Below are 72,089 nucleotides of genomic sequence, written 5' to 3'. Positions count from 1 at the left end.
AAGAAGTGACCGGACTGCAAACATGCATCTGGTCCCTGGTGAACAAGCCAATCCGGCTTGTCAACGTGATCCAAGTCATGATCGTCCGCCAGATCCTCCCGTGTCAACAACGGGGCTTCACTTTGTGGGAATTCGACTCGGCGCAGCACCGAACCCTCAACAGGCTCTTCGACACGACATATGAAGACGTTTGGAAGGTGATTTTCAGAGGCGCCGAGTGCCCCGCATCCGCTTCCGAGGACCGCGGGTTCAGCTCGCTGCGTAGCGGCAGCGAGGTAAGCTTTCTGTACTCTTGACAAGCTCGTTAAGCTCTTTTTCATAGATTAACTCCATGCGGGATCTAAACTCCCTTCACCTTTGACAGGCTTGGCGAGCGATAGCCGGACCCATCAACTGTCTGGCCCCTCTGCCCGAAGACCCAGCCCCAGCCCTTTTAACGGAGCTGCTGGCTCCGGCACCCTACGTGGTGCCGGATAAGAAGGTCAAGAAGAAGGTGACCACCGGGGCTCGAGAGAGCGCCCGCAACGTGGTGCTGTCGGACTCGTCCTCTGGCGAGTCTGCGACGCCCTCTCCTCACGCAAGCGAAGCGGAGGAAGAAGAAATCCCTCCCCCTCCAATGGGGGGAGGAAAGAAGAGAAAGGCCGCCCCAGCCGGGGTGGCTGAGGAGTCGAAGAAGATGAAGACCCCTCCACCGGACTACTCCCCCGACTCCAACGAGGATGATGGGGAGCGGCCGGAAAGGACCAAGCGTCCGGCGACGTCGTGAGTATTCGGACACCAGGATAACTCGTGATAGTCCTTTATTCGCACAGCTTTCCCTTATGTTTAAATGTAATTGTGCAGGCCGCCCCGGACCACACTCTACGATTCGTCGAGTGGTTCCCTGGACTCTTCGGACGTGAACTCTGTTCTGCCCGCCGTCTCCCCCCGCCGGACGGATGATGCCAAAGTGGCGTCCCGCCGAACTCTTGGGCAGGAGGAGATGGTCCTGGAGGAGCCGCACGGCGACCTCCCGGACTCCAGGAGTGGAGGGGATAAGTCCCTCCAGGGCACCAAGTCCGGCTCTATGCCGGACACCGCGCCGGTCTCAACAGACCTAGCGCGTGGCGGGCAATCTCCTTCCAAGAGGAGTAAGCCGTCAGACCCGGCGACCTCTGCCCAACCAGAGGCGCCGGACTATTTGATGGAGGCGCTTGAAGGCGCCACCATCGACGAGGAGCACCATACTGTTATGAGTACGTTGGTCCAAAGGGTTCACTCCGCCTAGAGCGGGCTGAACGAAGCTTGCGCTAGCCTTCTAATAGGCTTTCAAGTAAATAAATAATATGTTAAATCTATTACCGCATAGATAGTAGCCCCTGATGCTCTGTTCGGTGTTCGGAAAGAAAAGCTGGATAGAGGATCTAATATTTATCGCACGAGACTAATAAAAAGGTCAAATATGCGTGTGCAGGCTTCGCTGCTGTCCACCGCCGCATTGACTGCGCAGGTGGACGTCCTGAAGAAGGACCTTGAGCGGTCCGAGCGAGAGCTCGGACTTGCCAAAGGGCAGCTCAAAGAGAATGAAGGTAAGAAAATCCTCTGAATAATAAAATGTGCCCATGGAGAGGCTTGATTGCGAAAAAATAACAGGAATATGCTGCCTCATGCAGGGGCCGCGACGGAGGTGGCCACCCTGAGGCAGGCGCTCACCGAGGCCGAAAAGAAAACGGCCGAGGAGCGCACCGAGCGAGAAAGGCTTGGGGTCGAATGCGGCGAGGTGCAGCAGAAGCTGCAGGATCTCATGGAGAAACATGAGGCTCTGGAGCTTGACGTGAAAACGCAAGCCACCGAGCTCACCTCTGCCGTTGAGGCCGCCAAGAATGCTAAGGCCGAAGCCTAGAAGGCTCTCCAAGAATTTGAGGAGTTGAAGAAGATATCAGCGGGTAAGGCATTCTCAATGCAAAGTAAGAATATAAAAATAAAATACCTGTTTCTTACCCGGATCCGGAGTTCTCCAGGGGCTTTTGTCGATCTTCCCCGCAGCGCGTCCGACGCCGCCGCTTTCTATCAAGCCGGAGAAAGCAGCTCGGCGGAGAGTGTGTTCTGGTCTCAGTACTCTAAGGCCGGACACCGTGTGCCCTTGAGTGACCAGCTGAAGCAGTTGGTTGAGCTCCACAAGGCGGCCGAACAGGCCATAAATGGTCTTATAGTTCGGCTGTGGCCTGGGGAGGCCCTGCCTGGGAGCTACTTCGGGCTTGTGCGGCGGCTGGTGGAGGCTTGTCCATGACTTGAAGTCATCAAGCGCTCTGCCTGCATCGAGGGTGCCCGGAGGGCCCTTGCCCGTGTGAGAGTGCACTGGGGCAAGCTGAACGGCGAGAAGCTGGTGAAGGACGGGCCGCCGGTGGGGAAGGAGCATCGCAAGCCCGAGAACTACTATAAAGAAGTTCTTGCCGGAGCTCGACTTGTCGCGGATGAATGTAGTAGAGATGTAATATTGGAGTAAACTCGGTTATTTGTATCCTGTGCGCTGAAAACTTATTCATATGCGCTTTAAGCAATGCTTTGAATTTAAAATATTGTTTTCTGTGCGGCCGTTTATCAATAATTGAGAGATGGCGAGTCGTCGACTTCAGCCCCCATGCAACTAGTGCTGGGGTGTTCGGGATAAACCTGAGGGCTCTTTTTCCCATAATTGGGTCCTTCGAGGGAGGCCTTCAGCACAACGAACCAGGATACCGGACTATAATGCTTGAACACTCTCACTTAGCCATAGAACTTTATAATTTTAAATTTCGGCGAAGCCCCTAGTTCGGAAGGCCGAATTCGGGGCGCTATCCACGCCTTTTAGCTAGTGTTTAGCCAGCTCTCCGCCCGAAGCGGCATAAGCCTTTAAGGACTCGAAAAACCCTCTCGAACAGCGACCGGTCTCACGCCCTATCATGACAGTCTGTTTTAGCTTTCTCCACTGAGGTGCTCACCCACATGACCTGGGGCACAATCGCAGCAGTTCTCCTAGTGCTACCTTAGCCGATAGAGCGGAACGTAAGGTACCAAAACATAGGAGCCGGGCAAACCCAACATATGACCAAAATCATGACTCGGAGCCGATGCATATAGTGCTATAAGTTCGGGGTGCCGCACTTAGGAAGGTGTGCGGACTTCTCACGTCCAGATAGAAGGGAAATAAAGCCCCTGGCGTGGTTTGCCGTACCATGGTGTACGGGTGAGATCATGTTATAATATAAACATATATATATATTCAAAAATGTAATGCAGAAAAATAGACACAAATCTATGCATTGTTTACAAAGAAGCTATTTAAAGCCTGACGGTACAAGGAATGCGATAAGCAGGAAATACTGGACTATATAACATGTCCTGACTAGGCGCAGGCCGCTGATATTTGTAAACATATATATGGCTCAAAATAGAGACCACCTGAGAATTGGTAGTGCGGCTGTAACGCCCTCGATGCGGCTATATCTCCTATGTGTCGAAGCACGAATTAGAGGCATAAACGCATCGAAAGCAATGTCGCAAGTGAGGTAATCTTCACACAATCCCATGTAATAAATAAGGGGAAAGATACATAGTTGGCTTACAATCGCCACTTCACACAATACATGAATAAAGCATTACATCAATACAGATAAAAACAAGGTCCGATTACGGAACCAAAATAAAAGAAGACTACCCCAAATGCTACACAGATCCCCGATCGTCCCAACTAGGCTCCTCTACTGATCAACTGAAACGAAACAACACAATGAACAAGGTCTTCATCGAGCTCCTCCTTGAGCTCGGGAACGTCACCTGCACGGTTTCATCGGCACCTGCAAACTGGTTTTGGAAGTAACTGTGAGTCACGGGGACTCAGCAATCTCACACCCGCGAGATAAAGACTATTTAAGCTTAAAGGTAGGACAGGGTAGTGAGGTGGAGCTGCAGCAAGCGACTAGCATATATGGTGGCTAGCATACGCAAAAGAGAGCGAGAAGAGGAGGCAAAAGCATGGTCGAACAACTATGATCAAGAAGTGATCCTAAACTACTTACGTCAAGCATAACTCCAACACCGTGTTCACTTCCCGGACTCCGCCGAGAAGAGACCATCACAGTTACACACGCGGTTGATGTATTTTAATTAAGATCAACTTCGTGTTTTCTACAACCGGACATTAACAAATTCCCATCTGCCACATAACCGCGGGCACGGCTTTCGAAAGTTCAAACCCTGCAGGGGTGTCCCAACTTAGCCCATGATAAGCTCTCACGGTCAATGAAGGATATTCCTTCTACCGGGAAGACCCGATCAATCTCGGAATCCCGGACTACAAGACATTTCGGCAACAATAAAACAAGTCCAGCAAAGCCGCCCGATTGTGCCGACAAATACTGATAGGAGCTGCACATATCTCGGTCTCAGGGCACATCCGGATGAGTCAATCTACGAGTAAAACCAACCCTCAAGTTGCCCCAAGGTGGCCCCGCAGGCTGCTCGGTTCGGGCCAGCACTCAGAGAAGCACTGGTCCGGGGGGGGGGGGGCTAAAATAAAGATGACCCTTGGGCTCGCGAAAACCCAAGGGAAAAGGTGGTAGGTGGTGGCGAATGGTAAAAGGCAATGTTGTGCCTTGCTGGAAAAGTCTTATTCAAAGCGAACTATCAAGGGGGTCCCATAAATCACCCGACCGCGTTAGGGACGCAAAATCTGGGAATATAACACCGATATGACAGAAACTAGGGCGGCAAGAGTGGAACAAAACACCAGGCATAAGGCCGAGCCTTCCACCCTTTACCAAGTATATAGATGCATTAATCAAATAATAGATATTGTGATATCCCAACAAGTAAACATGTTCCAACAAGGAACAACATCTCCATGTTCCAACAAGGAACAAACTTCATCTTCACCTGCAACTAACAACGCTATAAGAGGGGCTGAGCAAAGCGGTAACATAGCCAAACAACAGTTTGCTAGGACAAGGTGGGTTAAAGGCTTGGTTTACAATATGGGAGGCATGATAAGCAAGTGGTAGGTATCGCAGCATAGGCATAGCAAAAGAGCGAGCAACTAGCAAGCAAAGATAGAAGTGATTTCGAAGCTATGGTCATCTTGCCTGAGATCCCGCAAGGAAGAAGAACGAGTCCATGAAGAAGACAAACGAACGTAGTCGTACGGGTCCTCACAAACGCGATGATAACGGAATCAACCCGAAGAAGCAACACCGGAAAGAAGCACACAACATAGTAAACAACCAACACAAGAACATGGCATGATGCACAAACAAGTATGATGCATGTCCGGTTTAAATATGCATGGCATGGCAAAGTGCACAAACAACACTACAAGTTAAGTGGAGCTCAATATGCAACGAGTTGCATATGGACGGAACTTCACAACAATTATTTAGTTCTCTCTTGTTTATGTACCCAACAATATTAAATGTTGATTAACATCGCAAGAGGTGAAGCATAACAAAACTAACTATTTAGGCAAGTTTAAATGAGGCCGGAAATAACAAACAACAATTCCGGAAAATCCTCATGTGCATATTTTAAGGTTTGGGACTGATCTGACTAAAACCATATTTTATTGTTGTTAAACAGGAAAATAAAGTGCACCATGTTAATCTATGCATTTTTCTACCCCATTTACATGTAAAGATTATTTAAATCGGAGCTATGGTTATTTAATTATGAATTAAATCATTTTAGCATGTTCATGGAGCAAAATTTAAACAAACATCATTTTAACATTTCAAACATGGGTGAAAATGACATATTATTAAACTAGACAAAATTCTGAGCAAGTTTCATATATAATTTATTTAGATCCGATGCACGGTTAATTAGTTAGGATATGCATGAAGATGAGGGTCTTTTCTGTAAAACTGTAAATCCTGGGAAATTAGACAAATTCGCAGGTCAGGAAAAAAAACGATACGGGCCGCATCTACACTTGCTGGGCCAGCAGAGGGGGAGCTGCTCTCCACGGCACTTGGGCCGGCTCGGTGGTGCGGCCCACGCGGGCGCTGGCGCGGAGCTGGGTCAAGCAGGGGAGGAGAAGGCCGATCGAGGGGGAGGCGCTGGGCCTGGCGCGGTCAACGGCTTCGACGAGGCGCTGCTCTCGCATCTGAAGAACAGAAGCAGCAGCCGCAGGTTCAGGCGATGGACGGCGGGACTTGGCGCGAAGGCAGGGCGGCGACTCGTCGCAGGGGGCTTAGCGCGGGGAGGGAGCGGCGCTGGGGCGGAGGAGCTCCGTTCCCGGCGACGGCAGAGGGAGGCGGGCGACGGCTGTTGCTCCCTGTGCAGCACAAGAGCGAGAGAGAGATGTGAGAGGAGGAGAACATGGGCACCGAGGGAGAGGGCACAGGGCAGAGGAGGCAGCGGGGCTCGGGCACGGCGTCGCTCCACCGGCGGGAGGCAGGGACGAGGCCGGGGCGCAGCGAGGTCGGGCGTCCATGGCGCGGCAGCGGCTGCAGGGAGGGCAGGCGAGGAAGGAGATCCGGGCGGCAGGCTGCTGGCTCGAAGCGCTGCTCCCTGGCTTCCTGCGAGACGAGGCAGAGACGAGAGAGGGATTTGAGAGACAGAGAGCAAAACAGGAGAAGGAAGGGAAGGGACGGCACGGGGTTCATCTTGCCAGCTGCGGGTTCGGTCGCCGGTGGCCGAGGAGCTGAGGATCTCATGGATCGAGGGGAGGAGGCTGATTGCGAGGGGATCGAGAGGAGGAGGTGGTTGCCGGCTCCGGTTGGGCAGGTGGATTGGGAGTAGATCCCAAGGAGGAGGAGGCAGGAGGAGTGGTGGCGGCGGTGATGGGTAGGATGGGACAGGGGCCTAAAATTTAGGGTTGCTGCCTAGGATTGGACTATAAATACATAGTGCTGGATTTGGTTAGGGGCTATTTCGTCCCTCCGTTCGAAATCGGACGGTCGGGAAAAAAATAGGCTAGGGAGCCCAATTAACAAAACGGAGATGTTTTGTAGACATTAGGGGATGATCCGGACACAACGGTACGACTGCCCGGGTCGGGTTCGGGACAGTTTCGGACGCGCGCGCGAGGAGGGCTGCAGGCTGACGAGAGAGGTTAGGTTGGGTCTGGCGGATTGTGAAGAGCGGGTTGGTCTGAGAGAAGAGGGGAGAGATGCAGCCCGGCACGGTTTCCGGAGACCGAAAACGTCCGACGTTAGACCGGCTATACTGCCGCTATAGTTATCCGTTGGGGCGTCAAACGGACTCCGAATGTGATGAAACTTGGCAGGCGACCTACTAACAACAAAACAACATCGCACGCCAACTTTCGTCCCATTCCGAGAACATTTTCCGGCCACTTATAAAATAATATTTCGGACATGCCGTGGGCGCGTGCAAGTGTGTGTGGGCTCAGAACGGACAACGGAGAGAACAAAGAGACCGGGACGGATGCAAGTTTTGAAAACATGATGATGCAATGCGGATGATGACATGGCAAGATGCAACACGCAAGCGAATGACAGAACGACACCTGGCACATCGGTCTCAGGGTGTCACAACACTCCACCACTACGAGAGGATCTCGTCCCGAGATCTAGAATGGCACCGGAGGGAAACGAAAGAGGAAAAGGTAAAACAAAGTTGCTTCTTTGACAAACGAGTGAAACCATGAACCTTGAGAGGTTGAAAAGTTGAAAGAAAAAAAACACATCGGAGTTGAACGAACTTGAAAACACTCCATTAGATAAGAGGAACCCGGGATACGATGAGAACCAAGAAGTTAAGTGACAAGATAGATATCGAAACCACTCCGGATAAAACAAGATAGAGAAGGAATAAGAATGAAATAATTCGGGCAGCACTCCGACTGAAAATGGAAGGAATTGACATGAACTTGGGAAGATAAGATGGTACTTGATGAAATCAACAACGCACTGCCTCCGGAACTATTAAAAGAATGGCACAAGGGGTAAGAAAGATTTCAGATAGCACTCCCGTTGAGAAGGGATACAAGACTTGATAAGATAAAAAAGAACTTGAAGAGAAGACACAACGCTCCGGTTAAATGGATAAGCAAGAAAGAACATGATCCTCACAATCCGAGATGATAAGTGAAGAGAGCAACATCACAATGCCTCCGGAGCGAAAGAATGGAAAACTAGATGGTTGGAAAGAAAAGAACGGAGAAGATGAATAACAACTCTCGCAAATAAAATTGAAAGAGAAAGCTTACGAAGAAAAGGTTGGATGGAGTTGTTGGATTATCAACAACGAAAGCTTAAGCTTGATGTGGACTTATGGGAGACATCCCAAAATTATGAGGTGACAACCTGCCACTAACGAAAAACGAAAGATTGGATTGATAAGAACAAGGAGACGATAAAGCTATAACACCGGGAGGATGAAGAAGAACTTGGGTCATTTATAAGCACCATAAAAAGCAACAATCCTTAGGGAAAGCTTTAGGTGAAATATGACACAAGATGACTCCAACGAAGAGATAGATTGGTTGAAAAGATCCCTTGAACGAAGAGAAAATGATGGATTTACATATCTCATTCTTAACAACATGTGAATCATGAGACATGATCTCAAATTATCAAGAATGACATAATACCACCCCGAATATTCGGTTGAAAGAATTGCACTTTGGAATGCAAGATGAAGAATACTTGAACTCCTCAAGACAAAACATGTGTTGAAACACCATGTTTATTTTGAAGTAAGGCTTGACGGATCATAACTCCGAGAGAAATCTTGAAGACCAAATCGAGGATGAAAGAAATCCTTGACGAACTACCATGTAGAGCCTCCATGAAGAACTCCGGTAATAAAAGAATGATCAAATGAAATGAAATATGAAAAGAATAAGGTTGAAGCCTTGCAATGATTTAGATGGATCTTCGTGATGATGAGAGCTTGGAACTCCGGGAAAAGAAAAAGATGAAACAATTGAAACCGAGAATTTATTCATCAAGAACAAACTCCGAAAGAAGGAATTAATCACTTGGATGAAACAAGAACAAGAATTACGTTATGCTTATCCTTCACCAATTTAAATTGATGACAAGCAACGGACTTGGCATACTACTTATTCTCATAGAAAGGATCAAGAGAGATATGGCACAAACTTGGGAAGGTCTTCAACGATCCACCGATAGGATTGAAACAACGAATAAATTAATATGATAACGAAGGAATTGAAATCTTGAACGAACCACCATAAGAATTCGGAAATGACTGATGAAATAGAATGAATCACCAAGAAGAATTAGAAAAGCACGAAGATACTTGAGAGAATTTAGATACAAGTGAACATAGAGATCCCGAGCTGGTTTGAGAATAGTTGAACGATGCACCAGTAAGATTTGGAAAAACAAAAGCTGAAAGCTGAGAATGAGGAATTATGACATGATGGCCTTCGGAGAAAAGAAATGGAAACAACTCATGAAATACTCCGGATGGTAAGAAAAGAATTCTCACAATCAAAAACAATTATGAGAGGATGGCATGAAGCTAGAACCATGAATCTTGAAGAGAATGGAGAAAGATTCAAGAGAAATCCTTCTTCGGTCTTCAAATATTGAGAATGAAGATGAGAACCACCATGAATTGTTGAGACACTCCGGGAGAATGAAAAGAAAACAAAGAGGTTGATCCAACAATGAAAATAATTTGAAAGCGATCTTGGAGAAGGCATGTGACTGATGACAATTCATTCTTACGTCAAACTTCGAAAAGAATTTTAGAATCTCCGGGAAAATTAGAAGAGTCGGGTAAGATCCTGGGAAAAGACCTGTGGGTTAGGGCCCACTCACAAGAAACACCATTGAACTATTTAAAAGATAGATTGTGCCGGTTGGAATAAATGACTGAATAAGGTAAGACCTCGAAATAGTTAGAATTGATGCGGAGTGAAAACACGGATCTTCAGAGATATCTTCAGCACTTCGGAACAAATGAATAGCGAAAAGTGAATTATTATGAGGTGCACCGGTACGAAAAACATTTGAAACGAGGAAAGGATATGATCGATAAAGCTTGAATTGAATCCACCGGAGAAGAAAACAATGAAGAATGATAAACTTGAAGCTCCGTTAGTATCTTCATGGGAAACACCAGGTAAGAACATGAAGGAGAAGAATGGAGAGGCTTCACATCAATAAAATGGATACTTGATTAAGAAATCTGCATCCTTGAAGAAAAAGGGTGGGAGGGCGGGAAAACAAAGACAACTTGGAACGGATGAAGCAAACACCGTTGCGAAGAACTGATAATTGATCTTGCAAATGTTGAAGTGATCGGATCAATTTGAAGAGAATCACACCAGTTGGAAAGGATTGACATGACAATCTCGATGAACAAGAAGAATTGGTATTCACATAGAAATATGAGAACACCGCTTAGAATAAGGTATGGAATCCACACTTGACTTCGGAGCAACTCGGATACCACAAATAAAACAAAACAAAGGATTGGCTTGCAGAATAAGCCGGAACAAACAGATGATAGATCCCATATCGTATCATGTGTCTGTTGGAAAGATATTCTAGGAGCTACTTGAATTCCCACTTATAAACTCCCGAAACTTTCTGGTTATGCAATCAGGTGTTGGGGATACAGGGGACACAAATATATATCACCCAAACTAACAATACCTAGATCCAGCTGTATCCATCCTTCAACACATAACCAAGAAATCCTCGGAAATCATCTACCTCAACCTTCGAAAAGCATCCGTTATACAAGTCATGGCAATACTCCCGCACTCGCCATAGTACTGGGCTATCAGGGTTATCTCACCAACAACTGTCCAAAAGAGATTTTCGATGTCGGTCGTACTAGACTCAGGTATTGCAGAACTGCAACGATAAGATTATGACGACAACACCTCGGAGCTCAACTCCCCGGGACACCTCCACTAAACCCCTGCTGACAGGAGGCACCAAGACAATGTTGTCATCATAAAACCATCGGAACGATTCTAAGATACCCGCGTGATCCTAAATTTTTTTTTAGTGAAATTTGAGGAGAGAAGAGTCAAAACTCTACGTCAGGATACCTCACCAGAAGGTCGAAGGGACTGGGGAGTAAAAAGAATTCCTAAACTCTCCGATATATAATTCCTAAATGACTCAAAACATTTTTCTAGACACAACTCGGCCACTAAAAACGATCAATCAGAGGGGGCTCCTAAGTCGGGGAAGGCTCTGATTACCAACTTGTAACGCCCTCGATGCGGCTATATCTCCTACGTGTCGAAGCACGACTTAGAGGCATAAACACATCGAAAGCAATGTCGCAAGTGGGGTAATCTTCACACAATCCCATGTAATAAATAAGGGGAAAGATACATAGTTGGCTTACAATCGCCACTTCACACAATACATGAATAAAGCATTACATCAATACAGATACAAACAAGGTCCGACTACGGAACCAAAATAAAAGAAGACTACCCCAAATGCTACACAGATCCCCGATCGTCCCAACTGGGCTCCTCTACTGATCAACTGAAACGAAACAACACAATGAACAAGGTCTTCATCGAGCTCCTCCTTGAGCTCGGGAACGTCACCTTCACGGTTTCATCGGCACCTGCAAACTGGTTTTGGAAGTAACTGTGAGTCACGGGGACTCAGCAATCTCACACCCGCGAGATCAAGACTATTTAAGCTTAAAGGTAGGACAGGGTAGTGAGGTGGAGCTGCAGCAAGCGACTAGCATATATGGTGGCTAGCATATGCAAAAGAGAGCGAGAAGAGGAAGCAAAAGCACGGTCGAACAACTATGATCAAGAAGTGATCCTGAACTACTTACGTCAAGCATAACTCCAACACCGTGTTCACTTCCCAGACTCCGCCGAGAAGAGACCATCACGGTTACACACGCGGTTGATGTATTTTAATTAAGATCAACTTCATGTTTTCTACAACCGGACATTAACAAATTCCCATCTGCCACATAACCGCGGGCACGGCTTTCGAAAGTTCAAACCCTGCAGGGGTGTCCCAACTTAGCCCATGATAAGCTCTCATGGTCAACGAAGGATATTCCTTCTACCGGGAAGACCCGGTCAATCTCGGAATCCCGGACTACAAGACATTTCGGCAACAATAAAACAAGTCCCGCAAAGCCGCCCGATTGTTCCGACAAATCCTGATAGGAGCTGCACATATCTCGGTCTCAGGGCACATCCGGATGAGTCAAGCTACGAGTAAAACCAACCCTCAAGTTGCCCCATGGTGGCCCCGCAGGCTGCTCGGTTCGGGCCAGCACTCAGAGAAGCACTGGTCCGGGGGGGGGGGGCTAAAATAAAGATGACCCTTGGGCTCGCGAAAACCCAAGGGAAAAGGTGGTAGGTGGTGGCGAATGGTAAAAGGCAATGTTGGGCCTTGCTGGAAAAGTCTTATTCAAAGCGAACTGTCAAGGGGGTCCCATAAATCACCCGACCGCGTTAGGGACGCAAAATCCGGGAACATAACACCGATATGACGGAAACTAGGGCGGCAAGAGTGGAACAAAACACCAGGCATAAGGCCGAGCCTTGCACCCTTTACCAAGTATATAGATGCATTAATCAAATACTAGATATTGTGATATCCGAACAAGTAAACATGTTCCAACAAGGAACAACATCTCCATGTTCCAACAAGGAACAAACTTCATCTTCACCTGCAACTAACAACGCTATAAGAGGGGCTGAGCAAAGCGGTAACATAGCCAAACAACGGTTTGCTAGGGCAAGGTGGGTTAGAGGCTTGGTTTACAATATGGGAGGCATGATAAGCAAGTGGTAGGTATCGCAGCATAGGCATAGCAAAAGAGCGAGCAACTAGCAAGCAAAGATAGAAGTGATTTCGAAGGTATGGTCATCTTGCCTGAGATCCCGCAAGGAAGAAGAACGAGTCCATGAAGAAGACAAATGGACGTAGTCGTACGGGTCCTCACAAACGCGATGATAACGGAATCAACACGAAGAAGCAACACCAGAAAGAAGCACACAACATAGTAAACAACCAACACAAGAACATGGCATGATGCACAAACAAGTATGATGCATGTCCGGTTTAAATATGCATGGCATGGCAAAGTGCACAAACAACACTACAAGTTAAGTGGTGCTCAATATGCAACGAGTTGCATATTGACGGAACTTCACAACAATTATTTAGTTCTCTCTTGTTTATGTACCCAACAATATTAAATGTTGATTAACATCGCAAGAGGTGAAGCATAACAAAACTAACTATTTAGGCAAGTTTAAATGAGGCCAGAAATAACAAACAACAATTCCGGAATATCCTCATGTGCATATTTTAAGGTTTGGGACTGATCTGACTAAAACCATATTTTATTGTTGTTAAACAGGAAAATAAAGTGCACCATGTTAATCTATGCATTTTTCTACCCCATTTACATGTAAAGATTATTTAAATCGGAGCTACGGTTATTTAATTATGAATTAAATCATTTTAGCATGTTCATGGAGCAAAATTTAAACAAACATCATTTTAAACATTTCAAACATGGGTGAAAATGACATATTATTAAACTAGACAAAATTCTGAGCAAGTTTCATATATAATTTATTTAGATCCGATGCACGGTTAATAAGTTAGGATATGCATGAAGATGAGGGTCTTTTCTGTAAAACTGTAAATCCTGGGAAATTAGACAAATTCGCAGGTCAGGAAAAAAAACGATACGGGCCGCATCTACACTTGCTGGGCCAACAGAGGGGGGCTGCTCACCACGGCACTTGGGCCGGCTCGGTGGTGCGGCCCACGCGGGCGCTGGCGCGGAGCTGGGTCAAGCAGGGGATGAGAAGGCCGATCGAGGGGGAGGCGCTGGGCCTGGCGCGGTCAACGGCTTCGACGAGGCGCTGCTCTCGCATCTGGAGAACAGAAGCAGCAGCCGCAGGTTTAGGCGACAGACGGCGAGACTTGGCGCGAAGGCAGGGCGGCGACTCGTCGCAGGGGGCTTGGCGCGGGGAGGGAGCGGCGCTGGGGCGGAGGAGCTCCGTTCCCGGCGAAGGCAGAGGGAGGCGGGCGACGGCTGTTGCTCCCTCTGCAGCACAAGAGCGAGAGAGAGATGTGAGAGGAGGAGAGCAGGGGCACCGAGGGAGAGGGCACGGGGCAGAGGAGGCAGCGGGGCTCGGGCACGGCGTCGCTCTACCGGCGGGAGGCAGGGACGAGGCCGGGGCGCAGCGAGGTCGGGCGTCCATGGCGCGGTAGCGGCTGCAGGGAGGGCCGGCGAGGAACGAGATCCGGGCGGCGGGCTGCTGGCTCGGAGCGCTACTCCCTGGCTTCCTGCGAGACGAGGCAGAGACGAGAGAGGGATTTGAGAGACAGAGAGCAAAACAGGAGAAGGAAGGGAAGGGACGGCACGGGGCTCATCTTGCCAGCTGCGGGTTCGGTCGCCGGTGGCCGAGGAGCTGAGGATCTCATGGATCGAGGGGAGGAGGCTGATTGCGAGGGGATCGAGAGGAGGAGGTGGTTGCCGGCTCCGGTTGGGCAGGTGGATTGGGAGTAGATCCCAAGGAGGAGGAGGCAGGAGGAGTGGTGGCGGCGGCGATGCGTAGGATGGGACAGGGGCCTAAAATTTAGGGTTGCTCCCTTGGATTGGACTATAAATACATAGCGCTGGATTTGGTTAGGGGCTATTTCGTCCCTCCGTTCGAAATCGGATGGTCGGGAAAAAAATAGGCTAGGGAGCCCAATTAACAAAACGGAGATGTTTTGTAGACGTTAGGGGATGATCCGGACACAACGGTACGACTGCCCGGGTCAGGTTCGGGACAGTTTCGGACGCGCGCGCGAGGAGGGTTGCGGGCTGACGAGAGAGGTTAGGTTGGGTCTGGCGGATTGTGAAGAGCGGGTTGGTCTGAGAGAAGAGGGGAGAGATGCAGCCCGGCACGATTTCCGGAGACCGAAAACGTCCGACGTTAGACCGGCTATACTGCCGCTATAGTTATCCGTTGGGGCGTCAAACGGACTCCGAATGTGATGAAACTTGGCAGGCGACCTACTAACAACAAAACAACATCACACGCCAACTTTCGTCCCATTCCGAGAACATTTTCCGGCCACTTATAAAATAATATTTCGGACATGCCCCGGGCGCGTGCAAGTGTGTGTGGGCTCAGAACGGACAACGGAGAGAACAAAGAGACCGGGACGGATGCAAGTTTTGAAAACATGATGATGCAATGCGGATGATGACATGGCAAGATGCAACACGCAAGCGAATGACAGAACGACAGCTGGCACATCGGTCTCGGGGCGTCACAGCGGCGTAGCTTTGTCTGCTCTCCCGGGCCTTGTATCGTCTTGTGCGGTAGCGAGGCCGAACAGGTTATCCGGAATATGGAGTCCTGAAAGTAAGAAATAAAAGAAAAAGTCCGGCAGCCCCTAGTACGTTTAACGCCGTATTGTAGGCATGCCGCTAAAGTGCTCCCTTCCCCCGTGCCCATGGAATTTTAAGGGCATAGCTGTGTACTCGAGGTACTAATTCCACGATGCTGCGATGGATGGGGTTGGGGCCGCATCGCTACGCCTGCTGCGATCTTGCCAAGTGGTCTTGTTGTAGGTTACTCTGGGCGCGTTTCGCACTGTCCTGCGTTTTAGCGGCCGGACTGGAGAACTGCCTTGAAAGGCTACTTTGTACTTCCGATGCGAGGGCCGCCGTGTGCTGCTCCGTAGTTATGGAGCGTTCGGTGTTTCCGCTGACCATGATTACTCCTCGAGGGCCTGGCATCTTGAGCTTGAGGTATGCGTAGTGCGGAACCACATTGAATTTAGCGAATGCAGTTCGTCCGAGCAGGGCGTGATAACCACTGCGGAACGGGACTATATCGAAGATTAACTCTTCGCTTCGGAAATTATCCGGAGATCCGAAGACCACATCAAGTGTTATCGAGCCTGTGCAACTGGCCTCCACACCTGGGATAACGCCTTTAAAGGTCGTCCTTGTGGGCTTGATCCTTGATGGATCTATGCCCATTTTCCGCACTGTATCCTGGTAAAGCAGGTTCAGGCTGCTGCCGCCGTCCATTAGGACTCTTGTAAGATGAAATCCGTCAACGATTGGATCAAGGACCAATGCGGCAAAGCCGCCATGACGGATGCTAGTGGGATGGTCCCTTCGATCGAAAGTGATCGGGCAGGAAGACCAAGGGTTGAACTTTGGGGCGACTGGCTCCATTGCGTATACGTCCCGTAGCGCACGCTTCCTTTCCCTCTTGGGAATGTGATTTGCATATATCATGTTCACCATCCGCACTTGTGGGGGAAACCCCTTCTGTCCTTTGTTGTTCGGCGGCCTAGGCTCCCACTCGTCATTGCTGTCTAGCCCCTTGTTTTTATGTTCAGCTCTTAACTTGCCTGCCTGCTTGAACACCCAACAGTCTCTGTTAGTGTGGTTAGCTGGCACTTCGGGGGTGCCGTGAATTTGGCACAGGCGATCGAGTATTTGGTCCAAACTGGACGGGCCCTGGTTATTCTTTTTAGATGGCTGTTTCCGCTGACCGGATTTATGGCCTCTGAATCCGGCATTTACTGGCGTATCCTCATTACTGTCGCTGCTTACACAGCGTTTTTGATTGTTTCGACGTGACCTGCCACTTTTGTCCTTGGTGTCCGAATTTCCGGACTTCTTCGATAAGTTGTTACTACGAGCTAGCCAGCTGTCTTCTCCCGCGCAAAAGCGGGTCATGAGCGTCGTTAGGGCTGCCATGGACTTCGGATTTTCCTGTCCCAGGTGCCGGGCAAGCCATTCGTCGCGGATATTATGCTTGAAGGCCGCTAGGGCCTCTGCGTCCGGACAGTCGACTATCTGATTTTTCTTTGTGAGGAACCGTGTCCAGAATTGCCTGGCCGATTCGTCTGGCTGCTGGATTATGTGGCTTAGATCATCAGCCTCTGGTGGTCGCACATAAGTGCCCTGAAAGTTGTCAAGGAATGCGGCCTCCAGGTCCTCCCAAGAACCGATTGAATTTACTGGCAGGCTGTTAAGCCAATGCCGAGCTGGTCCCTTGAGCTTGAGTGGGAGGTACTTGATGGCGTGCAGGTCGTCGCCGCGTGCCATGTGGATATGGAGGAGATAATCCTCGATCCAAACTGCCGGGTCTGTCGTACCATCGTACGACTCGATATTGACGGGTTTAAAACCCTCTGGGATTTGATGATCCATTACTTCATCTGTGAAGCATAACGGGTGTGCGGCGCCCCTGTATTGGGCTAGGTCGCGCCGTAGCTCGGCAGAGCTGTGCATGTTGTGTTCGGCCCGGCCGGACCTGTTGTGTCCGAACTGAAAATTGTCACGTGTTGGGCGTCCGCGCGATCTGTATATCGATCTTGTCTGCCTTGCTTTGTCCTCCAATACTTGTCACAGGTCTGGCTCGTTTTCTTGTGCCCTGGCCGAACAGCCCCGTAGTACGGTTGGCCTGAAGGTGCGGCGGGCCTCTCTGTCACGGCCGCGAGGTGGCCGATCTGCCATGTCATTTGCTTCGTCCTCTGATTGGGGAAGCGGCCTGCGTTTGGGGTATGTTTTGGAGTGGCGCCCGAGTTCGTACTCCTCGGCCGCAAGGACATCTGTCCATCTATCCGCCAGCAAATTCTGATCAGCTCTAAGTTGTTGCTGCTTTTTCTTTAGGTTGTTGGCCGTGGCAATAAGCCTGCGTTGAAAACGCTCTTGTTCGGCGGGGTCTGGTGGTACGACGAATTCATCGTCATCGAGGCTTGCCTCGTCTTCGGAGGGAGGCATGTAGTTGTCATCCTCAACCTCTCTTTCTGCCGCATTCTTGTGAAGGCTGGCTTCACCGTCTTCCCGTGCCGAGTCTTGCTGGGGTTGGTGTTCTTCGGTGATGTCCGGGGTAGCATTGTCTCCCGTGCCGGAATCACTGTTCTTACTTTGGCGGGATTTGGAGCGGTGCCGCTGACGGCGGCGCTTGGGATGCTTTTTTGATGAGCCGTCCTCCGCTGTTCCATCCCATCTCCATCTTTTGGAGCGTCCACCATATATATGTCATATGACGAGGTGGCGGTCCAGCGCCCTGCAGGTGATGGTTGTTGTTCGTCTCCTCCTTCATCGTCCAAGTCGTCGAAGTCTTCGGAGCCGTAGTCAACCATGTCGGTTAAATCGTCGATAGTGGCTCTTAAGTGGGTGGTGGGTGGGCTTTGAATTTCTTCATCGTCCGAATCCCAACCTCGCAGACCATAATCCGGCCTGGGCTCTCCTGATAAAGAGAGAGACTTGAGAGAATTCAGGATGTCACCAAAAGGTGAACACTGAAAGATATCCGCGGCAGAGAACTCCATTACAGGCGCCCAATCGGATTCGATCGGCAGGGGCGTAAAGGGCCCGGAGTCCGGAGAAGAATCCGGCTCCTCAGAGTAATAGGCAGCACGGAGTGCAGGGTCGGCGTTCGGCTCAACCGCCTTTAACGTCGCAGCCCCTGAGGTGACGTCCAACCGTTCTTCCTCAACGAACGCAGCGGGCTCTAAATCGATGGTAGGGGCCGGAGCGTGTGCGGCCTCCAGGACACTGTTCGGGAGCAGAGCTATATCGTGCTCTTCTCGACAGTGCAACACGCTTGGCTGTGGCTCGAATCCGTCGAAGATCAAGTCTCCGCGGATATCCGCCGTGTAGTTTAAGCTTCCAAACCTGACTTGATGGCCCGGGGCGTAGCTTTCGATCTGCTCCAGATGGCCAAGCGAATTGGCTCGCAGAGCGAAGCCGCCGAAGACGAAGATCTGTCAGGGGAGAAAAGTCTCACCCTGGACCTTATCGCTGTTGATGATCAAAGGAGCCATCGAACCTAAAGGCGACGACACAGAGGAACTCTCAATGAAAGCACCAATGTCAGTGTCAAAACCGGCGGATCTCGGGTAGGGGGTCCCGAACTGTGCGTCAAGGTTGGATGGTAACAGGAGACAGGGGACACTTTGTTTTACCCAGGTTCGGGCCCTCTCGATGGAGGTAAAACCCTACTCCTACTAGATTAATATTGATGATAAGGGTAGTACAAGAGTAGATCTACCACGAGATCAAGGAGGCTAAACCCTAGAAGCTAGCCTATGGTATGATCGTGTATGACGATGGTTGTTGTATGTATGTTGTATATTGTCCTACGGACTACAACCCTCCGGTTTATATAGACACCGGATAGGTTTAGGGTTACACAGAGTCGGTTACATGGGGAGGAGATCTTGAATATCCGCACACCTAGCTTGCCTTCTACGCCAAGGAAAGAACCTTCCGGACATGGGACGGAGTCTTCGGTCTTGTATCTTCATAGTCCTGGAGTCCGGCGGGAGATATAGTCCGGCTATCCAAACACCCCCTAATCCAGGACTCCCTCAGTTACTAATATCCTAAAGGAACTAGCAAACACTGTCAACAGGAGGTAAGCAGGGTGAATCTCGGTTTCAAGAACCCAGGAATAGAATACCTACTACTAAATAACATCACGGGATGCTTTTGAGAAAGGTGGGCAGAATTATCACACTGGGAACACAAAACATGGCTAGATTACTAGGTGATCCCTTAAGACACCTAGGGTCATAATAATAACTCCAACATATATGTCGAGGCAACAAAGTACCTCAACTCACCGATTAGTGTGCTTATTCTGACCAAAAAGGACATCAGGAACGGAAAGAAAGGATTTGCAAAAGCATCAGACTATGTAGAAACCTGGGATGACTCAGACAACATAACGGCTGTAAATGCTCAAAATGATTTGAGACATCCTGCAAAATGGTGGCATAACCACTCAACATCACAATATCAAGGTTCTGAGGCCAGCTATGAACATATGGAAGTAGTAGGAACTGAAGTGAGGCTTGAATTCAACAATCCTAGGCAACTACGGTTTAGTAACACGTCATTCTGAGAGATAGATGAGAAGGCCTAGTTCTTAATCCCCGTAGAAAAGAAGAGGTTGACTCAGATCAGAAGGACATAAGGTAAAGGAGTAAAAAGAGCCTTACGTTCCCTTCCACAATCAATTCCCTTATATAACTAAAGCATTTCTAGACACAACTTCGAGCAGTTTGGCTTGGCAATCCTACAGGCAGTCAGGCTCTGATACCAAAGCTGTCAGGACCCTGACCCTAAGCCACATCGATCTAGCATGTAACACATCATATCACTTTGCGGCCTCATGCACGGTATTCCCATGGGTGCCACCTTACCTGGCCCGGGACCGTTTGCACCTTTTGTCTCATGTATATGATAGTGTCGCTAGCATCCATATGACAGAGAACCCGGGCCGACATGACTAGTCGTGAACCCAAAGTGGCACTAACTTACAGGGACAGGCATACATGAATCAACATCGAGCATGTCGGTCAGCAACGTGCGAATCCGGGCTGTAGCACTGGGCTAACAGGACTCCGGGAACCCGGGCTGTAGCAGGCTAGGCAGGACTCCGGATGTCACCGCGTGACATTTCCCCAAAGGGACAGACACATGAACGAAGTGAAACACATGCCGACCAGTCAAATGTCCTGAGTAGTAGTGCTGGGCTAGCAGGACTCCGGTGAACCGGGCTGTAGCGGACTACTATGGCATGGAAGCACAAGACTACATTTCCCCATAAAAGAGGCTACCAAGGATAAACAACTAGGTTGTCGGATCCCACACATACCAAGCATTTCAATCATACACACAATATGCTCAATATGTGTAAATACACCATGGCATCACAACATAACTCTACGACTCAAGTATTTATTCATTAGGCTCCAGGGAGCCAAGATATTACAAGCATGGGTCTCATGACCCAACAATCAGAGCATGCAAGTCAAGGCACATGCGGAAACTTATCATGTCTGAGTACAGACATCTATAAATGAAAAAGGCTGAGAAGCCTGACTATCTACCAGATCCTGCCGAGGGCACAAGATCGTAGCTGAGGTATCAAGCTAAACGTCAAAGTCCACACGGAACTACTAGCGAGACTGACGTCTCTCTACAAAACATAAAATAAGCAAACGTGAGTACAAATGTACCCAGCAAGACTTACATCAGAACTAACTACATATGCATTGGTATCAACAAAGGGGGTAGTTGAGTTTAACTGCAGCAAGCCAGCTTTGACTCGGTGGCTATCCTGAACTACGACTGCAAGTAACTCTTTTGAGATGGCGCACACGAGTCCACATATTCACCATATCAATACACCACTATGGATCCTCTCCCGTCTCCCTACGAGAAGGCCATCCATAGCAGTCACGCTTATCTTGCGCATTTTAGAGTATCCACTTTCACTTGTCTATGAACTATGCAAGGGGTCCAAGTTTCCATATCCGAGGAATCCGGCTATTCAAATAGATAATGATAACCCTGCAGGGGTGTACTTCTTCCCACACGCTCTCGCCACTTACCACAAGAGGAAGGTGGGAAAACGGAGGGTAGCTCACGACGGGTCAGCGGGCGCTCAGCGGGCTCCCGGAAGGGCGAACGGCGACGTGGCGTTGACGGTGATCTCGGGCGGCCAGGTTCGAAGATGGTGATGGCGACGGCAATGCAGGCGATCCGGGCTTGGTTCCTTCGGCTTGGAGAAGCTGCACGAGGACGCAGAGCTTGGGGGCATGACCGAGGGGCGAGGGGACGGCTGTGGCTGCGCGGGCAGCGAGCGGTGGCGACGGCAGCGGTCGGCCACCAGATGCAGAGCGAGAGGGAGGCAACAGTGGAGGGAATCGACACGAGGAGGGGAAGAGAGGGTTCCGGGGGGTGCGTGGCACTCGTAGCGGCGTCGGGGAGGCAGCAAGCAGGCAGGAGGTGGAAGTGCGCGTGCGTGCGTGCGGCGGGCACGTGCCCCTGTCCTCCTGGTGAGAGGACAGGGACGACTGGCATGGCCAATCAGCTGGGCCGAAATGCTGGGCCGGCTGGTAAGTGGCCCAGGTAACTTCTCTCTCTCTAATTTAGTTTCTGTTTTCTATTTGTTTGCTCTGTTTTGATTTAATTTAGCACTAAATCATTTTTACATAATTCTGAGAATATTTTTGGGCACTCTCTGAATTAATCCGGTGTCCCTCAATATTTATCAGAATATTTGGAGCTGTCAAAATATTTATAGCAATGTTTTGGAGCCCCAATCAAATACAATATGTGTTGCGGTAAAATCCAAGATGGCTAGGAAAAATGTGCATCACCTCTGGTTGCTGTTTCCAACATTTCCAAAAATCATGAACATTTTTCTAAGACCATTTTAGGTTCTTGGAATTTATTTTAGTTGAACCTATTTGATTTCTCTTTAGGTGCTAGGGTTTGAGTCAATCCCCATTTCAATTTCACATCACTTTAGACATGATGCATGGATGCAATGCCACTATCTGCAACCAAATTCTAGGGCTGTGACACGCACCCGCATCAGCTCCGACCCTTAGTTCGGAGCCAACTACGCCGATCGAGGACGGGTGGTTGGACGCTGCCTCGGACGCTGCAATCCCTACAGCGATCGAGCCGAACACCAGTCTTGTCCTCTACGAAGCCTGTGACTCCAAGGTGCCGGACTCCTCTCCAGACTCCGAGCCCTCCGCGCCCCTACCGATCAAATCCGATTGGGCGCCAATCATGGAGTTCACCGCCGCGGACAGCTTTCAGCACTGGACCTTCGGCGATATTCCCAATTCACTAAAGTCTCTCTCTTTATCAGGAGAGCCCTGGCCGGACTATGGTCAGCAAGGATGGGATGTGGATGATGAAGAAATTCAAAGCCCACCCACCACCCACTTTGTAGCCACTGTCGATGATTTAACCGACATGCTCGACTTTGACTCCGATGACATCAATGGTATGGACGCCGATGCAGGAGACGATCAAGAACCAGCGCCTATAGGGAACTGGAAAGCCACCTCGTCGTATGACATATACATGGTGGACACCCCAAAAGAAGGCGATGGCGATGGAACAGCGGAGGATGACCCCTCCAAGAAACAGCTTAAGCGTCGGCGTCAGCGGTGCCGCTCTAAATCCCGCCAAAGCAAAAATGGTGATTCCGGCATGAGAGATAATAACACTCTGGACAGTGCCGAAGAAAACCTCCTCCAGCAAGATTCAACACAGGAGGATGGAGAAGCCAGCCCTCATGAGAGAGTGGCATACAGAGAGGTCGAGGACAATAATTATATGCCTCCCTCTGAAGACGAGGCAAGCCTCGACGACGAAGAATTTGTCGTGCCGGAGGATCCCGTCGAACAAGAGCGTTTCAAACGTAGGCTTATGGCCATGGCGAGCAGCCTCAAGAAAAAACAGCAACATCTTAGAGCTGATCAAGATTTGCTAGCTGACAGATGGACTGAAGTCCATGCGGCCGAAGAGTATGAACTCGAATGCCCCTCCAAGAGCTACCCAAAGCGTAGGTTGCTACCATCGATTAGAGGAGGAAGCACCTAAACCTATATCACCAGCGCATGATGCGGCCGACCGGCCACCTCGTGGCCGCGACAGAGAGGCCTCTCAGCCCTCCACTCAAGCCGCACCTTGGCGCCGCTCAAAAACTACCAAGGCATGGTAAAATGCGCCAGACCTGCGAGATATATTGGAGGACAACGCAAGGCAAACAAGATTGATCTACGGATCGCGTGTGTGCCCCACGACACAAGACGGTAATCGTCACTCCGGATATAGTAAATCCGGCCGGGTCGAACACAGTAGACAAAGCTCGTTGGAGCTGCGTCGTGATATAGCCCAATACAGAGGTGCCACACACCCACTATGCTTCATAGATGAAGTAATGGATCATCAAATCCCCGAGGGTTTCAAACTCATGAACATCGAATCATACGATGGCACAACAGATCCCGCGGTATGGATCGAGGACTATCTCCTTCATATCCACATGGCCCGCGGTGATGACCTACACGCCATCAAATACCTCCCACTCAAGCTTAAAGGACCAGCTCGGCATTGGTTTAACAGCCTACCAGCAGAATCAATTGGTTGTTGGGAGGACCTGGAAGCCGCATTCCTCGACAATTTCCAAGGCACTTATGTGTGACCACCAGACGCCGATGACCTAAGCCACATAATTCAGCAGCCAGAGGAATCGGCCAGACAATTCTGGACACGGTTCCTAACCAAGAAAAATCAAATCGTCGACTGTCCGGACGCAGAGGCCCTAGCAGCCTTCAAGCATAACATCTGCGACGAGTGGCTAGCATGGCACCTAGGACAGGAAAAGCCGAAATCTATGGAAGCCCTCATGACACTCATGACCCCCTTTTGTGCGGGAGAAGACAGCTGGCTGGCTCGTAGCAATAACATGACCAAGAACCCTGGTAATTCGGATACCAAGGACAATAGTGGCAGGTCGCGTCGCAACAAGCAAAAGCGCCGCATTAACAGTGACAACATTGAGGATACGGCAGTTAATGCCGGATTCAGAGGCTCTAAATCCGGTCAGCAGAAAAAGCCATTCAAAAGAAATACTCCGGGCCCGTCCAGTTTGGACCGAATACTCGACCGCTCGTGCGAGATACATGGCACCCCCGAAATGCCAGCCAATCACACCAACAGGGATTGTTGGGTGTTGAAGCAGGCAGGCAAGTTAAATGCCAAAAATAGAGACAAGAGGCTGCATGTGACACTCCAAATTTTTTTTGGTGTTCATCAAAAACTTTGTTTGATTTTGAAAAGAGGCCATTTAAAATTTTTCCAGAAAAACCTCTCCCTAAAGAAAATTTCATCTTTTGGCAAGGGTTTTATTTTTCAACTCTGGTATTTGAACTATAAGAACTTTTCTTCTGATTCTTTCTTCCTCAAATAAGTTTTTAATTTTTATTATTTTCTTTAAAAAAAAGAAGAAAAACCTAAGAGTTTTTCTTATGGGGCTTCTTTCATTTTTGAAAACCCCATGTCTCCATCTTGCCTCAAGTGACAAAACCACTCAAGACCATTTCTCCCCCCTTGAAACAACCTAAGTTCTCTGTCCCAACTAAGTCAAACAAGTTTTGGGTTTCTTTTTAATTATTTCACCTCTCAAATCTTTTCTGACCTTTATTTTGAGCCTGAGCCATTTACAAAGCAAGTAACCTATAGCAATTGTTTTTGGACCTCAAACCAACTCTACTGGATAGTCCTTAGTACCCTCAACCTGGAACCATCTTGATCCACTCATCTCCTTTTCAAATTTTTCAAATAACACTCCCTGCAAGTTTGGACCAGATTTGCCAAATTTGGTGAAATTCATATTTCTACATACCCAAAAATTCCACCAAAAATCAGGCAGCCTACTGGAGCAATGAGGAGCCACTCCACCAAAAATCAGCCCAAGGAAAAATCCCTACATGCCTGGATCATTCTGTCGAACGCCTTGCATGCACTGTTTCAGTCAAATTCAATTAAATTCAGAGTTCAGTGTCGATCTTCGTCAGTTAACTTCAGTCACATGCCCACAGTGCCCTTGGCACGTTGCTCACCGCCTGGCCTGCTTGTCCAGAGCCTCGCACGCGCGCTTGGCACCTTCCTGGCGTCGGTGGCGCCCTGGCCCGCCCATGCCGGCGTGTCTTGCGGCGGCCGAACCACCGTAGCGGCCGACAGGGAGCACAACGGCGGCTCAACGCCGTTCAGCGCCGCCCAATCTCGCTGGTGGCTCCGCGTGGCCATCTCTGCGCCAGCGCACGCATGCAGCACCGTCGCCATGGCGCGACACGCGCAGCGTGTGCTCTCTGCCGCCGACGGACCCGCACCGCCTCGTTCCATCGAGCTCCCCCTAAGCACCCAAATCCCGACGCGGTTAGCACCTAAATGGGAGCAGGGAACACCCACGACGACGCTCAACCTCTGAACCCTCCCGTGCAACCATAGCGCCGCCGTAATCACCTCGCCGAAGAACCCCATTCTCGGCAACCGCCTCGGGCCGGCTATATATAGCCCCCCAAGCGTCCTCTCGCCCCCTCACAACTCCACCACCTCACTAGATCCCGCCTAGCCACTGGAAGGGCCTCGAGGGGCCTTTCTTCCTCGACTCTGGTCACCTCCGCCCGCCTCGGGCTCCGGCAACGTTCTCTTCGGTGAGGCCGTCCCCGGCGCCCAAACTCCGTCAATCACCTCTTCTAGCTACCAGAGGCCTGACCCCCACCTCAATTTAATGTTTGCAGCCCTCTCCGGCGAGCTCCATCCACGCCCGAACCGCCGTCCGCTGGAGCAGGAGCCACCGTCGACGTGGTGCTTCCCGGCGACCACCACCACCACCACCCAACGCGGAATGGCTCCCTGAGCACGGAGGTACTCTCCGATCTCCCTACCTCGCCGTGGATCGCCGCCGGCGACCACCGCGGCCCTCGGGCGCCAACGAGCTCCGACGCGCCTCTTTTGAATTTAAACCAGATGGGTGGGACCCGCCCGTCAGCCTCTCAGCTCATTTTAGATGAAGCGTTTTCTGAAAGCGCCTTCGGGCAAAATACGCTTTCTCCTCGGAGCTGGCATAATTGAGACTGAAGCGTTTTCTGTTTTTATAAAAGGAACCCTGGGAAGTTTCTGTTTCATTACAGATGAATCCCTGGACAAAAACCTTTATAACCTTTTAACAGAAGCATATTTTTGAGTGATTCTTCTTCTTTCTTTTCAAAATTTTGTCTAGGTTTTTATCAGATTTATTTAAAAATTATTTGGATAATTTTCTGTGCACCTCTTGGTATTTACGATAGTGCGTGTATCCTCTTATTACCGTAGATACCGACGGAGGTGACGGGACCGTAAACTTCACCGAGCTAGACTCCGACTACTCTGAACCAGGCAAGCATGTTTGAACTTTTGATATGATGAGTGTCTTAGCATGTTTTGCATTTTAGTTAGTTTCATGGCTTGTTGTGGAGCATACCGATGGACTGTTTATTATGCATTGTCGGGGCAAGTAAGTTCGATTGATCCACACGTTGTTGGATGTGAGTATGCAAGGCCATGTGTTGGCAAGAGGATGGGTAAGATGGCAGTGTTGTAGCATGCCAGTCTTATGCCATGCAAGTTAACTTCAGTACCAACCCGTATCGGTCGGTTCCTATCCATTTCCCTACCCGTACTACCACATGTTTTCCGCAAGGGATATGGCTTAGTAAGTTGCAAACCGCTTTCCTGGTACACACCAAAAAGGAGAGGCCGGGATGATGGTTCCATGGCCCTGGATTAAAGCCAGTCATCCGGTCAGGGGGCATGGGTGTTTCCGGTTGGGACCGAGAGGGGGGCACCCCTTAGAGTGCGCGTATATAAATTCGATCCCATGCTATTCGAGATTGTGATCTCCTCGTCTCAAAAGTTTTTCTTGGACGATGTCTAGGGTGATTCCTGGCATCGAGAGGTTGGATGGGTGTGTACTGGTTAGCTGTGTTTTCTTCTGAAATACCGTAAACGGAACTAGTCCTCGTGACTACGGAAATCCGTTAACTGTGGGAAATTTTGTACAAACTCTGCAGAGTCATAAATCTTCAAATTTATCATTTCCATGTCCAAGTTCCGTGCTAACTGACAAGTGCCAGTTTTGGTGACAGATTATCCGGTGGGACACATGAGCGCTAAGTCTGTTTAAATGTTTAATCCTGTGGATGGACTAACCCGTTTATTATCGAGAGTTGAATATTTATTTTGAACATTATTTCCTTGACAGTAAAAGCCTTTTCTGCGATGTCGCTTAGACGTCCGACTGTGGCATTTCTTTTAAGCCCTTTATGTGGTGTCGCCTAGACGCCCGACTGCGGCATTTCTTTTAAGCCCTTTATGTGGTGTCGCTTAGACGCCCGACTGCGGCATTTCTTTTAAGCCCTTTATGTGGTGTCGCTTAGACGCCCGACTGTGGCATTTCTTTTAAGCCCTTTATGTTGTGTCGCTTAGACGCCCGACTGCGGCATTTCTTTTAAGCCCTTTATGTGGTGTCGCTTAGACGCCCGACTGCGGCATTTCTTTTAAGCCCTTTATGTGGTGTCGCTTAGACGCCCGACTACGGCATTTCTTTTAAAGCCCTTTATGTGGTGTCGCTCAGACGCCCGACTGTGGCATTTCTTTTTAAGCCCTTTATGTGGTGTCGCATAGACGCCCGACTGCGGCAAGATTCGCCTTTTATTTAGTTGTTCACCTTTCGTGGCGTCACTCCAGACCCTCGATTGGTTTCCTTTACTTTACTGTTGGGATTTCAGGCGGACTACCGCCGATTTCCTTTTATTTACCTTGCCTGCGAACATTTCAATTATGCATTGGTAAAAATTAATCATGACGCACTCATGCATGCATTTGTTATATCTCACGTCCGAACTGTCTTGCGAGTACTTTCAAAGTACTCACTGGCTTGTTGTTTTGGCCAGATGCTGACGAAGGTGATCTCATGGATGAAGAGTTCGATAGCGAGTCCGACGCCTAGAGAAAGCCAGTCAGTCTCGTGCGACCCTGTACTTGGTCACTGTATTATAACCGCTTCCGCAACCTGAATAAATTCATCGAGCCTCACCCGACGCTCGATGAGATGCTAGTTAGAGAGCCATGTTATCTCACTCCCCACTGTATTATTACACCATCACTTTATCCTCGAGTCAGTAGTATGCCATCACACCATTGTGTCATATCCGCCATTATGTATAATTATTGGCGCGCTTGTAATAAATTGTTGAGCACCCTTAGCTCAACTCTGTAAAATGCTTTATGCTACTGGCTTGTTGTATCAAGAGTTTGTCGACCAGTGAGGAGGATTTTCTCTCATACTGGACTTAAGGATTGGTTTCTCAATAAATATATTTATTGAAAAACCGGTCGTGACAAGCTTGGTACCAGAGCCAGGCTGACTGTAGGAAGCCACTAGGTGCGATCGCTAATCGGTTATTAGCATCATAGAGTTGTTTCTTATTTTAGCAAATATAGCCATTTTTCTAACAGTCAGCATATATTTATGATCTGACCATTCAGAATTTTGTCTACTTTTGTAGATGGCCGACAACAGCTGCGAGTCTCAGACCTTCACCAACGTACCCGATGGGTTCGTCAAACTACTCTCCTTCATCGTTCAGGTCGCTATGGGGCCATCCGTGCGCCCTGACTTCTCGCTTTACCAGCACAAAGTCAATGACAACCTGACCATGCACCAGTCCTCGGTGCAATTCAAGGGAGGGCGTGGTGAGTTACGCCGCTTCCGGTTCGTGGGAAGAGCCATGCCTATGGAGAGGCACGCTACGCAGATGGCAGCCCGCGAGGCGATAGCCCGCCTCAGGGACGTCCTTCCCGTGATGAAGACTCGTCATTACCGCTATCTTCCATGCCATGTGCCATACACCTGTCACTATGCGTTCTCTTGCCCCAGAGGAGAACGAGATGAGGCATTTGAGATGCTTATCGAGTCCCTCCGAGCTCTGGAGGCAGCCTTCGACAACCTGGTGGACGACTTCGTGGCTAACCGCATGGACTCAGTTCATGGCTGTGCTGCCAACAGGAGGGAGCTCCTGCACACCGCACCGCCACTGACTTTCATCTCGTCATCGGCATCTCATGCACCTACTCGTCGCCTGCCTACCACCAAAGAGTTCAATCAAGTCATCGCGCCTACTCCAGCTCGCACTGCACCACCCTTTGCGCCCACTCCCATCCGTGTGATTCCGCCCCGGGTACCCGCTCCGTCTACTCGGCACAGCGCTACGTCTGGAGCCTATTAGTGAGGAGGAGGTCGAGTCCCCAGCCTCCCTGCGCCTCACCCTTGGCAGGGCCAAGGAAATCATCAACATCTCCGACTAAGTACGCCTAGCCATCATGCGATGTACTGCTTGTAAGATATGTACCTAGGCTGTGAGAAGTAGCTTGTTTGCGCATCATGTAGGAACTGGAGAAGTGCACTAGCCTAAATAACATGTCAGGATTATGTAAGCATATCCTGAGTGATGTATTGTATAATTATCGCCCGCGTGTAAGATATGTAATGAGAGTCCTTCTCCGTGCGCAATCGATTTGTTTTTCTTAAATGATCTTGGTCATTTAATTTAAATGCCATCCTTATGCGTTTATGGTATTGTTTTCGTGACTCTTTTTCATTTTTCTTATGGGTTTTACAAAATATATCCCCAGAGTGAATGTCTCGTCCTTGGACTCGCTCCATGCCAGCTCCGCCAGAGGAATATTATGACACTCCACCAGGCAACAATTTCACACAAGGGCAGTCGAGTCAACAGGACAGTGAAACGACACTTTCCCAAATGTGCCGCCTTTATGAACAGAGTCAGCAACAACATCGGGAAATGATGAACCAAGTCATCAACATGGGAAATCACCAAGGGCAGTATCAGCAGCATTCCAGGCTATCTGAATTATAGAAGACACGTCCCCCAACATTTTCTCATACTGACAAGCCTCTTGAGGCCGAAGACTGGCTTCGAGATATGGAGAGGAAGTTAATTATTGCAAAATGTTCAGACCCCGAAAAGGTCCTATATGCTCCGCACTATCTCACAGGAGCAGCCGCATCATGGTGGGAAAATTTCCTACACATGCATCCCAATGAAAATGATATAACCTGGGATGATTTCAAGGAAGGTTTCCATGGTGCAAACATTCCTAAGAGTATTATGAAAATCAAGAAAAGAGAGTTCGATGACCTCAAGCAAAGGAAAAATGACAGTGTCAGACTACAATGGTCAATTTACTCTGTTATCCCGCTACGCCAATGAAGAGCGTATGACAGAAAACAAGAAGATGGAGAAATTCCTAGACGGTCTGGCGCCCGCACTTAAATGCCAACTGGTCGTGCACACTTTTCCAAATTTTAAAACGCTAGTGGACAAGGCCATTACCCTAGAAAATGAGAGACGCAGCCTGGAGGATTTCCGCAAGCGAAAAAGGGACCAGACTAACCATGCTCGCAATCACAGAGGCAAGACAGATTTTCAGAAAGGTGGGACACACAAATCCACGTCAAGCGTCTCACGCCCAATCAAGAATTTTCATGCAAGGGACAAGGAGTTCACTTATCGCCCCGGCGTTACTTGTTACGCCTGTGGAGAAGAAGGGCACTATGCCAAGCAGTGTCCCAAGCCCAGGAACTTAACCCCAAAGCCGAATAACGGCGGCAATAACTCAGCGCCCAAGCGAAACAATTTCAATCCCAACAACAACCACAGGAAGGGTCACCTGAACTACGTAACCAAAGAGGAGGCACAAAATGCTCCGGATATCGTACTCGGTACGTTTCCTGTCAACACAATACCGGCAATGGTTTTGTTTGATTCTGGAGCTCCTCACTCTTTTATTTCGAAAAGTTTTGCTTCGCAAAATAATTTTTCGATGCTTCCTTTGGAGAAATCAATGATCATCAAGTCCCCTGGGATTCAGCAAGTCACTCAGAGTTACTGTCAGGATGTGGTTATCGAGTTCAAAGGATTGAAGTTTCACGCCAATCTTATTGTGTTGGAAAATAAAGGACTGGACGTCATCCTCGGGATGGACTGGTTGACCACCAACAAAGGTTTTATTGACTGCTTCAATCGGACCGTGATTCTTACACACCACCACGGGAAGACAATAAGAGTAACCGCCAAAGAGAGAAAAATACCCAGGCAGCCGAGATTGAACAAGGTGGACATATCTGAATTAAGCAAGGTTCCAGTAGTGTGTGAGTTCCCAGACGTATTTCCCGAAGAGCTACCCAGGATGCCACCAGACCGAGAGATAGAATTCAGCATTGAGCTAGCACCAGGAACCACTCCCATATACAAGAAACCATACAGAATGGCACCATCCGAGTTGGTTGAGTTGAAGAAACAAATAAAAGAATTGCTGGATAAAGGATACATTCGAGCCAGCTCCTCACCTTGGGGATCACCAATTTTATTTACCAAAAAGAAGGATGGAACACTGAGATTGTGTATTGACTATCGAGCACTTAACATGGTCACAGTCAAGAACAAATACCCAATGCCAAGGATAAACGATTTGTTTGATCAACTCGCTCAGGCCAAGGTATTCTCAAAAATTGACTTAAGGTCAGGATACCATCAATTAAAAGTGCGAACAGAGGATATCCCAAAAACAGCCTTCACCTCCAGATATGGACTGTATGAGTTCACTGTAATGCCATTTGGATTAACAAACGCCCCCGCATATTTTGTTCACCTCATGAACAAAGTATTTATGAAGTTTATGGACAAGTTCATTGTGGTATTCATCGACGATATTCTGGTATACTCCAAGACACCAGAAGAGCACGCGGAACATCTCAGGATTGTACTAGGAGAACTCAGGAAACATAAATTGTATGCCAAGTTCAGCAAGTGCGAATTTTGGCTAAGACAAGTAGGCTTTCTAGGCCACGTGCTGACCCAAGACGGTATCGCACTGGACCCGGAGAAAGTCACGGCCGTACTTGGCTGGAAGTCACCAAGCAGCGTAACAGACATATAGAGTTTCTTGGGAATGGCAGGATATTACCGCAGATTTATTGAAGGATTCTCCACCATAGCCAAGCCAATGACGCAGTTACTCAAGAAAGACAAGAAGTTTGAATGGACAGAAGCCTGCGAGAAAAGTTTCCAAGAGCTAAAACGGAAATTAACGACAGCACCAGTATTGATTGTGCCAGACATACACAAGAATTTCGAAGTGTATTGTGACGCATCCAGAAAGGGTCTCGGATGCGTATTGATGCAAGAAGGCAAGGTTGTCGCTTACGCATCAAGGCAACTTCGCAAGCATGAGGAAAATTATCCCACTCATGACTTAGAAATGGCAGCGGTCATTCATGCACTCAAGGAATGGAGGCATTTCCTACTTGGAAACCGATGTGAAATATATACGGACCATAAAATCTCAAATATATTTTCACACAGCCAAAACTAAATTTACGGCAACGACGCTGGTTGGAATTGGTAAAGGATTATGACGTTGGTATCCACTACCATCCAGGGAAGGCCAATGTAGTGGCAGATGCTCTTAGCAGAAACCCCAGCTCTGACGGCAACAATCTAAAAACCTTAAGACCTGAATTCCAACAAGAATTTGCCAAACTCAACTTGTTGATGGTCGCAGAAGGCACCCTAACAAACTTGGAATTACAACCCGACCTTGTGGAAAGAATCAAAGAAGCTCAACCTGGTCACCCCAGCATTGAAGGCATTAAAAAGAAGGTGAGTAGGGGCAAGGCCTCGGAATTCGTCATAGACGAAGGAGGGATATTATGGTACAGAGACAGGCTCTGCATGCCATACATAGAAGATCATAAGCAGCAAATCCTAGCTGAAGCCCACACCGCTCCCTATTCGATCCACCCTGGGGGAACCAAAATGTATAAGGATATTCAGGAAAGATTTTGGTGGCACGGTATGAAAAGGGACATAGCCACTTTCGTTGCATGTTGCGACTCCTGTCAACGCATAAAAGCTGAACATCAGAAACCAGCCGGATTACTTCAACCAAACAAAATACCTGAGTGGAAATGGGATGAAATAGGAATGGATTTCATTGTCGGACTACCACGGTCACGACATGGGAATGATGCCATATGGGTTATCATCGACAGGTTGACTAAGGTGGCACATTTCATTCCAGTGAAGACAACCCACACCACTCAGAAACTTGCAAGGATTTACCTCTCCCGTATAGTTTGTCTGCATGGAGTCCCGAAGACTATAATATCCGACAGGGGCACCCAATTTGTCTCGAGATTCTGGGAGCATTTACGCCAGTCTCTGGGAACTCAACTAGCCTTCAGCACTACATACCATCCCCAGACCGATGGACAGACTGAACGCGTAAATCAAATCCTAGAAGACATGCTGAGAGCATGTGTCCTCACCTATGGAATCAGCAGGGAAGACAGCCTACCATATGCCGAATTCGCGTACAACAACGGTTACCAGGCCAGCCTGCAAATGGCACCATTTGAGGCTTTATACGGACGGAGATGTCGTACCCCGCTAAATTGGTCAGAGACCAGAGACAGCCGTATCTTCGGCCCAGACATGCTCAAGATGGCCGAGGAAAAAGTTAAGCTAATCAGAGATCGACTCAAGACCGCCCAAAGCCGACAAAAGAGTTATTATGATCAGAAACATCGTGGGGTCAGCTTCGAACCCGGTGAATTCGTGTACCTACGAGTGTGACCTATGAAGGGTTTGCAATGATTCAAGATTAGAGGAAAGCTAGCACCAAGGTTCATCGGACCATTCTATATAACGGCACGAAAGGGCACGGTAGCCTACCAGCTAGACTTACCTAAGGAATTGTCAGATATCAACAACGTGTTCCACGTTTTGCAGTTAAGAAAGTACGTAAGCAACCCAGAAAAACAAGTATCCCATGAGAGCATTGACGTGCAACACGACCTCACTTACCGGGAACATCCGATAAAGATATTAGAGGAGTCAGAAAGGAGGACCCGACAGAAAGCCATCAAATTTTTCAAAGTTCAGTGGAGCAATCACACCGAAAGTGAAGCAACTTGGGAAAGAGAGGATTTTCTTCGGGCAGAACACCCACACCTATTTAAGGATCAGCTGAAATCTCGGGGACGAGATTTTTCCTAAGGGGGTAGGTGCTGTGACACTCCAAATTTTTTTTTGGTGTTCATCAAAAACTTTGTTTGATTTTGAAAAGAGGCCATTTAAATTTTTTCCAGAAAAACCTCTCCCTAAAGAAAATTTCATCTTTTGGCAAGGGTTTTATTTTTCAACTCTGGTATTTGAACTATAAGAAGTTTTCTTCTGATTCTTTCTTCCTCAAATAAGTTTTTAATTTTTATTATTTTCTTTTAAAAAAAGAAGAAAAACCTAAGAGTTTTTCTTATGGGGCTTCTTTCATTTTTGAAAACCCCATGTCTCCATCTTGCCTCAAGTGACAAAACCACTCAAGACCATTTCTCCCCCCTTGAAACAACCTAAGTTCTCTGTCCCAACTAAGTCAAACAAGTTTTGGGTTTCCTTTTAATTATTTCACCTCTCAAATCTTTTCTGACCTTTATTTTGAGCCTGAGCCATTTACAAAGCAAGTGCCCTATAGCAATTGTTTTTGGACCTCAAACCAACTCTACTGGCTAGTCCTTGGTACCCTCAACCTGGAACCATCTTGATCCACTCTTCTTCTTTTCAAAATTTTGAAATTACACTCCCTGCAAGTTTGGACCAGATTTGCCAAATTTGGTGAAATTCATATCTACACTTCTCCAAAAATTCCACCAAAAATCAGGCAGCCTACTGGAGCAATGAGGAGCTACTCTACCAAAAATCAGCTCAGGGAAAAATCCCTACATGCCTAGATCATTCTGTCGAACACCTTGCATGCACTAGTTCAGTCAAATTCAGTTAAATTCAGAATTCAGTGTCGATCTTCGTCAGTTAGTTCAGTCACATGCTCACAGTGCCCTTGGCACGTTGCTCACCGCCTGGCCTGCTTGTCCGAAGCCTCGCACGCGCGCTTGGCACCTTCCTGGCGTCGGTGGCGCCCTGGCCCGACCACGCCGGCGTGTCTTGCGGCGGCCGGACCACCGTAGCGGCCGACAGGGAGAAGAACGGCGGCACAACACCGTTCACCGCCGCCCAAACCCCCTGGTGGCTCCGCGTGGCCATCTCCTTGCCAGCACACGCATGCAGCACCGTCACCGTGGCGCGGCACGCGCAGAGCGTGCTCTCTGCCGCCGACGGGCCCGCGCCGCCCCGTTCCGTCGAGCTCCCCCTAAGCACCCAAATCCCGACGCGGTTAGCACCTAAATGGGACCAGGGAACACCCACGACGACGCTCAACCTCTGAACCCTCCCGTGCAACCAAAGCGCCGCTGTAATCACCTCGCCGGAGAACCCCGTTCTCGGCAACCGCCTCGGGCCGGCTATATATAGCCCCCCAAGCTTGCTCTCGCCCCCTCACAACTCCACCACCTCGCCAGACCCCGCCTAGCCACTGGAAGGGCCTCGAGGGGCCTTTCTTCCTCGACTCCGGTCACCTCCGCCTGCCTCGGGCTCCGGCAACGTTCTCTTCGGTGAGGCCGTCCCCGGTGCCCAAACTCCGTCAATCACCTCCTCTAGCTACCAGTGGCCTGACCCCCACCTCAATTTAATGCTTGCAGCCCTCTCTGGCGAGCTCCATCCACGCCCGATTCGCCGTCCGCCGGAGCAGGAGCCACTGTCGACGTGGTACTTACCGGCGACCACCACCACCACCACCCGACGCGGAATGGCTCCCTGAGCACGGAGGTACTCTCCGATCTCCCTACCTCGCCGTGGATCGCCGCCGGCGACCACCGCGGCCCTCGGGCGCCAGCGAGCCCCGACCCGCCTCTTTTGAATTTAAACCTGACGGGTGGGACCTGCCCGTCAGCCTCTCAGCTCATTCTAGACGAATCGTTTTCTGGAAAACGCCTTCGGGCAAAATACGTTTTCTCCACTGAGCTGGCGTATTCAGGACTGAAGCGTTTTCTGTTTTTATAAGTTAAACCCTGGAAAGTTTCTGTTTCATTACAGATGGGTCCTTGGACCAAAACCTTTATAACTTTTAAACAGAAGCATATTTTTGAGTGATTCTTCTTCTGTTCTTTTCAAAATTTTGTCTAGTTTTTTATCAGATTTATTTAAAAATTATTTGGATAATTTTCTGTGCACCTCTTGGTATTTACGATAGTGCGTGTATCCTCTTATTACCGTAGATACCGACGGAGGTGACGGGACCGTAAACTTCACCGAGCTAGACTCCGACTACTCTGAACCAGGCAAGCATGTTTGAACTTTTGATATGATGAGTGTCTTGGCATGTTTTTCATTTTAGTTAGTTTCATGGCATGTTGTGGAGCATACCGATGGACTGTTTATTATGCATTGTCGGGGCAAGTAAGTTCGATTGATCCACACGTTGTTGGATGTGAGTATGCAAGGCCATGTGTTGGCAAGAGGATGGGTAAGATGGCAGTGTTATAGCATGCCAGTCTTATGCCATGCAAGTTAACTTCAGTACCAACCCGTATCGGTCGGTTCCTATCCATTTCCCTACCCGTACTACCACATGTTTTCCGCAAGGGATATGGCTTAGTAAGTTGCAAACCGCTTTCCTAGTACACACCAAAAAGGAGAGGCCGGGATGATGGTTCCATGGCCCTGGATTAAAGCTAGTCATCTGGTCAGGGGGCATGGGTGTTTCCGGTTGGGACCGAGAGGGGGGCACCCCTTAGAGCGTGCGTATATAAATTCGATCCCATGCTATTCGAGATTGTGATCTCCCCGTCTCAAAAGTTTTTCTTGGACGATGTCTAGGGTGATTTCTGGCATCGAGAGGTTGGATGGGTGTGTACTGGTTAGCTGTGTTTTCTTCTGAAATACCGTAAACGGAACTAGTCCTCGTGACTACGGAAATCCGTTAACTGTGGGAAATTTTGTACAAACTCTGCAGAGTCATAAATCTTCAAATTTATCATTTCCATGTCCAAGTTCCGTGCTAACTGACAAGTGCCAGTTTTGGTGATAGATTATCCGGTGGGACACATGAGCGCTAAGTCTGGTTAAATGTTTAATCCTGTGGATGGACTAACCCGTTTATTCTCGGGAGTTGAATATTTATTTCGAACATTATTTCCTTGACAGTAAAAGCCCTTTCTGCGATGTCGCTTAGACGTCCGACTGTGGCATTTCTTTTAAGCCCTTTATGTGGTGTCGCCTAGACGACCGACTGCGGCATTTCTTTTAAGCCCTTTATGTGGTGTCGCTTAGACGCCCGACTGCGGCATTTCTTTTAAGCCCTTTATGTGGTGTCGCTTAGACGCCCGACTGTGGCATTTCTTTTAAGCCCTTTATGTGGTGTCGCTTGGACGCCCGACTGCGGCATTTCTTTTAAGCCCTTTATGTGGTGTCGCTTAGACGCCCGACTGCGGCATTTCTTTTAAGCCCTTTATGTGGTGTCGCTTAGACGCCTGACTGCGGCATTTCTTTTAAGCCCTTTATGTGGTGTCGCTTAGACGCCCGACTGCGGCATTTCTTTTAAAGCCGTTTATGTGGTGTCGCTCAGACGCCCGACTGTGGCATTTCTTTTTAAGCCCTTTATGTGGTGTCGCATAGACGCCCGACTGTGGCAAGATTCGCCTTTTATTTAGTTGTTCACCTTTCGTGGCGTCACTCCAGACCCTCGATTGGTTTCCTTTACTTTACTGTTGGGATTTCAGGCGGACTACCGCCGATTTCCTTTTATTTACCTTTCCTGCGAACATTTCAATTAGGCATTGGTAAAAATTAATCATGACGCACTCATGCATGCATTTGTTATATCTCACGTCCGAACTGTCTTGCGAGTACTTTCAAAGTACTCACTGGCTTGTTGTTTTGGCCAGATGCTGACGAAGGTGATCTCATGGATGAAGAGTTCGATAGCGAGTCCGACGCCTAGAGAAATCCCAGTCAGTCTCGTGCGACCCTGGACTTGGTCACTGTATTATAACCGCTTCCGCAACCCGAATAAATTCATCGAGCCTCACCCGACGCTCGATGAGATGCTAGTTAGAGAGCCATGTTATCTCACTCCCCACTGTATTATTACACCATCACTTTATCCTCGAGTCAGTAGTATGCCATCACACCATTGTGTCATATCCGCCATTATGTATAATTATTGGCGCGCTTGTAATAAATTGTTGAGCACCCTTAGCTCAACTCTGTAAAATGCTTTATGCTACTGGCTTGTTGTATCAAGAGTTTGTCGACCAGTGAGGAGGATTTTCTCTCATACTGGACTTAAGAATTGGTTTCTTAATAAATATTTTTATTGAAAAACCGGTCGTGACACTGCATAGCAATGACGAGGAGGAGCCCCAGCCGCCGAACAACAGTGGACAGAAGGGTTTTCCCCCACAAGTGCGGACGGTGAACATGATATACGCAACCCACATCCCCAAGAGGGAGCGGAAGCGTGCGCTAAGGGACGTATACGCGATGGAGCCAGTCGCCCCAAAGTTCAACCCATGGTCCTCCTGCCCGATCACTTTTGATCGAAGGGACCACCCCACTAGCATCCATCATGGCGGATTCGTCGCATTGGTTCTAGACCCCATTATTGACGGATTTCACCTCACTAGAGTCCTTATGGACGGCGGCAGCAGCCTAAACTTGCTTTACCAGCATACAGTGCAGAAAATGGGCATCGGTCCCTCGAGGATTAAACCCACTAAAACAACCTTTAAAGGCGTCATACCAGGTGTAGAGTCCAACTGTACAGGCTCAGTCACACTTGAAGTGGTCTTCGGATCTCCGGATAATTTCCGAAGCGAGGAGTTAATCTTCGACATAGTCCCGTTCCGCAGTGGCTATCACGCACTGCTCGGGCGAATCGCATTTGCCAAGTTCAATGTGGTACCGCACTACGCATACCTTAAGCTCAAGATGCCAGGCCCTCGAGGAGTCATTACGGTCAATGGAAACACCAAACGCTCTCTCCAAACGAAGGAGCATATGGCGGCTCTCACAGCGGAAGTACAAAGCAGCCTCGCAACGCAATTCTCCAGTCCGGCCATTAAACGTCCGGACACCGTCAAGCGTGCCCGGAGTAACCTACAACAAGACCGCCTGGCACGTTCCGAGCAGGCGTAGCAATGCGGCCCCAACCCCAGCCCTCACGAAATTGTGAAACCAGTGCTGCGCGTACATAACTACGCTCTAGAAATACCATGGGCACAGGGGGAGGGGCACCATCACGGCACGCCCGAAACACGGCTTAAACCGCACTAGGGGCTGCAGATTTCTTCATTTTCTCTTACTTTCAGGACTCCATTCTTCGGAAGGCCTAACCGGCAGTACAATTTCCGCACAAACGATGCAAGAACCAGGGAAGCAGAAAGACACACCGCATTATGGAACTCCCAGGTGGTCTCTATAACGAGCAGTATACCTGTTTCGCATACCATTCCTCAGCCTGCCCCTGGAAAGGACATGTTAAATAGTCCCACTATCACATCCTAGTTAGACCTTGCATTAGAGTGTGCATCATGTTTACTTTTCATTAGAAACTTGAAATGGGGAAGGCAGAACCCCCAGCACCCTCCTGAAATCAACTAGGGTTTACTAAAAATAATTTCAATGAACATGAAATGCCCTTCTAAAATGTTCACCCTCTTTGTCTTGGGTTAGAGCCTCTGGCAAAATAGGTGCACAATTTTCTAGGACAACAAAAGGTCATTGAATTAAATCATATGTATGTTGCCTTTGGACAATTAAATGCTAATAAATATTTTAAATGTTCAAATAATTCTGGAATTAAGTCAGGGTTGTTAGGAATAATCCCAACAGAGCCCACAATTAATTTCAGGATTTTAGAAAGTGCCTGCGTATTTTTAATAATGCCACAAAGTTACAGAAAAATAGAAAAAGGAAACAAATCAGAAAAACTTACCTGGCGCCACCCACCAGGCCCACCTGCCGGCCCAGCCCAGCCACCGCGCCAGCGAGCAGCTTGGCTTGGCCAGGCAGGCAGCCAGGTGCTCGACGGCGAGCTTAGCGCGCGCCACGCAGCTGGTCGCCGCCCTGCCTCCTCCCCTCACCGCCCTGCTTGCCTGGACAGGCTCCACGTCGCCGCCCCGAACCCCTGGACACCTCCATTCGCCCCCTGCCTCTCTCCCTCGCACTCCCTCGCCATGGCCGACGCAGCGGTCGCCGTTCCGCCACCATAGTCGTGTCCAACGCCGTCCCCGTGCTGCACCACCGTGTCCATCCTCTCTGCCTCGACAACTTCGTCAAGCAGCCCGAGCCCCGAGTGCTCGCGAGCCCTGCTTCATCTTCTTCGACATCATCTTCACCGAGCACCGCCGGAGATCCCTTTCGACGTCGCCGCCGCATCAGCTCGTCCCCGACCGCGCCGTCTGGCTCTACGTGACCGCCGTGAGCTGCTGCACCTCCCCATCCTCTCCACTCTTCTTCTAGTGCACCGTAGCGACTGCACGAAGCTCGCCCGCACGCACCGCCGCGGAGCTCGTCGCCGACGTGACTCCGGCCAAACCCCGGCCACGCCACCCTATCCAACAACCTCACCGCATCACCAGGAGTTCAACGCCACACTCCACGCACCTCGCCGTGCCCCGTAGCCTCAGGCTCACTTCCGCCCGACTCCGGCGACCGCAAAGCTCGTCGCTGGCGACGTTTCTGGCCGCCCCAAGTCCAACCACTGCCACCAAACGCTGCGGCTCGTCCCCAGCTACACGTAGATGCTCTCCGCCGCTCGTTTGGTCGCCGGAATGCACAAATGCACTCTCACCGCCGCGTCTGGCCTCGCCGGTGGCTAGACGCCGGCGAGTTTGACATGTTGACCGGCGGGTTTGACCCCCTGACGTGGACTTGGTGGGCCCAGTTGACTCCTCTGAGTCAATGACAAGTGGGCCCCCCTCTGCTAATTAATCCAATTAGTTTTAATTAACTACTGACATGCGGGACCCACTGGTCAGTTTGACCTGGACGACCCCGTTGACCTCTGACGTCATCCTGACGTGATGCTGACGCAGTAATTTAATTACTGGAATTATTTCTATACAGGAAAATCCAGAAATTAGTCCAAACTTCAAAAAATCATAAAAATTAATCTGTAACTCCAAATGCAAAGATTTATATATGAAATTTGATCAGAAAAATTCAATCTATCCATTGGAACTGGTTTCATGCATGTCAGAACAAGTTAAACCTGCTGTTTATACAATACAAGGTGATGCACTTAAATGGCTAAGTTAAATGATCTAACACTTGAACCTTTGGTTCAACTAATCACTTTCCTTCCTGTTTTAGCTTGCATTAGACCAGGACACTTTCATATTGCCATGTCATAGCATGCATCATAATGTTGCATATCATCATGTGTTGATTGTGTTCCGATGTGTTCTTCGTGGTAGGTTCTGCCTCCGAGGATATTCACGAGTATCCAACTGAAGGGCAGTATCCCACCACCACTCCATCAGGCAAGCAACCCATTGATCATCCCGATACAAACCCATATTCTCGCTTCTGCTCTCGTTTACTGCATTAAGACAACGCGTTTCAAACTGCTGTGTGTTGCGGTAGTTGAACCCACTTCCTTTGCATGACCTGTGATTGCCACAGTAACTAGATGAAACCCACTAGCATGTGTAGGAGTTGATTGAGCCATGTGTGTGTGTTTCCTACCATGCTATGCTTTCTATGCTTAGAGTTGTGTCAGGTCTGGCTCATCGGGATGATGAACTAGAGTGAAAGGTTGTGATGGTGTCGAGAGTGTGAAAGTGTTGAATACGATTTGGTAAAGGAATCGATGAGAGGCCATGTAGGAGTACATGGTGGGTTGTTTCATTGAGGCCGTCCCTAAGAACTGAGATCTGTGTGTGTGATTTAAGATTCAGCTACTACCACACATTAGGCCCTGAAATATGACCCCGCTCGACTTACCGACCCCTCTCGTCCTCTTTCCAGGAGTTGCAACTAGTTTCTGGTGTTTGTAGTTGCTGGGGGCCCCACGCAGCGCTGACCATAGGGGTGGGCTGTGTTGCGGTAGGCACGTGCCACGGTGTACCGATTCGCCCGTTTGGTGTCTCGGGAACCCTGCACACATCGTTTGGGGCCATTGAGGACACCCCGGCCGGATCTCCTTGCGGATGGAACCCGAATAGGCGATAAACCTGGACTAGAGACTTGTGTGGTTGGTTAGGTCGTGGTCTACACCCACGTCGGCTTTCGCTTGAAGTCTGCCGAGCACATGACGTGTGCAGACGCTAAGTGGTGGAAACATGTGTGAAGAAGTACACCCCTGCAGGGTATAAAACTATTCGAATAGCCGCGTCCATGGTAAAGGACTACTTGGTCACATATACAATTCATAGACAAGTAAATGGATACTACTAAAAGCCTCAAGATAAGGGTGAGTACCACGGATGGCACTCTCGTAGGCTGGCGAGAGAGGATCCACGATGGAGTATTGTGTTGGTGATAGTGGACTCGTGTGCGACAAATGTTTTACAAGTTGCGTCTGTCGTAGGATAGCTTAGCCAAGAGTCAAAGCTGGCTTGCTGCAATAACTCCACTACCTTCTTGAGAATGTGCATGTATAGTAGGATTCTATTGTAAGACTTGCTAAGTACCTTTGTACTCATGTTGCTTTAACTAATGTTTTCAGACGACAACACCGTCCCCTCTGATGGGTTCTACGTAGACCGTGATGTCGACGACTGACTTATCACTTAGGTGGTGATCCAAGACTTGTGAAGGGTCGATGTAGATAGACAGGCTTCATCAAGCCTTCTTTCTTTTTTAGAGTCTGTACTCAGACTACTTTGCTTCCGCATGTGCTTGTATGTTTGTATGATTTGAGTGTCGGGTCATGTGACCCCTATCTGTATGGATGATATGTATGGCTCTTCGGAGCCTTTAAATAAAGTACTTGATTTGTTGAGTTTTATTGTGATGCCATGTTGTATTTACTCATATCGGGCATATTGTGTGAATGATTGAAATGCTTGGTATGGGTGGGATCCTACTATCTAGTTTTTTATCCTTGGCAGCCTATCATATGGGGAAATGTAGTCTAGTGCTTCTGAGCGATAGTAGTCCGCTACAGCCCGGTTCACCGGAGTTCTGCTAGCCCAGCACTACTGCTTGGAACACTTGACTGGCCGGCATGTGATTCACTTCGTTCCTGTGTCTGTCCCTTTGGGGAAATGTCACACGGTGACTTCCGGAGTCCTGCCTAGCCTGCTACAGCCCGGATTACCGGAGTCCTGTTAGCCCAGTGCTACAACACGGATTCACACGTTGATGACCGACATGCTGGATGTGATTCATGTATGCCTGTCCTCATAGGCTAGTGCCGCTTTGGGTTCACGACTAGCCATGTCGTCCCGGGTTCTCTGTCATATGGATGCTAGCGACACTATCATATACGTGAGCCAAAAGACGCAAACGGTCCCGGGCCAGGTAAGGTGGCACCCGTGGGAGTACCGTGCGTGAGGCTGCAAAGTGATATGATGTGTTACATGCTGGATCGATGTGGCTTAGGATCGGGGTCCTGACAGCGTTGGCATCAGAGCCGGACTGCCTGTAGGTTCGCTAAGCCAAACTGGTCGATGTCGAGTCTAGAAATGCTTTAGTTATATGTAGGGGAATTGATTGTGGGAGGGAACGTAAGGCTCTTTTACTCCTTTACCTTATGCCCTCTGATCTGAGCCATTCTCTTCTCATTCTACGTGGGTTAAATACTAGGCTCTCTTCTCTCTATCAGGTTCACGTGTTACTAATCCGTAGTAACTTATAGGATTGTTGGTTTCAACCCAGTTCAGTTTCTACTAAATTTTAGTATGTTGCCAGTTGAACCGGAACCTTGATATGATGATGTTGAGTGGTTTTGCAAACTATTGTGGATGTCTCAACTCTTTTTCTGAGCATTTACAGCCGTTGTGCTGTCAAATTTCTCCTAGAAAATTCTAATGCCTTTGCATTATTTTGTGTTCCAGATGGCCACCCGTCCCCAGAACCAAGTGGTTCGTCTGACCCGTTGCATTGATGTATGTGGTCACACAGCCATGCTGGTTCGAGTGATGGTCGAGTCAGGTTACCGATGGTATCCCGAATATACCATCGAGGAGCAGTTTAGAGATTTTAATCAAAGCCAATATTTGTGCATGGTCAGGATATATCCATCATATCCCGGAGCTACTGAACCACTCCACTATTCTTATGGACTTGGGATCACTATTGGGATGTTCGTGTAGGATGCAGCCTACTCGATGATGACTATCATTCGAGCCAGAACTGCCTTGCTATGCAACACCGATTTTCGCTACATGCCAGCATCCCTCCCTCGGGCGCATGGCTACCTTCAGGGTATGTACAGCAATGCATCCCATGAGGACTCGCTCCTCCGCACTACTACTGAGATGCTGGAAGACAAGGATCGTGTAAATCGGGCCTTGCGTATGGAGCTCTTTAATGCACGTTCTGATCACTGGGCCACTTTGACTCGGTTTGCCCCTGCAGTGCAAGCCGGATACATGGACATGAGGGACTTGTACCCTGTGCGTGCCAGTCTGCCAGATTTTATGGAGTGGCGTGAGGTGGGAGGCATCACCCCTCCTAGTGGACCTCGCCTGCCACCATTTGTTGGACCAAGGACACACCCAAGTCCCTATGGTCCGCAAGCTCCTCAGGACCGTCTGTTCCCAGATGACCATGTTCTGCTTCCAGGCTTGGGTGGTGACTTCTATGAGGATTACTACAGAGCTATCTGAGCTAGTAGTAGATCCGCTAGTATTGTAATAGTTGTATGTCCACCTTCCTGCGTGACTTGTGGAATATAACTTAGTGTGTATCAATTCCGGAGGTGTAGAAAAATAATGTATAGGAGCTTGGAATGCCTCCGATGAGATGTAACGTCTTTCATCATAGTGGTACTCTAGCCTGTGCTTGTACTAAACTATGTATGGTGAGTATGACCGTTGGTATATATATGGCAGTTTCTATATTACCATGTCATACGGATGATCATCTCTGCATTCTTTGTTATCCGTTACATTCCGCACTTCCTTATCCAATTTTGCCATCCTGCTCTAAACCGTTGTTTTGTTTCCTAGGATGGTCAACACCCGCAACAACCCTGCTGCTCCTGAGCAGGGTGAAGCCAGTGCAGCCAGGAATGAAAACCTGCCTCAACCGCCCTCTCTGGTCGAAGTTATGCTGGAGGCAGAACGGAACAAGCGTGAGACCAACCGCTTGCTGGAGCGGATTGAGCAGAACACTGCACGCCAGCAGAGGAACAACCTTGTGTCAGTCAATGACTTTGTCAAGCTGTATCCACCGAAGTTCAAGCATTCCGTCGAGCCTCTCGACGCAGATGACTGGCTTCGCAGCATCGCCCACAAGCTGCATTCTGCCAACGTAGCTGAAGATGATAAAGTCACCTTTGCAGCTTATCACCTCGAAGGCCTTGCTAGCCTTTGGTGGGAAAATTATGAGGCTATGCGCCTGGCTGGCCAAGTCACTACCTGGGCTGATTTCAGTACTGCTTTCCGTGAGCATCACATCCCGGAAGGTCTTATGGATCGCAAGAGGGAGGAGTTCTGCAACTTCACCCAGGGTAGACTGACTGTGGATGCATACAGTCGTGAGTTTGGAAATCTAGCACGTTATGCTCCCGAAGAGGTATCCACCAACGCCAAGAAGCAGGCAAGGTTCCGCAAGGGACTTAGCCCCGAGCTTCGTCGTGATCTTCGTCTGCATGATTGCACCTCTTTTCCAAAGTTAGTCAACAAGGCCATCAGTGCCGAGACAGGGCAGACTGACTTCGAAGCTTCATGCAAGCACTCTCGTGACTTTGGATCTTCATCCGGCTCTGGGTCTCAGAAGCGTCGGGTCTGGATCCCTAACACTGCTGTGCCATCCAGGTTCACCCCGAGGCCATCCTTTGAGGCGCCTCGCCCCAACCAGCAGTATGTACCTCCCAGGACTTATGGTGGCCCCACTGCTAATGCTGCTCCACGCCCCAATATGATAACTTGCTTCAAGTGTGGAGAGACGGGTCACTACATCCGTGAGTGTCCCCAGAACAACCCCAATCAGTTCGGAAAGTCTGTTGGCCGTGGCAGGCCGACAGGAAAGGTGCTTGTTGCCAAGCTAGCCACCACTGCTCGTGGCCATGTCAACTATGTCTCAGCTGAGGAGACTCAAGAGGATCCCAAGGTCGTTCTCGGTACGCTCCTTGTTAATTGCCATCCGGCAACTATTCTCTTTGATACTGGAGCATCTCATTCATTTATTTCTAAGAGCTATGCTCGATTGCACAACACCACATTCTGTGACATGCCCACCTCCATGGTAATTCAAACCCCTGGTTCTAAGTGGCAAACCTCTAGAATCAGCCATGGAAATGAAATTCTTGTCGACAGACTAGTCTTCCTTGCATCACATATAGCTCTCAAGTCCTCAGACATAAACATCATCTTGGGTATGGACTGGATGTCAGCCCATTACGCTAAGATTGATTGCTCTACTAGAATTGTTCAACTCACCCACCCATCGGGCAAGACAGTCAATGTCTCGACCCGAGTGTCCGAGCGTCAGCTCTACTCCTTAAATGCCAACCCCCTTCCAGACCTTGAAGATATTCCGGTAGTCCGTGACTTTCCGGATGTCTTTCCAGAGGAACTGCCAGGTGTTCCACCTGACAGAGATGTTGAGTTCGTAATAGACCTTGTTCCAGGAACCGTCCCAATCTCTAGAAGACCCTATAAGATGGCACCCCTAGAACTAGCCGAGCTTAAGAAACAACTCGATGAGTCCTTGCAAAAGGGATTCATCCGTCCTAGTTCTTCTCCATGGGCTTGCCCCATCCTCTTCATCAAGAAGAAGGATGGAACGGATCGGATGGTTGTAGATTACCGACCTGTCAACTTGGTCACTATCAAGAACAAGTATCCGCTCCCCAGGATCAACGATTTGTATGATCAACTCGCTGGATCCTCAGTCTTTTCCAAGATGGATTTGAAGTTGGGTTACCATCAAATCAAAATCAAGAACGGGGACATTCCCAAAACGGCCTTTGTTACTCGTTATGGCCAATACGAGTACACTGTCATGTCCTTCGGTTTAACAAATGCTCCAGCCACTTTCTCTCGGTTAATGAACTCGATCTTCATGGAGTACTTGGCTAAATTCGTCGTGGTTTACCTCGATGATATACTCATCTACTCCAAGAATGAGGAAGAACATGCCGAACATCTAAGGCTAGTATTGATCAAACTTCGAGAGCATCGCCTTTATGCCAAATTTTCCAAGTGCGAATTTTGGTTGCCAGAAGTGACCTACCTAGGCCATGTAATCTCTGGCAAGGGCATTGCTATCAATCCCGAGCGAGTTCAAGCCGTCCTTGACTGGACTCCACCTGAAACGGTCAAGCAAGTTTGGAGTTTTCTTGGTTTAGCGAGCTATTGTCGCCGCTTCGTCGAGAATTTCTCCAAAGTTGCTAAGCCTCTAACTGAACTCCTCAAGAAAGATAAAAAGTTCGAGTGGACCCCACAGTGCGAGTTCAGCTTTCAGGAACTGAAAAGATGCCTGACATCTGCTCCCGTACTGGTACCACCAGATTTTTCTAAGGACTTTGTTATCTATTGCAATGCCTCGCGACAAGGACTAGGTTGCATTCTCATGCAAAATCGTCATGTGATTGCCTACGCTTCTCGACAGTTGCGTCCACATGAGGATAACTATCCCACACATGATCTAGAGCTTGCAGCTGTAGTCCATGCACTCAAAACCTGGCGACATTACCTTCTTGGTAATCGTTGCGAAATCTACACTGATCACCAAAGTCTGAAATACATCTTCACCCAACCGGATTTGAATCTCAGGAAAAGACGTTGGGTCGAGTTGATCACGGATTACGACTTAGGTATAACTTACACCCCAGGCAAAGCCAATGTCATGGCTGATGCACTAAGTCATAAATCTTATTGTAACAACATGATGTTACAACAAAGTCAACCACTTCTCCACGAGGAATTTCGTAAGCTCAACCTTCACATTGCTCCTCGAGGATTCCTTTCCACCCTGGTGGCGAAACCTAACCTGATGGATCAAATCATAGCTGCCCAGAAGCGTGACAAGGGCATATCTTGTATTAGGGAAAACATTGCAAGCGGAGTTGCTAAATGTTTTTCCATGGATGAGTGAGGTGTTGTCTTCTTTGAGAACCGCTTGGTGGTCCCCAAGAAACAACATCTACGGCAATTGATCCTTAAGGAAGCTCATGAATCCCCTCTCACTATTCATCCCGGTAGTACTAAAATGTATCAAGACCTACGCCAGAGGTTTTGGTGGACTAGGACGAAGAGAGAAATCGCTCAATACATTGCTAATTGCGACGTCTGTCGTCGCGTTAAAGCAGAGCATCAACGGCCTGCTGGCACCCTTCAACCTTTGGAAATTCCTGAATGGAAATGTGATAAAATCGGTATGGATTTCATTACCGGGTTTCCCAGGACCAAGCGAGGGAATAATGCTATCTTCGTCATTGTCGATCGTCTTTCCAAAGTCGCCCACTTCTTACCCATTCGTGAGAGTATAACCGCTAGCCAGCTAGCTGATTTGTACATCTCTCGAATAGTGTCTCTCCATGGTGTTCCATTAGAAATTAATTCAGACCGTGGAAGTCTTTTCACCTCTCGATTTTGGGAAAGTTTCCAAAATGCTATGGGGACTCGTCTCTCCTTTAGCACCGCCTTGCATCCTCAATCAAGTGGTCAAGTAGAACGAGTCAATCAAATTCTGGAGGATATGCTCCGAGCTTATGTCATCTCTTTCGGAATGAATTGGGAGAAGTGCCTTCCATTTGCCGAGTTCGCTTATAGCAATAGTTATCAAGCTAGCTTGGGCAAAGCTCCTTTAGAAGTTCTCTATGGACAAAAATGTCGAACGCCTCTTAACTGGTCAGAAACCCGGGAAAGACAACTCTTTGGCCCGGATATGATCCAGGAAGCAGAAGAGCAGGTTCGCGTCATTCGTGAGAAATTGAGAACAGCCCAATCTCGACAAAAGAGTCAGTATGAAGTTGGCTAGATGGCTTACCTTCGGGTTACACCTTTAAAGGGAACCCATCGATTCAGTATCAAAGGCAAGTTGGCTCCTCGGTACATTGGACCCTTTCGCATTCTTGCCAAACGAGGGGAAGTTACCTACCAGTTGGAACTACCTCCGCATCTCTCCAGAGTTCATGATGTCTTCCACGTTTCTCAACTCAGGCGTTGCTTCTCGGATCCTATCCGTGGAGTGGACCACGAAACGCTTGATCTCCAAGATAACCTCACTTATCGAGAATACCTCGTTCGTATCCTTGATCAAGCCGAGCGTACCACTCGACGCCAGAATATCAAGTTTCTCAAAGTTCAATGGTCACACCATTCCGAGCAAGAAGCTACATGGGAAAGGGAGGATCGTCTTCGACTCGAGTACCCTACCTTCCTTCTGACGGATTCTAAATCTCGGGACGAGATACTTTTGAGTGGGGGTGAGTTGTCACATCCTAGTTAGACCTTGCATTAGAGTGTGCATCATGTTTACTTTTCATCAGAAACTTGATATGGGGAAGGCAGAACCCCCAGCACCCTCCTAAAATCAACTAGGGTTTACTAAAAATAATTTCAATGAACCTGAAATGCCCTTCTAAAATGTTCACCCTCTTTGTCTTGGGTTAGAGCCTTTGGCAAAATAGGTGCACAATTTTCTAGGACAACAAAAGGTCATTGGATTAAATCATATGTATGTTGCCTTTGGACAATTAAATGCTAATAAATATTTTAAATGTTCAAATAATTCTGGAATTAAGTTAGGGCTGTTAGGAATAATCCCAACAGAGCCCACAATTAATTTCAGGATTTTAGAAAGTGCCTAGGTATTTTTAATAATGCCACAAAGTTACAGAAAAATAGAAAAAAGAAACAAATCAGAAAAACTTACCTGGCGCCACCCACCAGGCCCACCTGCCGGCCCAGCCCAGCCACCGCGCCAGCGAGCAGCTTGGCTTGGCCAGGCAGGCAGCCAGGTGCTCGACGGCGAGCTCAGCGCGTGCCACGCAGCTGGTCGCCGCCCTGCCTCCTCCCCTCATCGCCCTGCTGGCCTGGACAGGCTCCACGTCGCTGCCCCGAACCCCTGGACACCTCCATTCGCCCCCTGCCTCTCTCCCTCGCACTCCCTCGCCATGGCCGACGCAGCCGTCGCCGTTCCGCCACCGTAGTCGCGTCCAACGCCGTCCCCGTGCTGCACCACCGTGTCCATCCTCTCCGCCGTCGACAACTTCGTCAAGCAGCCCGAGCCTCGAGCGCTCGCGAGCCCTGCTTCACCTTCTTCGACATCATCTTCACCGAGCACCGCCGGAGATCCCTTTCGACGTCGCCGCCGCATCAGCTCATCCCCGACCACGCCGTCTGGCTCTACGTGACCGCCGTGAGCTGCTGCACCTCCCCATCCTCTCCACTCTTCTTCTCGTGCACCGTAGCAACTGCACGAAGCTCGCCCGCACGCACCGCCGCGGAGCTCGTCGCCGACGTGACTCCGGCCAAACCCCGGCCACGCCACCCTGTCCAACAACCTCACCGCATCACCAGGAGTTCAACGCCACACTCCACGCACCTTTGGCGACCGCAAGGCTCGTCGCTGGCGACGTTTCCGGCCGCCCCGAGTCCAACCACTGCCACCAAACGCTGCGGCTCGTCCCCAGCTACACGTAGATGCTCTCCGTCGCTCGTTTGGTTGCTAGAATGCACAAATGCACTCTCACCGCCGCGTCTGGCCTCGCCGGCGGCTAGACGCCGGCGAGTTTGACCTGTTAACCGGCGGGTTTGACCCCCTGACGTGGACTGGGTGGGCCTAGTTGACTCCTCTGAGTCAATGACAAGTGGGCCCCCCCTCTGCTAATTAATCCAATTAGTTTTAATTAACTACTGACATGCGGGACCCACTGGTCAGTTTGACCTGGACGACCCCGTTGACCTCTGACGTCATCCTGACGTGATGCTGACGCAGTAATTTAATTACTGGAATTATTTCCATACACGAAATTCCAAAAATTAGTCCAAACTTCAAAAAATCATAGAAATTAATCTGTAACTCCAAATGCAAAGATTTATATATGAAATTTGATCAGAAAAATTCAATCCATCCATTGGAACTAGTTTCATGCATGTCAGAACAAGTTAAACCTGCTGTTTATACAATACAAGGTGATGCACTTAAATCGCTAAGTTAAATGATCTAACACTTGAACCTTTGGTTCAACTAATCACTTTCCTTCCTGTTTTAGCTTGCATTAGACCAGGACACTTTCATATTGCCATGTCATAGCATGCATCATAATGTTGCATATCATCATGTGTAGATTGTGTTCTGATGTGTTCTTCGTGGTAGGTTCTGCCTCCGAAGATATTCACGAGTATCCAACTGAAGGGCAGTATCCTACCACCACTCCATCAGGCAAGCAACCCATTGATCTTTCCGATACAAACCCAGATTCTTGCTTCTGCTCTCGTTTACCGCATTAAGACAACGCGTTTCAAACTGCTGTGTGTTGCGGTAGTTGAACCCACTTCCTTTGCATGACATGTCATTGCCACAGTAACTAGATGAAACCCACTAGCATGTGTAGGAGTTGATTGAGCCATGTGTGTGTGTTTCCTACCATGCTATGCTTGCTATTCTTAGAGTTGTGTCAGGTCTGGCTCATCGGGATGATGAACTAGAGTGAAAGGTTGTGATGGTGTCGAGAGTGTGAAAGTGTTGAATACGATTTGGTAAAGGAATCGATGAGAGGCCATGTAGGAGTACATGGTGGGTTGTTTCATTGAGGCCGTCCCTAAGAACTGAGATCTGTGTGTGTGATTTAAGATTCAGCTACTACCACACATTGGGCCCTGAAATATGACCCCGCTCGACTTACCGACCCCTCTCGTCCTCTGTCCAGGAGTTGCAAGTAGTTTCTGGTGTTTGTAGTTGCTGGGGGCCCCACGCAGCGCTGACCATAGGGGTGGGCTGTGTTGCGGTAGGCACATGCCACGGTGTACCGATTCGCCCGTTTGGTGTCTCGGGAACCCTGCACACATCGTTTGGGGCCGTTGAGGACACCCCGGCCGGATCTCCTTGCGGATGGAACCCGAATAGGCGATAAACCTGGACTAGAGACTTGTGTGGTTGGTTAGGTCGTGGTCTACACCCACGTCGGCTTTCGCTTGAAGTCTGCCGAGCACATGACGTGTGCAGACGCTAAGTGGTGGAAACATGTGTGAAGAAGTACACCCCTGCAGGGTATAAAACTATTCGAATAGCCGCGTCCACGGTAAAGGACTACTTGGTCACCTATACAGTTCATAGACAAGTAAATGGATACTACTAAAAGCCTCAAGATAAGGGTGAGTACCGCGGATGGCACTCTCGTAGGATGGCGAGAGAGGATCCACGATGGAGTATTGTGTTGGTGATAGTGGACTCGTGTGCGACAAATGTTTTACAAGTTGCGTCTGTCGTAGGATAGCTTAGCCAAGAGTCAAAGCTGGCTTGCTGCAATAACTCCACTACCTTCTTGAGAATGTGCATGTATAGTAGGATTCTATTGTAAGACTTGCTAAGTACCTTTGTACTCATGTTGCTTTAATTAATGTTTTCAGACGACAACACCGCCCCCTCTGATGGGTTCTACGTAGACCTTGATGTCGACGAGTGACTTATCACTCAGGTGGTGATCCAAGACTTGTGAAGGGTCGATGTAGATAGATAGGCTTCATCAAGCCTTCTTTCTTTTTTAGAGTCTGTACTCAGACTACTTTGCTTCCGCATGTGCTTGTATGTTTGTATGACTTGAGTGTCGGGTCATGTGACCCCTATCTGTATGGATGATATGTATGGCTCTTCGGAGCCTTTAAATAAAGTACTTGATTTGTAGAGTTTTATTGTGATGCCATGTTGTATTTACTCATATCGGGCATATTGTGTGAATGATTGAAATGCTTGGCATGAGTGGGATCCGACTATCTAGTTGTTTATCCTTGGCAGCCTATCATATGGGGAAATGTAGTCTAGTGCTTCTGAGCGATAGTAGTCCGCTACAGCCCGGTTCACCGGAGTTCTGCTAGCCCAGCACTAGTGCTCGGAACACTTGACTGGCCGGCATGTGATTCACTTCGTTCCTGTGTCTGTCCCTTCGGGGAAATGTCACACGGTGACTTCCGGAGTCCTGCCTAGCCTACTACAGCCCGGATTACCGGAGTCCTGTTAGCCCAGTGCTACAGCCCGGATTCACACATTGATGACCGACATGCTTGATGTGATTCATGTATGCCTGTCCTCATAGGCTAGTGCCGCTTTGGGTTCACGACTAGCCATGTCGGCCCGGGTTCTCTGTCATATGGATGCTAGCGACACTATCATATACGTGAGCCAAAAGACGCAAACGGTCCCGGGCCAGGTAAGGTGGCACCTGTGGGAGTACCGTGCGTGAGGCCGCAAAGTGATATGATGTGTTACATGCTGGATCGATGTGGCTTAGGATCGGGGTACTGACACCCACCTTTTGCTTATCGCACTATTTGTATCATTCTGCTTTAATCGCAGCTTTTTCAAATAAATAATGCATAGCTTTTGTCTATTATTGCATTAATCTCTTTTAAGAATATATGTTCATTAATGACATGTTGCACCCGTACACTTTGGTACGGCCAATACGCCAGGGGCTCAAGTACCCCACAACACGGTGTGAGAAGTCCGAACACTTTCACAAGTGCGGCACCCCGAACTTATAGCATTATATGCATCAGCTCCGAATCATGTCTTGGGTCAATAATTGGGTATGCCCAGCTCCTATGTTTTGGTACCTTACATTCCGTTATATCGGCTAAGGTAGCACTAGGAGAACTACTGCGATTGTGCCCCAGTTGAGCTGGGCTAAGCACCTCAGTAGAGAAAGCTAAAACTGACTATCATGATGAGGCGAGAGATGGTCGCTGAGGGAGTCCTGGATTAGGGGGTGTTCGGATAGCCGGACTATATCTCCCGCCGGACTCCAGGACTATGAAGATACAAGACCGAAGACTCCGTCCCGTGTCCGGAAGATTCTTTCCTTGGCGTAGAAGGCAAGCTAGGCGTGCGGATATTCAAGATCTCCTCCCCATGTAACCGACTCTGTGTAACCCTAACCGTATCCGGTGTCTATATAAACCGGAGGGTTCTAGTCCGTAGGACAAGATACAACATACGACTTCATCATCATACACAATCATACCGTAGGCTAGCTTCTAGGGTTTAGCCTCCTTGATCTCGTGGTAGATCTACTCTTGTACTACCCATATCATCAATATTAATCTAGCAGGAGTAGGGTTTTACCTCCACCGAGAGGGCCCGAACCTGGGTAAAACAAAGTGTCCCCTGTCTCCTGTTACCATCCGACCTTGACGCATAGTTCGGGACCCCCTACCCAAGATCCGCCGGTTTTGACACCGACATTGGTGCTTTCATTGAGAGTTCCGCTGTGTGATCGACAAAAGGATCGATGGCTCGCCTGCAGATCAACTGCGACTTCGACATCTTCGTCACCAGCTCGACTGGTTACCTTGGTTCGACCAAGAATTGCGCCCCGTGTTCGGATCACCATGTTTGGACAAGGGCCTTCATCAAACATTAACTCCGATCTCTATCAAGATCATGGAGGAATCATCCATGGAGCTCGGGGGCTCAACATCAACATTGCCCTCAAGCGACCGTGCTGTTTTCTGGACAGCAAACTCGTATCTTCTGCCACCACCTCCTCGAGTATCGCTTTGACGATCGCTTTGGTGGAATTGTGCAGAATTGAGTCTACAACAACCCTGAAAAATTTCGTCGAGTTTCGATGGAGGAATCTCTGGCAATCCGCGATATACCGGAGCCCTGTCAAATCTGGACGGGAATCTGGACAAGTTTAGGGCGTGGTGTCCAGCTTCTAGCTCGGACGTCCTTTGGAAGATCCAACCGTTGATCGGCTGCGGAATTCCTGTATCTACCACCTCTCAAAATTTTAGCTCGATCCGACCGTCCAAACTCCGGGAACCTTCCGATTAGTGCATCACTTTTCGGATCTGTTTTCTGCGCGAAAACGAATCCGACCCGAGTTCATCTTTTTTATGAACGGGATTTCGGACTTCCCTTTTGAAGGAAGTTTTGTATGGGTTATTGTGTTTTGTTCCCAAACACATCCCGCTAACTTTAAGATCTTTTGAACATGATGTTTGACATCATGCTGGTGTCAAACTAGTCCGGCAATATTGCTCCACGGCTGTCGACCTGCGCTAGACGCGTCGTCACTTTATGGCGCCGAGCTCAACTTCTTCGGATCATCATCTCGGCAAGCCGAACAAGAGTCCGGCATCGCGAAGGACAAATCATCACCAACATCGCCGCCCCACGGATTACACGGAGCGGGCATACCGGCATCACCGCACGGTCACTTCATCAAGCCGGCATCTACCACGTCACGACCTGCATCGGCAGGGCCGCACTATTGCTCCTCCGAACCGGTGTCCATCACGCCGACCTGCTTCAACATCTCGGTTGGAACGGAGGCTTCATCATCTCTTCATCAACCTACTCTGGTAACGGGCGTGCGGATCGAGTCCCAATTTCGGGAATCACCTTCCTTCGGATCGCTACAACAAATAAACCAGGTGCTACCAATCCCTAATATTTTTTGCTTGTTTGGGTTCATTTTTCCCAAGGGATTATTACTCCGGTTTGTGCATCATATGTACACAGGTCTATCAAAAGGTGGCCGCATTAACGATGGTCGCATGGTGGTTCGGTCAGTCTCCGTACATAGTCCGGCGAATGCCGCATCCGGAGCTCGGACCGACCTGTGAATCCAGGCTTTGCTACGCCTTTACCGCATCACGCCGATGCCCTGCATCGACATCGACTTCGGCGCCAGGCCATATTTCTTTTATTACTCGCTTTGCATAAATTATTCATTATGCAACGATTTTTTATTCACCATTATTACCATTATCTCCCGTTTGCACTATTTTTTGTGCACAGGAAAATGATCCAGGGACTTCGGCGTCACCCTGCCGGTCTGCATCGACCGTGCTATATCACCACTTCGGCGTGTCGAGCTCTTCGCTCCGCCACCTCGGGACCAGCTCGGGGGATAGAACCTTTGCCCGCATCAAGCTCGGACTGCGAACACATCAACCAGCTAAGTCGCTTTCATGCTCAAAGCTTTAATTTCTAACTTGTGTTCGGTTCGATCAAGCGTTATACTTTTTTGAAAAAAAAAGTTGCTTGTAAAAAACATCTTGTCCAAACTTTGTTCACACACACTCGACGCGCTACCCGCGCTCATTATACCTGGGGGCTTCTTTAACATAAGCTTGCTTATATGGGTTTTACACCCAACGCGTTCGTCAGACTTCCGCATGCACCTTTTCTTCACCATTATATGCATCGATATGACTTAAGTTTTGGCCAAGATGGGTTGCCTGGCTCCTGTGCTTACCCCTACGTTCTCGATTGTTCGGCTAGGGGTAAAGGGAGCACCTCTGCGATTGTTACTGCCGGATAAGCCGGATGTGTACCTCAGACTGGGTGAAGCCGAAAGCTAGCGTTCTTAAGGGAATATTCGGTCGGTGAACTAAAGATGATCCTTTTTATTTTTTACATACCCCCAGATGATTTCCTGCATTTGCAGTCCGGACGTGCACTTAAGGGCACGCCACCCCAGCGAAAGGAACCCTTAACGGAACTATTCTCTCTGGAAGATGTTTCTTACTAACCATGTAATATAACATAACTAGTTGGACACTTGTCTGATAAAGCACTAATGACCCCTACGCCTGGTCTCCATGCATATCTTGGTTCTTATATAACCATTATGGTATTCGGACACACTCCGAACCGTCTGGTCCCGAGGTCGAAGCGAAAAGGTCGGCAACGACAAACGATCTACAATCCAGCTAGAAGGCATTATATATGTCATTTTTAAATTACATAGTCATCATGATTGATTGTATTCCTCCTCTATACAGGCTGTCCAATTTACAGTCCTGCTAGGAATACTTTGTTTGTGACGCATAAATTCAAATACCCCGTTTACTTGGGGGCTTCTTTTATGAAGCTTTTCCTGTTGAATATGATTACACAACGGAACTCATGAGTACAAAAAATCTATTGCACAAGCCTCATAATAACAATGAGCACCGAAGAAAGGTATCGGTGGGGGTACTATTTTCTTCGAAGATGCTTCTTACACTTCATGGTAATATAGCATAAGTTCACTGAGCGCGCTTTGTCTGTTACAGCCTTATGACCTGATTGCCTGGTTATTGGAAACACCGTCGATATTCTCGACAGATGGAGTACATAACACTTTTCGGTCCTTGACCGAAGAGGGAGAAGCCGATGGTCGGTTAAGACGCATTTAAAGTTCGGTTGAACATAGATATGATATAAGTACTTCGGTACATGAAATCATTCTTTTACCCAAGTCACTTGGGGGCTCTTAATTTTATATAAGCCGTTTTATAATAAGTGTTCTTCTTCTTAGTCGTAGCAAAGTTTATTATTATTATTTATCACTCCTTTTTTCAACATGAGTGTGCGGTCACTAGCCGGGGAGCCTAATTTCTCTCTCAAAGCCGCTAGAGTTTAGCTTGCTAAACTGGCCCGATGAGAAGTACTCCGCCCTCGGGATAGGAGGTTGAAGCTGTAGGCTGACCCGCTCGAAGTCTTGAGATAGGATTTATCATGTCAAAGCACGACAGAAGCACTTCTTTTTTCTAAGACCAACTTTCAGATTGGCACTGAACACTTGACATTGTTCGGACGTCATGTTTTTACTGACGTTTCTTTATTTTCCATGCTTTTTGGCACTTTTAAACTATTTGTGCTTTTCCAGCATTAGTCTCGCAGTGCAACGCCGGACACCTTTATAGATTCGGCAAAAACATTCTCGGATATTGCTATATATGCATCGGTTTCGAATTGTGTCTTCGGTCAATAGTTGGGTTGCCCGGCTCCTGTGCTTTCCTCCTACGTTCCGCTTTGTTCGGCTAGGTGTGCAAAGGGAGAACCACTGCGATTGTGCTTCCAGCTCGCATGGTCAAGCACCTCAGTGGAGAAAGCCGAAAACTGACTGTCACAACAAGCGTCAACTGGTCAGCGATCCGATGACTACGACGGGCCATTCATAACAATGGCCGAAGTGTTTACGGCTTGACCTCGACTGTCGCCGAACACTATAGGGGGCTAGTAACTGGCCTCCCATACTAAATCCTCAATATTTTTCTCTTACATTGGAGCTGAGGTTTTATGATCATGCTTAGCATGACAACTCAAAGAAAGGAACCGATAGCGGGACTATTTTCTTTGAAAGACATTTCTTCTGTTAAACAGTAATATAACATATCTATCCGCGTACCTTTGTTTATAAAACCGTATGGCCAGATTCTCCTTGTTTGTCATCAATCTTTGCCCTCATAAAGGCGTTATAAAGTAAGACAAACACTCCTCGGTTACTGGCCGGGGAGGTGGAAGCCGATGGCCGGTCAACAAAGTTTTCTACAATACGGATCCGAGCATTAATGACGTAAAGTATTTGGATACATAGAGTCATTACACATAATTTGTGATTTTATTATGGATATTGATCCTTCATTCGGCCACCCGTGCCCGCATTAAGGCTCGGGGGCTACTGGGCTTTGGGATTATTATGTAAACATATTAAAGGGGCACATCGATCCCCTGATCTGGTGTTACCACCCGACCAGTGTCTCAGGGGCTACTGCATTGCTTGTCCAATGCAGAAAATTTTATGTGCAATATAGTTTCCGAGGAGATTTTGATCCTCAGGTCGGTCGGCCGCACCCAACCTGAGTCTTGAGGACTGAGCACGCCGCTTTTAGTGTCCCGAAGTATTCTGCCAAGCTAGGACTTGATCCTCAGGCCGATTTTGTAAATCAACCTGAGTCTCAGCGGCCAAACTCCTTCAACTCTTTTGAACCAAGGTGATATGACATCTTGGATATAGTCCGGCGTTGGAGCCTGGAGACAGTCCGACATTGGAGCCTGGACACAGTCCGGCGTTGGAGCCTGGATATAGTCCGGCGATGGAGCCTGGACACAATCCGGCGTTGGAGCTCGGATACATTCCGACGGTGGAGCTGGGAAGCGGGCTTGGGCGCTGGAGCTCGAGTGCGCGGAAAATGGATAGGCAGAGGAGGAAGAAGGCGTAAGTAAAAAGGTGGATCCTTATCCCCTTATATGGGCAGATGCGGTTGTGCGTCCCCACTTGCCTGATAAAACTCGCTTGCCTCTCAAACTCCATGGTAAATGGCACGGTTGGGTTACCCACGTCCGTATTAATGAGAATCCCGTTGAAAGGGGCGCACGATCTCTGCTTCGATAAGACATGCCAAGGAAACCGCTTTCTTGAACGTGCAGCGGTGGAACAGTAAAAATATTCCGTACAGAAGGCTTGGCCGCAGTGTTATGATGCACCGCGGGATACGTCAGCAGATTTGATTTGTGTTAATATTATTCTCTATATGGAAATACGTGGAAACTTATTTTGCAGAGCCGGACACTATTTTTGGTGTTACTCGTCTTCTTGAAGAACTTGGAGGAGGAACCCGCCCTGCAATGCCGAAGACAATTCTCGCGCCGGACTCGTCATTGAAGCCAGGTTTAGGGGCTACTGAGGGAGTCCTGGATTAGGGGGTGTTCGGATAGCCGGACTATATCTCCCGCCGGACTCCAGGACTATGAAGATACAAGACCGAAGACTCCGTCCCGTGTCCGGAAGATTCTTTCCTTGGCGTAGAAGGCAAGCTAGGCGTGCGGATATTCAAGATCTCCTCCCCATGTAACCGACTCTGTGTAACCCTAACCCTATCCGGTGTCTATATAAACCGGAGGGTTCTAGTCCGTAGGACAAGATACAACATACGACTTCATCATCATACACAATCATACCGTAGGCTAGCTTCTAGGGTTTAGCCTCCTTGATCTCGTGGTAGATCTACTCTTATACTACCCATATCATCAATATTAATCTAGTAGGAGTAGGGTTTTACCTCCACCGAGAGGGCCCGAACCTGGGTAAAACAAAGTGTCCCCTATCTCCTGTTACCATCCGACCTTGACGCACAGTTCGGGACCCCCTACCCGAGATCCGCCGGTTTTGACACCGACAGTCGCTGTTCGAGAGGTTTTCGAGTCCCTAAAGACTTATGCCACTTAGAGCGAGGAGTCGGCTTTGTCCGGCCTAGGCGTGGATAGCGCCCCAAACTCGGTCTTCCAAACACTAGAGGCTTTGCCGAAATTTAAAATTATAGAATTCTATGGCTAAGTTAGAGTGTTCAAGCATTATAGTCCGATTGCCTTGTTCGTTGTGTTGAGCGCCTCCCACGAAGGACCCAAGAATGGGAAAAAAAGCGCTCAAGTTTATCCCGAACACCCCAGCACTCGTGGCATGGGGGCAGAAGCCAATGACTCGCCATCTCTCAAATTTGATAAACGGCCGCACAAAAGGCAATATTTTAAATTCAAAAGTGTTGCTGAGCGCATATGAACAAGTTTTTAGCATACAGGATCACAAATGCGGGTTTACTAAAAAATTACATATTTGGAGCATTCATCCGCTATAAGGCGGGCACCCTTCAGTACGCCCTCATAATACGCTTCCGAGACGCGATGCTCCTTGCCCGGCGGCGGCCCGTCCTTCACCAGCTTCTCCGCATCCTTCTTGCCCCAGTGCACTTTAGCACGGGCAAGCGCCCTACGGGCACCTTCGATGCAGATGGAGCGCTTGATCACTTCAAGCCATGGACAGGCATCCACAAGCCGCCTCACCAGCCCGAAGTAGCTCCCAAGCAGAACCTCTCCACGCCAAAGCCGAACTATGAGGTCCTTCATGGCCTGTTCGGCCACCTTGTGGAGCTCGACCATTTGCTTCAGATGGTCGCTCCAGGGCACCGAGTGTCTGATCTCAACATACTAAGACCAGAACACCTTCTCCGTCGAGCTCCCCTCCTCGACTCGATAGTAGGCGGCGGCATCAGATGCACTGCGGGGCAAATCTGCGAATGCTCCTGGAGAGCTCCGGACTCGGGTAAGTAACAAGTAATTCACTTTCATGTGCTTGCTTTGCATAATGAATGCCTTACCCGCCGCTATCTTCTTCATCGCCTCAATTTCTTGGAGGGCTTTTTGGGCTTCGGCCTTGGCAGACTTTCCACTCTCAAGGGCTGCCGCAAGCTCGGACGCTTGCGTCTTTGAGTCAACCTCCAAACTGTCGTGTTTTTTCACGAGAGCTTGGAGCTCTTTCTGCACCTCCTCCACCCGCGCCTCCTGCTTTCCTATTTCTATGCGCTCCGCGGCCGCTCTATTTTCCGCCTCGGACAGTGCTTTCTTAAGGGTTGCCACCTCGGTCGTGGCCCCTATAATAGCACGTTGATCCTGTCATTTTTTGCAACCACATCTTCTCTACATACTTGCGTAAGGTTTTACTTACCTTCCTTCTCCTCGAGTTGCCTCTTGGCATGGCCGAGCTCGTTCTCGGACCGCGCGAGGTCTTGCTTCAGTGTATCCACCTCCGCAGTCAGTGCGGCGGAGGCCAGCAGTGAAGCCTGCATACGCATATTGACTTGATTATGTTAGACTCCTGCGAATGTTATAGATCCTCTATTCGGCTTTTCTTTCCAAATGCTGAACAGAGCATCAGGGGCTACTGTCTATGCGGTAATATTTTTACATATTCTTTACTTACCTCAAAGCCTGATAGAAGGCTGGCACAAGCTTCAGTCAGTCCGCTCTTGGCGGACTGAACCTTTTGGATCACTGCACTCATAATAGTGCGGTGCTCCTCATCTATGGAGGCGCCGTTAAGCACCTCCGGCAAATTGTCCGGTGCCTCCGGTTGGACGCAGGTCACCGGCTCGGTAGGCCGGCTCCTCTTAGAAGGAGACTGCCTGCCGGAGTCCGGAACCGTTGAAGGTTTCGCGCAGAGTCCGGCTCAAGGCCGGACTCGGAGCCCTTGGGGGTTTTATCCCTTTGCGCCTGGAGTCCGGGAGGTCGCCTTGCGGCACCTCCAGGACCACCTCCTCCTGGCTTGGAACCTGTTGGGACAGCACCTTGGCATCGTCCGTAGGGTGGGGGAAGCTAGCGGGCGGAAGTGAATTCACATCCGACGAATCCAGGGAGCCGCTCGACGACTCGTCGAGCCCGGCCTTGGGCGGACTGCATAGTTATATTCGGCGTAAGGAGGAGCTGTGCAAGAAAGGAACACTATCAATTGCTCTGGTGTCCGAATACTTATGATCTCGCCAGGGTCTTGGCACTATGCGGCCACTCCTCTTCGCCGTCGTCAGCGTTGGTGGAGTAGTCCGGAGGAAGGGTCTTCCCCTTCTTGGACCCTTCGACCTCCCCAGTTGGGGCGGCCTTCCTTTTCTTCCCTCCCCCGCTGGAGGGGGAGAGGTCTCTTCTTCCTCCTCCTCGTCTTCACGAGAGGAGTGCGTCTCGGAGTCGTCGGATGATGAATCCAACACCACCAGGCGTTGGGCACTCTTTCGAGTCCTTGTGGCCTTCTTCTTGGCCTTCTCCTCCGGCACCACATAGGGTGCCGGAACCAGCAGCTTTGCCAAGCGGGCGTCCGCTAGGTCTTCAGGCAAAGGAGCCGGATAGTTAATCTGTCCGGACGTCTCCTGCCAATCCTGTCAAAGGTATGGGAGCTTAGCTCCCGCATAGAGTCAAACTATGAAAAACTAATACCCTGTAAAAGGTAAAAATAGCTTACCACACTAGCGTGATGCTGCGTGCTGAATCCGCGATCCTCTGTAGCGGATGCGGGAGCCTCGATGCCCTTGAATAGCGCCTTCCAGGAATTTTCATACATCGTGTCGAAGAGCTTGCTCAGAGTTCGGTGCTGCGCCGGGTCGAACTCCCACAGGTTGAAAGCTCGTCGTTGACACGGGAGGATCCGGCGGATGAGCATAACCTGGACTACGTTGACAAGTTTGAGCTTCTTGTCCACCAGGGTTTGGACGCATGTTTGGAGTCCGGTCAGCTCTCCTTTGTTACCCCATGACAGGCCCGTCTCTTTCCAGGAGGTGAGCCACGTAGGGGGTCCGGATCGGAACTCGGTAGCTGCGACCCATTCAGGGTCGCGTGACTCGGTGATGTAAAACCACCCCGATTGCCACCCCTTTAGGGTCTCCATGAAGGAGCCCTCGAGCCATAGGACGTTGGGCATCTTGCCCACCATGGCGCCTCCGCACTCCGCCTGGTTGCCGCGCACCACCTTTGGCTTGACATTAAAAGTCTTGAGCCATAGGCCGAAATGGGGACGGATGCAGAGGAAGGCCTTGCACACGATGATAAACGCCGAGATCTTGAGGACGAAGTTCGGGGCCAGATCGTGGAAATCCAGGCCGTAGTAGAACATGAGCCCCCGGACAAATGGGTGGAGAGGGAAGCCCAGTCCACGGAGGAAATGCGGGAGGAACACCACCCTCTCATGGGTCCCGGGGTTGGGGACGAGCTGCCCCTCTTCGGGAAGCCGGTGCGTGATGTCGTTGGACAAGTATCCGGCCTTCCTCAGCTTTTTGATGTGTCCCTCCATGACGGAGGAGACCATCCACTTGCCTCCCGCTCCGGACATGGCTGGAGAAGGTTGAGGTGGGGAGTGTATACTTGGGCGCTGGAGCTCGAGTGCGCGGAAATGGACGAGCAAAGGAGGAATAAGGCGTGGATGACAAAGGTGGATCCTTATCCCCTTATATGGGCGGACGCGACTATGCGTCCCCACCAGCCTAGTAAAACTCGCTTATCTCCCAAGCGCCATAATCAATGGCGCGGTTGGGTTACCCACACCCATATTGATGAGAATCCCGGAATAAGGGGATACGATCTCTGCTTCGACAAGACGTGCCAAGGAAACCGCCTCGCTAAATGCGCTGAGGTGGGACAATAAAACGATTCGAATAAAGGCTTGGTCGTGGTGTGATGTCACGCTACAGAATACGTCAACAAATTAGATTTTTGTAAATATTATTCTCTCTATGGCAATATGTGGAAACTTATTTTGTAGAGCCGGAAACTATCCTTGTGTTCAAAATCTTCTATGAAGTATTTGGAGGAGGAACCCGCCTTGCAATGCCGAAGACAATCTGCGTGCCGGACTCGTCGTCATTGAAGCCTGGTTCAGGGGCTACTGGGGAGTCCTGGATTAGGGGGTGTCCGGGTAGCCGGACTATAGCTTCGGCCGGACTCCTGGACTATGAAGATATAAGATTGAAGACTTCGTCCCGTGTCCAGAAGGGACTTTCCTTGGCGTGGAAGGCAAGCTTGGCGATACGGATATGTAGATCTTCTACCATTGTAACCGACTCTGTGTAACCCTAGCCCTCTCCGGTGCCTATATAAACCGGAGGGTTTTAGTCCGTAGGACACAACAACAACAATCATACCATAGGCTAGCTTCTAGGTTTTAGCCCCCTGGATCTCGTGGTAGATCTACTCTTGTACTACCCATATCATCAATATTAATCAAGGAGGAGTAGGGTTTTACCTCCATCGAGAGGGCCCGAACCTGGGTAAAAACATCGTGTCCCTTGTCTCCTGTTACCATCCGCCTAGACGCACAGTTCGGGACCCCTACCCGAGATCCACCGATTTTGACACCGACAGGTGTTTTCGGGGAGGCTTTTAAGCCAGTGCCTGACTGGCCCTTTGAGCTTGAGGGGTAGGTACATGATGGCATGGAGATCATCTCCTCGAGCCATGTGTATATGGAGGATATAGTCCTCAATGCAGACCCCAGGGTCTGTCATTCTGTCATACGCCTCTATGTTTACGGGTTTGAATCCGTCTGGAAATTCATGGTCCAACACCTCCTTGGTGAAACATAGGGGGTGTGCGGCACCCCTGTATTTGGGTGTACCGTGGTGTTCAGATTTTTTTTGTGTTGCATTGCTTGCTGGAGCGTGCTTTCTTGGCCCGTAGAGAGATCTGGTTGGGCCGTCTTTTTGATGCGAGTGCTCATGTGGATCGCGTGCTGGCTTGTGTGCGGCGTTGTTTGCCGCTCTATGTTGGCCATGAGGTCGTCGATCCGACTGGATGGCTTCTTTGTTTTTTGATTGCGGGGGCTCTAAGGCCTCCTCATCAAATTCAGGTAGTAGCTTTCGCTTCGGGTAGCTCTTTGTGTGGCGACTGCCGCCATATTTGTCTGCGGTGTTAAGTACTTTGCTCCATCTCATTCTAAGTGCATCTTCCACAGTCTTGAGCTTCCGCTTCTGCTTTTTCAGGCTACGCGCAGTGGCGATGAGCCATTTATGGAGGTTCTTCTGCTCCAGGAGCTTATCCGGCGTGAGGTCATCCAGACTGTTATCTTTGCCGGAGACGGGTTGTTCGGTTTGATTATCCGTGTTGCCCTAGTCGGACGGTTGTTCAATGCCATGCTCGTCGTCCGCCAGCTCACCCTGCTCTCTCGCCGGGTCTGTATGACCGTTGTTTCTATTGAGGCAGGGTTTGGAGCGGCGCTTACGCCGCCGCTTTGACTGCTTTTCGAGGGAACGATCCTTCGCTGCGTCCTTCCATTCCTCGTCGTCGTTTCCTTTGGGTGTGTCCACCATGTATACATCGTGGGATGAGGTGGCTGAGGGAGTCCCGGATTAGGGGGTGTTCGGGTAGCCGGACTATACCTTCAGCCGGACTCCAGGACTATGAAGATACAAGATTGAAGACTCCGCCCGTGTCCGGATGGGACTTTCCTTGGCGTGGAAGGCAAGCTTGGCGATGCGGATATTCAAGATCTCCTACCATTGTAGCCGACTCTGTGTAACCCTAACCCTATCCGGTGTCTATATAAACCGGAGGGTTCTAGTCCATAGGACAACTCCATCATACAACAATCATACCATGGGCTAGCTTCTAGGGTTTAGCCTCCTTGATCTCGCGGTAGATCTACTCTTGTACTACCCATATCATCAATATTAATCAAGCAGGAGTAGGGTTTTACCTCCATCGAGAGGGCCCGAACCTAGGTAAAAACATCGTGTCCCTTGTCTCCTGTTACCATCCGGTCTTGACACACAGTTCGGGACCCCCTACCCGAGATCCGCCGGTTTTGACACCGACATTGGTGCTTCCATTGAGAGTTCCTCTGTGTCGTCACTTTTGGGCTCGATGGCTCCTTCGGTCATCAACGACGATGCGGTCTAGGGTGAGACTTCTCTCCACGGACAGATCTTTGTCTTCGGCGGCTTCGCACTGCGGGCCAATTCGCTTGGCCACCTGGAGCAGATCGAAAGCTACGCCCCTGGCCATCAGGTCAGGTTCGGAAGCTTAAACTACACGACAGACATTCGCGGAGATTTGATCTTCGACGGATTCGAGCCACAGCCAAGCGCGCCACACTGTTTCGAGAGGCATGATCTAGCTCTGCCGCCGAACAGTGCCCTGGGAGACGCACGCGCACCGGTTCCCACCCTTAATTCGGAGCCTATTGCGCCAATCGAGGATGAGCGGTTGGACGTGACCTCGGGGGCTACGATCTCAAAGGCGATCTAGCCCAACGTCAGCCCCGCGTTCCGCACGACCCATGACTCCGAGGAGCCGGATTCCTCTCCGAACTCCAAACCCCTCGTGCCCCTGCCAATCAAATCCGATTGGGCGCCGGTAATGGAGTTCACCGCAGCGGACATCTTTCAGCACTCGCCCTTCGGTGACATCCTGAACTCACTAAAGTCTCTCTCTTTATCAGGAGAGACATGGCCGGACTACAGTCAGCAAGGATGGGATGCGGACGATGAAGAAATTCAAAGCCCACCCACCACCCACTTTGTAGTCGCTGTTGACGATTTAACCGACATGCTTGACGTCGACTCCGAAGACATCGATGGTATGGACGACGATGCAGGAGATGAACAGGAACCAGCACCTGTAGGGCGCTGGAAGGCCACCGCGTCATATGACATATACATGGTGGATACTCCAAAAGATGGAGATGGCGATGGAACAGCGGGGGATGACACCTCCAAGAAACAGCCAAAGCGCCGGCGTCAACGGCGCCGCTCTAAATCCCGCCAAAGCAAAAACAGTGATTCCGGCACGGGAGATAATACTACCCCGGACAGCGCCGAAGAACACCCCCTTCAGCAAGATTCGGCACAGGAAGATGGAGAAGCTAGCCCTCATGAGAGAGTGGCGGACCGAGAGGTTGAGGATGATAACTATATGCCTCCCTCCGAAGACGAGGCAAGCCTCGACGACGACGAATTCGTCGTACCATCAGACCCCGCCGAACAAGAGCATTTCAAACGCAGGCTTCTAGCCACGGCAAGCAGCCTCAAGAAAAAGCAGCAACAACTTAGAGCTGATCAAGACTTGCTAGCTGACAGATGGACCGAAGTCCTTGCGGCCAAAGAGTATGAACTCGAACGCCCCTCCAAGAGTTACCCAAAGCGCAGGCTGCTACCCCGATCAGAGGAGGAAGCACCTACATCACCAGCGCACGACATGGCCGACCGTCCACCTCGTGGCCGCGACAGAGAGGCCTCTCGGCCCTCCACCCAAGCCATGCCCCGGCGCCGTTCAACTAAGGCACGGGAAAATGCGCCAGACCTGCGAGACGTACTAGAGGACAAGGCAAGGCAAACAAGATCGATCTACTGATCGCGCAGGCGCCCCACGGCATGTGACGGTGATCTTCATTCCGGATACAATAAATCCGGCTGGGCCGAACACAACAGACATAGCTCCTTCGAGCTGCGTTGTGATATAGCCCAGTATCGAGGCGCAGCACACCCACTATGCTTCACAGGTGAAGTAATGGATCATAAAATCCCAGAGGGTTTCAAACCCGTAAACATCGAATCATATGATGGCACAACAGATCCTGCGGTATGGATTGAGGATTATCTCCTTCATATCCACATGGCCCGCGGCGATGATCTACATGCCATCAAATACCTCCCGCTCAAACTTAAGGGACCGGCCCGGCATTGGCTTAACAGCTTGCCAGCAGACTCAATCGGTTCTTGGGAGGACCTGGAAGCCGCATTCCTTGACAACTTCCAGGGCACTTATGTGCGACCACCGGATGCCGATGATTTAAGCCACATAATTCAGCAGCCAGAGGAATCGGCCAGGCACTTCTGGACACGGTTCCTAACAAAGAAAAACCAAATAGTCGACTGTCCGGATGCAGAGGTCTTAGCAGCCTTCAAGCATAATATCCGCGACGAGTGGCTTGCCCGGCACCTGGGACAGGAAAAGTCGAAGTCCATGGCAGCCCTCACGACACTCATGACCCGCTTTTGCGCAGGAAAATACAGCTGGCTAGCTCGCAGTAACAACTTAGCAAAGAACCCTGGTAATTCGGATACCAAGGAAAAAAGTGGCAGGACACGTCGGAATAAGCAAAAGCGCCACGTTAGCAGCGACAGCAACGAAGATACGGCAGTTAATGCCAGATTCAGATGCTATAAATCCAGTCAGCAGAAAAAACCATTCAAAAAGAATACTCAGGGCCCATCCAGTTTGGACCGAATACTCGACCGCTTGTGCCAGATACATGGCACCCCCGAAAGGCCAGCCAATCACACCAACAGGGATTGTTGGGTGTTCAAGCAGGCAGGCAAGCTAAGAGCCGAAAACCAAGACAAGGGGCTGCATAGCTATGACAAGGAGGAGCCCAGGCCGCCGAACAACAGCGGGCAGAAGGGTTTTTCCCCACAAGTGCGGACGGTGAACATGATATACGCAACCCACATTCCCAAGAGGGAGCGGAAGCGTGCGCTACGGGACGTATACGCGATGGAGCCAATCGCCCCAAAGTTCAACCCATGGTCCTCCTGCCCGATCACTTTTGATCGAAGGGACCACCCCACTAGCATCCGTCACGGTGGCTTTGCCGCATTGGTTCTCGACCCAATTATCGACGGATTTCATCGCACAAGAGTCCTCATGGATGGCAGAAGTAGCCTGAACCTGCTTTACCAGGATACAGTGCGGAAAATGGGCATAGATCCGTCGAGGATTAAGCCCACAAAAACGATCTTTAAAGGCGTTATACCAGGTGTAGAGGCGAACTGTACAGGCTCAGTAACACTTGAAGTGGTCTTCGGATCTCCAGACAATTTCCGAAATGAAGAGTTAATCTTCGATATAGTCCCGTTTTGCAGTGGCTATCACGCCCTGCTCGGGCGAACCGCATTTGCAAAGTTCAATGCAGTGCTGCACTACGCATATCTCAAGCTCAAGATGCCAGGCCCTCGAGGAGTAATTACGGTCAACGGAAACACCGAACGCTCCCTCCGTACGGAGGAGCACACGGCGGCTCTCGCAGCGGAACTACAAAGCAGCCTTCTTAGGCAATTCTCCAGTCCAGCCGTTAAAAAGCCAGACACTGCCAAGCGCGCCCGGAGTAACCTACAAAAAGACCGCCTGGCACGTTCTGAGCAGGCGTAGCAATGCGGCCCCAACCCCAGCCCTCGCGACATAGCGAAACCAGTGCCTCGCGTACATCACTACGCTCTTGAAATACCATGGGTGCAGGGGAAGGGGCACAATAACGGCAAGCCCAAATTACGGCTTAAAACGTACTAGGGGCTGCCGAATTATTTTTTTAATTTTCTCTTACTTTCAGGACTCCAGACTTCGGACGACCTGTTCGGCAATTCAACTGCCGCATAAACAATGCAAGATCCAGGGAGGCAGACAAGCCATGCCGCATTATGGAACTCCCAGATGGTCTCTGTTACGAGCGGTATACCTGTTTTGAATACAATTCCATGGCCTGCCCCTGGCCAGGACATGTTAAATAGTCCAATATCTTTTGCTTATCGCACCACTTGTATCGTTCTGCTCTGATAGCAGCTTTTCTATAAACAATGCATAGCTTTCTGTCTATTTTTTGCATTATCCTCTTTATATATATATGTTTATGACATGTTGCACCCGTACACTGTGGTATGGCAAAATGCGCCAGGGGCTTTAGTACCCATAAATATGGCGTGAGAAGTCCGTACACTTTCACAAGTGCGGCACCCCGAACTTATAGCACTATATGCATCGGCTCCGAATCATGATTTGGGTCAATAGTTGGGTTTGCCCGGCTCCTATGTTTTGGTGCCTTACGTTCCGCTATATCGGCTAAGGTAGCACTAGGAGAACCACTGCGATTGTGCCCCGGTTGAGCTGGGTTAAGCACCTCAGTGGAGAAAGCTAAAACTGACTGTCATGATTAGGCGAGAGACCGGTCGCTGTTCGAGAGGTTTTCCGGTCCCTAAAGACTTATGCCGCTTCGAGCGAGGAGCCGTCTTTGTCCGGCCAAGGCATGGATAGCGCCCCGAACTCGGTCTTCCGAACTAGGGGCTTCGCCGAAATTTAAAATTATAGAGTTCTATGGCTAAGTGAGAGCGTTCAAGCATTATAGTCCGATATCCTGGTTCGTTGTGCTGAGCGCCTCCCTCAAAGGACCCAACTATGGGAAAAAGAGCGCTCAGGTTTATCCCGAACACCCCAGCACTAGCGGCATGGGGGCAGAAGCCGACGACTGGCCATCTCTCAATTTTTTTTGATAAACGGCCGCACAGAAAGTAATATTTTAAATTCAACAAGCATTGCTTAGCGCATATGAACAAGTTTTCAGCGCACAGGATAAACAAGAGCGAGTTCATTCAAAAATTACATCCTTGGTACATTTGTCCGCCACAAGGCGGGCACCCGCAAGAACATCCTTATAGTAGTTCTCGGGCTTGCGATGCTCCTTCCCCGGCGGCGGCCCGTCCCTCACAAGCTTCTCACCGTCCAGCTTACCCCAGTGCACCTTTGCACGGGCAAGGGCCCTACGGGCACCTTCGATGCAGACGGAGCGCTTGATGACCTCGAGCCTGGGACAGGCCTCCACCAGCCGCCGCACCAGCCCAAACTAGCTCCCAGGCAGGGCCTCTCCGGGCCACAGCCAAACTATGAAGCCCTTCATGGCCTGTTCGGCCGCCTTGTGGAGCTCGACCAGCTGCTTCAGCTGGTCGCTCAAGGGAACAGGGTGTCCGACCTCACCATACTGAGACCAGAACACCTTCTCCGTCGAGATGCCCTCTTCGGCTCGGTAGAATGTGGCGGCGTCGGATACGCTGCGGGGAAGATCTGCGAATGCCCCTGGAGAGCTCCGGATTCGGGTAAGTAACAAGTAGTTTACTTTTATACTTCTGCTTTGCATAAAGAATGCCTTACCCGCCGCTATATTTTTCATCTCCTCCAACTCTTGGAGGGCCTTTTGGGCTTCGGCCTTGGCAGACTTGGCAGTCTCAAGGGCCGCCGCGAGCTCGGACGCTTGCGTCTTTGACTCGAGCTCCAAACTCTCATGTTTTTTCATGAGATCCTGAAGCTCTTGCTGCACCTCGCCGACATGGGCCTCAAGTTTCTCTCGCTCGGTGCGCTCCGCTGCCGCTTTCTTTTCGGCCTCGAACAGCGCCTGCTTGAGGGTCGCCACCTCAGTCGTGGCCCCTACAATAAGCAGTACAATCCTGTCATTTTTTGCAATCACGTCTTTTTTATAGGCACTTTTTCTGTAAGGTATTTCTTACCTTCTTTCTCCTCGAGCTGCCGCTTGGCAAGGCCGAGCTCTTGCTCGGTCCGCTCGAGGCCCTGTTTCAGGGCACCCACCTACGCAGTCAGTGCAGCGGTTCCTAGCAGCGAAGC

The 72,089-nt window shown here is 49.5% G+C and overlaps 1 pseudogene; it reads right to left on the bottom strand.

The window, feature by feature from the left end:
• Positions 1-13,702: 13,702 nt before the first annotated feature.
• Positions 13,703-64,044, bottom strand: LOC123114637 (uncharacterized; annotated as a pseudogene).
• Positions 64,045-72,089: the final 8,045 nt, after the last annotated feature.

Source organism: Triticum aestivum, chromosome 5B (genome assembly GCF_018294505.1).
Source record: "Triticum aestivum cultivar Chinese Spring chromosome 5B, IWGSC CS RefSeq v2.1, whole genome shotgun sequence".
Taxonomy (NCBI): domain Eukaryota; kingdom Viridiplantae; phylum Streptophyta; class Magnoliopsida; order Poales; family Poaceae; genus Triticum; species Triticum aestivum.
The sequence above is the reverse complement of the archived record's forward strand: the minus strand, read 5'-3'. Positions and strand labels throughout refer to the sequence as shown.